General features: G+C 41.5%; 2 protein-coding genes across 2 annotated transcripts in view; both read left to right on the top strand.

Moving 5' to 3' along the window:
- The window catches only part of LOC307250297 (solute carrier family 66 member 2), a 77711-nt gene extending 73069 nt beyond the window's left edge, over positions 1 to 4642 (top strand). The window contains exon 5 of the mRNA XM_080027333.1: positions 1 to 4642. This exon is cut by the window's left edge and continues 285 nt beyond it. The gene's annotated coding sequence lies outside the window, so the exon portion shown is untranslated.
- Positions 4643 to 43517: 38875 nt separating this feature from the next.
- Positions 43518 to 71813, top strand: kcng4a (potassium voltage-gated channel, subfamily G, member 4a; the record flags this gene model as incomplete). Its single annotated transcript, XM_080028373.1, has 3 exons — positions 43518 to 43646; positions 44558 to 45199; positions 70941 to 71813. Exons 1-3 carry the CDS (start codon positions 43539 to 43541, stop codon positions 71811 to 71813), a joined length of 1623 nt encoding a protein of 540 aa, XP_079884499.1. The 5' UTR covers positions 43518 to 43538.
- Positions 71814 to 72089: the final 276 nt, after the last annotated feature.

The raw sequence follows: 72089 nt of genomic DNA, 5'->3' as shown, positions 1-72089 counted from the left end.
GATGGAATAATAATTGGATACTCTTAGTATTAATAAGATGGAAACAACCAAAGTGGTATGGGTATCATTCAGACCCAAACATTTAACCTTCAAGTGCAATGAAACGTGGCTATGAGGAACTTTCAGTTTGTGTTAATTATAGCGGCCCCTTTGGACAAAAGCGTCAGTGTTTTTTCAACACCAGCTGTTGGATGAGCGTACCCGGACAAAGGTATACAGAAAAGTACTTTACTTTATAAAAATAGCGTTCTTTGCACTGATGGTCTCGTTTGCTGTTATATGTAATGTTTGATCATTTGAGGAAAAAATTAGACTGTTCGAAAAATATTTAAAAGTTCCTCATAGCTAAGCAAACTATTTGAGCCTTGAACAAATAGTTAGTTTTTATAGTCAAGCAACAGTACCAAAAAAGTTTTGCCTTTGAATTGTGAGGAAGTATTTTTGTGCATTTTTAGCATTTTATACTATTTATGTTCTCTGTTGATTGAACATTGCTTGGATTTAAAGGCCTAGTGGACGTGGAGCCTGTTAGAGGGAAACATTACTCACGTTGGCAGCTCACTTACTGCAGGTCTGTGCTGCTGTCATGGCAGCTCTAACAACCAGTGCTGTACTGGAAGCCCTGCTCTGGGATGTATTGCCTGACTGATGATTATTTCACTTCACACTCCACACCTCAATACTTTGCTGGTGTGTCTGCGCAGCCAAATACATTTTTTTGCCTTTGGCATCCAGTGCCTGGCCAGGGCCACAGAATGTACAACAAGTAATGGTAACTAGATAGGACATGAATTTGTGTGTTATGGACTTGACAATTGACAAGCAATGCAGTTTTTCCTCAAACTTTATGAAAGGAAAAACTGTGAAAACATGTACCTCAGTCGCAAGATCTTTTGTAGTCTTCAAAGAGCATGTCAGACTTCAGGTCAAAATATGCACAGGGTCCCCATGGGGTCTAAAAAGCATTTAAATGGCATTTCATCGGATTAAGTATTGAACCTACTTTACAAAGTTCTCACATTTTTTGATTTACCTTTTAAATACTTGGAAAAGGTGTCGTTAAGTGACAATTAAGCACTTGTCAATCAATGTGAGTATGTGAGATTATAATAAATGTTCTTTATTTAAAAGTACCTTAGAACGCGTCAGAATTCCTATTATATCCTTCCTACTTTTGCCAGTATGGCTGTGACGTTGGCATTACATTTTATTTAAAGTGGCATTAAAGAGGAATGAGGAAGTCTTACATTTAATTTGAATATCCCTGGGGGTACCCTGTGCGTAACTTAGTGTCAAATAGTACTGGTTATTTGTGGCATTTTAATTTCTGCTTCATATGACATTGTTTAATTGCTTATTTTTTTGTAACTCATCATATGCTGGATCTGTGATGTATTTCTGCTCTTTCAAAGAGCACTGTTGGAATAAGGAATTGTCAAATCGACATGCTCGTCAGGAATATTACGATATAAATCAGGTAAAACTAGAGGTAGCAGCAACAACCCTTCCCCCCAATATACTTCAATGTAATATTGAACATTGTTGAATAGGTACGATCCCACCACCCCAATTCAAACCTTAAAACACAATGTATGAGGTGAGTTATATGTGTGATTGTCTGCCATATAACCAACACAATACCTTGGTTGCATAACCCATATGTAGTTTTTTTTTTTTTTTTTGTTAAGATATTGTTTTGGGCATTTTTATGCTTTTTATTGATAGTGTAGAGACAGAGTTGAAATGGGGCAGAGAGGGGAGTGACCCGCAGAGAACGACCTGCATGTCACTGGAATCAAACCCGGGTTCGCTGCTGGCCGAGGCCCATGGGGGGACTCCCTACCAACTGAGCTAAGGGCGCCCCCTATATATAGCTTTTAATGAAAGCCAAACTACCCTCCCTTTAGCTAAAAGAAAAACCCTTCCCCTTTTCTTACTCATACTTACCCCTAAACTTATAGTCCCTTAGGCATGAGTATTACGTGTCTTTTTAATATCATGTTTCATAATTCCTAGGCAGTGGATCTAAGTAATTTTAAAGCATCATAGAAATACATTATTAAACGTACCACTTGATGTAATGCATGCCATCGCAGAACCATCGGAACCTTATTAATCTGCTTCAGCCATCCAAAATGCAAAAATGTTCACAAATATTTTCATCATACCGCTAATTTGACAATATTGTCACGAGGAAAGTGGTGGTTCTTTCACCTGTATCTCATTCTTCTTACAAAAGAACTGCAGGATGGAACCAATTAGTACCAGTAGCTGATCAGTAGTCAGTGCATGGTTCCTTTGACTTGCCCCAAGGCCTGGTTATTAAGTCTGTCAGTCCCTTTTTATCCCAGCCGCCAGTTAGACTCTTCCTGTTAATCTATACCCGCCTGTTTTTAGTTTCCCCGCAGTAAACAACTTGATTAAATTAAACACTGCTGTGGTAAAGGTTTGCAACATGCAGACAATCAATTGCTATAGCTGCCAGTATGCCATAGGATACATAGGATAGCAGGATTGCATCCTAATGTATTTTCAGCATAAACCCTAGGTTCAGGGTCGCCATTAGGCCTATATATAGGCAATTAAATTTATTTCTATTTTCACCTGATATAATGAGAAACTTTGAGGATTAAGAAAGTTTTAAAAACACAGTATATTTTATGACATATACAATGGGAAATAATTTTTTTAAGTTGCTATGCTCTAACTAGATCTTGATTCAAATTGAAGCTAATTGGTCAACATACCCTACTGTTTACAAAAGCATTTCTCAGCAGGGGATACATGGCCAAACGCTTGGGGGGGGAGGGGGGCTGAGAAATGGCAGCTTTATACATTCGATGACTGGACAAAAACAATTTTTACTGATAAATCCCACTTGAGATTTATGATAGTAACCAAGTAACAGTAACCTGTATAATACAGCAGTGTATAAAACCAACAATATTTCTTAAATAAATTCTTAATTTGGTTTTCCCACTCTGACAATGGACGAGACCCTTCTCAATAGAGGTGGCTGAGTTAGGATCACAAGGTTTTAATATCAATCATTGTATTAAACCATTTGGAGGAAAAGATGCAGTATTGTATCTGTGCGGTAAGTGTGAAACTACAGCCAGCAGCTAGTTAGAATGTGTGAAAACAACTAGCTTGGCTGTCCAATGGTTACAGCATCCATACACCTACCAGCACCCATCCACTGCTAGATAGAAACTCCACAACGTTTTGAAGTCTACTAGGGGAAGTAATCCCCTGTAAAATGACCAGTGTTAATATTTCCATTTTTGTGAATAGATCAAACAAAGATATATCATGTTAATAAATGAGTTTTAGAGGTGCTGGTAGGGGCACTTTTTTATTGCTGTTTCCATACAGGCAGACATTTACCGTACAGATATGACAGTGGTATCAATCTTCTCCCCTAACTTTCAGCAAGAACCCGAATGAGGTCTTTTAAAAGGTCAATCATTTCATCAAAAAGTTTTTATGACAAATCGCTGTAAGGCAAAGTAAGGACACAGGCCAATGGAGAATCAAACTCTAAAAGGTCTAAAAGGAGCAGCACTCCATTCTGTTTTCTTTTTTGGTTCGCATTTGATGGATGCACCACACTGTGCTGTACATTATTTATGAGTCCATGCATCCATGAATGCTTGTCTACTGGTGCTGTAATACATACTGATATACACTGACGAATAAAAGTGTCTTGCTTGCTGATAGACTGTTACTGGTGTCGAGCTGACACTACAAGCTGTCAACCTCCATCTCCTGTGACCTTATATTGTGATTTTCACTTTACTTGTTGTTCCCACTTGCAACTTGTTTCTTCAATTTCAGTTATCGCACATTGCATCACTCAGTCATATTGTGAGCTGTTATGTGTCGTATCTCTTGCACCCTGAATACCACACCTACAGTATATTGCCATTGTATTATTTCTATTTTCTATATGCTCTTCATCACCAGATGTGTATCTTTATATTGTTTATCTCAGCAGAGGCTCAGAAAGGCACCCTCACAGGATGTAATTTAACATGTGGGCTCCCTGTAGTCTTTCATATGAAGGACATTAGGACAGATAACACACACACACACACACACACACACACACACACACACACTGCCTGGTCTGAGATAATCCCTCAACCAAATACACATTATGGTAAACATACTTGCCTCACCACTACATCACCGATGAGACATAGGTAGGTTTTAGTTTCTAAGGAAGAGGGTATGCAAGATATATGTGTCATGGATATAGTGAATGTTTTTTTGAGTTATCTGTTGCAACAACAACAACAAAATCGGCAGCCATGAAAGAACTTGTGTGTGTGAAGTTTGATGCTCTTTTAATGTTCACAGTTAGTTTTTTCAGGTGATGTCTTTTCAGGTTATGTAAAGCCAAAGTACAACAAAAAGCAATTTGTGCCTTAAAGTATTGTAACGTGTCCCACAACAATGACAAACGGCCCAATTGAATGTTATTGTGACATTACGCTGGCTAATAAGATTAGCCTCTGTGACAAAAAAAAATCCAAAATGTTACTGTCCGAATTCTCTTACCATATAAGGGATATTGTATGTATGTTTAAAAATAAATTGTATCATGTTATTTTCTAAAATATAAACTATTTTTATTTCAGTGTGTGGTCTTGTGTTGTGTGTTGTTACTGGCAGTGTGTCTTTTAAAGGAATGACATCTCGGAGCATGTTCAGAAGAAGAACATTTTTACACTGGGGAAATATAAACAAAGTTCTGATCTGATCCCTGCTGCTGCTGCTGCTGCTGTAACTAACTGTTGGAATTAAACAGGATGTCTGCATCCAATCTGATCTGAAGCCTCATGTGAACCCTTTTAATATAGGCAAGTACAACCAGGAGTATCAGATGTGATTCATACAAGGCCACAATTTAAAAAAAATAGGGGAGAACGGGGGAATCTGTGGCATCGGGTAATGTGAGCCACCCCCTGTATCTAGGCAACGGAAAACGTTTGTGGTCATGTGAGATATATGTTTTCAAGCCCCTCTCATTTCCCCATGGCCCTGAAAGAGAGGACCTCATGGTGCTGTGGTAAGCATGTTTCTTTCACCAAAATAGGTATTTTGCATGTAAAAGTAAATTTTCTTGCTGTCAACTTAATCAACTGTTGTGCCAAAGCAAATGTATTCACGTAGAAAAACTTCTATCATACGTGTTGATGAACTACCAACACTGAAGATTAGCCTGAAATGCTAAGAGAGGTAGTTTTTTCTCAAATTGTGGTGGTGGGGGAAAGTGAGCCAAATGCTGTGGGGGAAAGTGAGCCACTGTCTCACTTTCCCCCACCATGAGGCACAATATAAGTTTAGTCTTAAACATATTTTAATGTAATATTACATGACATATGTTTTATTTTAATGTCATACACATTGTAGAAAAGCCATCATGCCAAGGAAATACACCAGGAAGAAGACGACCTGGGGCAACCACACGGAAAGAGCACCTTCTCATCTTTACCTGTAACCTTCAGCGCTGGAATGTAGAGTAGGCCCAGTTGTAGAGTATGACAGGCTGATGTTATAATCCAGTTGGGTCTTCTCCTGTGTTCTGAGTCCCAGGCTGTTCTCGCTGGTTCTGATTTTCCTATGCTTTGACCCCCAGACACTAGCTGGCTATAAGGGTCCTGTGTTCTGACCCCCAGACTGTGTTCTAATCTAACTGGTTCTATCTTTAATTTTAATCTTATTTTGAATTATAATATGTTGTATTTGATTTTGTTCAGAGTTACTTTCAAGTGTTTAGAAAATTTGCTTTGCTTAATTGACCAAACCCCATCATTCTTTTACTAGTCCGACATTAGTTCTGGAATGTGTCTAGCTTTCAGGATTCTTACTGTTACAATATGTGTTGTTATGGTAGTTTCAGAGTGGAAAAAGTAAGTGGATCAGTTTACCCCACAGTTGGGGTAAAGTGAGCCACATGACAACTTTTTTTAAAACAATCATATTTTCACTGCCCTTTGTCTTGAAAAAATTCTGCTAATGCCCATTTCTAGGAAACATCCTGAATTAATTGGAAATGTGTAAATTTGAGTGATTAATCATTTTAGCTCGCTTAGAGGGGAGCAAATGTAAAAAGTGGCTCAGATTACCCCGTTCTCCCCTAAATTTTTAAAAATACATCCTGTAAAACATACACAGCTGATATAGAATATATATATATGTGTGTGTGTGTGTGTGTGTGTGTGTGTGTGTGTGTGTGTGTGTGTGTGTGTGTGTGTGTGTGGTCACCGTGCTGGCTACTGGACACACACATTGGAGATTGAAGAGTAGGGGTTAATTTAGATGTGCTTTGCTCCAAGGCTTTAAGCCCCTCTGGCTAATGCAACACAGCATACACAGATTCATACACTGCTGACAGTAAGAGTTCTGAGGTATGGATAGTAAAATATTAATATGGATATACGTTAGATAATGGGATGCTCTATGGTTTAAAGATGAGTTGGTCTAAGACAGACTGTGTGCTGCACTTGGTGGTGCCTATACTGTGCTCAGCTTACTTGAAAATCAATTAATAATAAGGCTGGAGCCTCACTGTATATCTGACAGTAATATATCATACATACACCTGTTCTATACATTGTACCTTTTTATGACGCTAGTGTTCAACCAACAAAGACACATGACTTTGCATTTGAAATATTCAACCTATGTCACGGTTAATGTGGTTTATAATGGAGCTGATTCGCCACGTGTCATTGTGTGTCTCTCTGTTAGCCATCCATCAGCTGATCTTCTGACATGTCTGTCTAGGTCTATATACAGTGGCTTCATTTTTAATGAATGATGAGGTGGGCTGGAATGGTCTACCACCTGCACTTCACGTCTGTGATGTGCTGCACTTACCTGTCCTGCTTCATTTATTAATAACAGAGTGTCACTGTGCTGTGAATGACAGTATATACTTAGTTTTCAGTTTCAAATATATATAAAAACTAGAAAATGTTTCACTTGGGCACAACTGGTCACCTTGGGAGAATTCAAAGGAATCCTGAAGGACAGAGAAGATAGTTCTCTTGGTCAATGCAATTGTTTGTAAAGCTATTTTCTGATAACGGCCAGGTTTATTCATTCATCTGTCACCAGTTTATTTTTTTAATTTTTAACTGTACTCATTTCAATCTTCATATAGTCTTGTCCCTGATCTTGTATTGTACTTTACCTGACGTTGAATGTGGTGTATGAGAATTGTGGTTGATTGTTCTTATTGTATCATGGTGCTGCCTTCTTGGCCAGGTCATTCTTGAAAAAGAGATTTTAATCTCAATGAATTTTACCTGGTTAAATAAAGGATATTGATTGATTGATTGATTGATTGAACCAAACTATTAAAAATATGGGCTGCAACTGTTATCTCTGGTGCAGCTCTGACAACCTTTCAAGGGCTTATTGTACAGTTGTAAACACTTGTACAAACAAGCTTGTAAAAACATATTCTGTGTCACATTGTCATTTAATGCAACCTAGACAGCTCACACGTTTAACACGCACCATGGTGTTTTTTTGCCCCCAAACAGAGCCTTCAAGGCAGCCCCTAACCGTAACCTTAACCAGAGCTGCTTTGAAGGCTCCATTGGGGGCACAAAACACCAAACACCGTTTTACACACTGTTGAAACTCATTTTGTATTTGGTAAACCAGGCACGACCTAGGCAGATGGCCTTATATTGATGGGCTTATGCAGCAGAGCCACTCTAAAAGCTTTTCAGCTGGAGATAGTGAGAAGAATTGGTCTTTTATTTTGTCATCACAACTTATAAAACAATTCACTGCTCATTTTTAGAGGGAGCTGCTTCCGAAATCCACCTTTGACCCGCCCTTGCTTTGGTCAATAAAGTCAATGATGGACACAGAGAGGAGATGCTATCTTTGTATACTGGGAATTTGAGGATCAGATGGTTTTCCAATCCAGTGATGTTCCTAGACATACATTCGAACACTAAAATAAAAGGAGGGGAGGGGACAGGACTATGCAGTTCATTTTCTTTCAGTAATAGCCAAAATGAGTGAACATCTCACGCCATACTGTGTGTGCGCGCTGAAATAAAATCCAGTGTTAATACACAGTCACGGTTCGGTACGTACCTCGGTTTTGAAGTCACGGTTCGGTTCTGTACGGTACGGTTCTCAGTTAAGAGGGAAAAAAAATGCATGCAGCATCAACTCCAATTGCAGCCTATGAGTATTTTTCAGTATAGAAAAGAACATATTGCTGCAAACAACCAAGGTCTCCAATAAATAAAATACTTCTCAATAAAAGTGAAAGTTTCGCACCGCAATCAAAACAAGTCTTTACATTTGGCACATTTACGTCATCTTGACGCCATTTATGCCAGAATAACGTATTGCGGTACAGTGCATTTCGGTACGGTACAGCCTGTACGGTTTGGTACGAATACATGTATTGTTACACCCCTACAGCCTAGGCTACGATGGTCCGCCTTTGTTTACATACCCTTTGTTTACATACCAGTTTAAAGAGCCCAGGCTGTGAATTAACACCAGCTTTTTTCCCCCAGCGCACACATAGTTCGGCAGGTTGCGGATCATGAGTAGATAATCCACTGATTTTTTAGAAGAAAAAAGGTATTTTGAGAATAAGCGTTCTCTACAATCACGGCTCTAGCTTTACTAGAGCCCCAAGTATCGATTGTATAAGGGGAAAGACAGAGAGCAACTGTCTCTGTATTGCTTTTTTGGGGGGAAATGTGGCATTGCCAGCTGGCTCTGGGCTTAGAGCAGTCTCCTGGCTCCACAGTCAGGACAGTCAGCCCTCTCCCCAGGCAGGGGATGTCAGGCCTGACACAGCGGGACAGAGTCAGGGGATGTCAGGCCTGACACAGCGGGACAGAGTCAATCTCTCAAGATGGATGAGGGTTTTCTTTCGAGGTCACAGACTTTGTAGGACAGACAGGTGCCGGGAGCAAGAGAAGGGACAAACTTAAAGAAGACTCTAGGGTCTTTATACATTCTGTAATGTTTGAGAATTCAGAGGCAAAAATAAGCACTTTGAAGTTTATTCATTGCTTTATTGGATGTAGTTGTTGAGATAATATAAGAATGAACAATTAATATAAAAAGAAACTAAATTATTTATTTGAAACCTTTACGAAACAGCAGGGGTACATAACATTACATCAGCCGACGTAGAGACATTGTGCAGGGAAAAAAGGGAACAGATTTCTCACTATATGGAACAAGGGCATTAGCTGTTGGAGTGCATGCAGCGAATCCATCAAAGAGAGAAGTGTTTTGCAGGGTAATCCTGCCCTGTAAACATACAGTACAAGTGTATACATTTCTCTCAACCTCACAAAGAAAAGGCAACTGTGTCAACTGCAGTGTTTGATTGATTTTTAAAACTTTTCTTTTCTATTAATTTGTAGTGTACTAATCAATATTTTAGTGTTGACTTTAATCAAATGAGATCATATGAAACATCTCGCTTATGGTGATGGTCCCATGGAGAATTATTACCAGACTCTGCAGTTGATTTGATTTGATTTTAGTGGAACTTATCAGCCTTGTTTCAAAAAAACTAATCCCTATAGTTGTAAAGCTATACATTCTGTGGTACCAAGCAAACAGCTACCTCTAGTTTATCAAATTAATTTGCAAACTCCAAAAACACAGAATACTTTTAACTCAGGCATTTATTTCCTCTTTAAATGAATAGTTTAGTTTCTTAGTGCTGTTGTAAAGTTTTTCTTATGGTAGGCTAATACTTCCCATTGACTACCAGTGTTTGAGCTAAGCTAATAAGCAGTGAGCAAACCTTTGCGCATGTCTCCTTGAAATATAGACGCACAGTCAGAGGAATGGTTTCTGTCGCCTTGCCTTGAACCCGAGAGTAAAGCAACAAGCTATAAATAAAAAAATCTTAAACTATTCCTTTAAGCCGTGCTTGGTGACTGTGGAAACCAGGCCCAAAGCAGGCAGATGGCGTAGACTCCGTAGAGGCAAATAAGTGCAGCTTCACGCAGCATTGAAGAGGAAGAGGAAAGACCCAGCAGGGACATGATCAAACCCTTATGATGGATGGTCTCAGCTGGCCTGGGATTCAGGGACTCCAAAGTAAACAACAGAGATCAGAGTGGAGCATCACAGGTCACACATTGTACACCACAGACCAAATGTATAGGACACTCATAACAGCTGAGACCACCTATAAATGAAGCTATAAAGTATGCCTTGACCTCTATACCAGTCATTCTACAGATGGGATGCTTTTCTAAGTCTCCTTGAGGTTGCCCTTACTTCACCAACTGTGTGGAACGCAGGTTTTCCTTTGCCGTCACCAACATTTCTCCATATGAAAATCGAGTCCCCAGATGGCCATAACATCATGTTCTGTTCTCAGGTTTATTTTGATATCATAAAGAGGACAGCTTTTTTCCTATCTATGAAGTTTGGCCCTGTTTTATGCGAGCCACACATTGCACGTGTGAGTTGCCGTGTCTTGTATACGCGTGGGCGTTCGCATGCTGTCTATCATGACAGAGAACACGGCACAGCAAGTGTCATGTTACGTCATGTTATGTCAACTTCAGCTAGTAGGCAGAATGAACCATGCTCACTTCAAAGTACTTTTCTCTGAGTGTTGTTTTTGGTTTTACTTTATATTTTACTGGAAACTTCCCACAAAACAACAGTGATTCAGGCACCTAAAAAGGGATGCAACAGACCAAACTGATATTAAACTCTGACTCGAATAAAGGCAAATATTCTGCATATAAATACCTTAGGATTTCTATGTATTAATTTCCTGTTATTTATTTTAACCCTTATTGAGTGCTATTTTGTATGATGCAGCGTAGATAGATAGTTTATTTGCCATAACGACAATCGTTAAGCAATACTTAACCGTATAAAAAAAATTCAAACGGCTTAGACACTGCAAAAATGTTGCTATTGAAGAATTGTCCTGTAATTGTCCTGTACTGAATCAGCATCGGTTGAGATGACTACTTAGAAAAGGAAAGAAATCTGGGGTTACATGTGGAGTTAGAAGGTAATTATTTCACTAGACCTCTGTAGCCGATGCTTCATCTCTGCTTGACGCTAACGACTTGTGACGACATTAACTGCTTAGTTTAACACACAAACTGATGGCGGTCGAGGTGCATTGTGGGCAATGTGGGCACCAGGCGTCCCAAACGAAGAGGAATGCATGGAATGTAAATATCGATGTTACTGTCCATCCTGAGACAGTATTCCCTTACCTTAAACATATTGGGTTTTTTGTAGAAAGTTTGACTTTCAATAACAAGAAACAAGGAATTTAAAGACTTGTCAAATTTGAATTATTACTACCTAATTAAAATTAAGTATTGATCAATAATGAAAATGATTAGTTGCAACTTAAGTTTTGAATGACTTGATTACTCAGGCGTCATAAAAGTTAGCGCCCGAGCAAAAGGGTCACACACTCCAAACACTCTTTGTGATTGTTTCTTTGTGTTTCACTTCTTTTCACGGAATCCTTTCTCTACCCTGTCCTCAGCCATGTGAAATGAGATACAAGTTAGAGGGGGAGTAATAATAGAGGGGAGTGCAGTCCTCTCTATTGAAAGAGAGAGAGAGAGAGAGACAGAGAGAGAGAGAGAGAGAGAGAGAGAGAGTGAAATATTCACCTTGACACTGTGCCCGATTTAAAAGAGAGTAGCCAGCACTTTGTATTGTTTGCCCATATGTTCGCTGTGTGTGTGTGTGTGTGTGTGTGTGTGTGCGTGTGTGTGTGTGTGTGTATGTGTGTGTATGTGTTTGCTAAGGTGTGTGTTTGCAGTCCACGTCCCCTATAGTCTCATGTTTGCCACAGCAGCACTGCTACTTTCTCACCTTTATTTGCTTGTTGGCAAGTAAGGTCATGCATGCAGCACACACTTCTACTCATCCACACACAGACACACACACACACACACACACACACACACACACACACACACACACACACACACACGCCAGCTGTTTTCTCAAAGACAAAGTGCCGCAGCAAAAGCAGCAGACAGGAAAGCTTCACTGAAAACCTCAGCGGCATATTTAACATAAATGGCTCTGCCTCAACACCGCTATTCACTGGTTTGGGTTAGAAAGAGTCAGCTAAAGGGCTTTGTTAAAATCCTTTTCACACTCGCGAACATTCAATTCCTTCATTCCCTCAGCAATTAGCTCGGGATTAGATTGAGGTCAATACCCTCAACTCCATCGGGTTCCCATTTTGTGTAACATTGTAATACATTTCAGTAACCACCTTTGTCTCTTTTTCACCTTCCTTCCCCCCTACCCCCCCTCCCTTTTTTAACGCTTCAATTTAGATTCAAATTAAACCACCCCTAATCTAGCCGTTAAACTGAAGACTGGGACTCCATTGTAACTTCCCGGACTATTAATCTTCTAGCGGAAGCTATTTTCCTCTCTCAGGTGAGGTAATTATAAGCGTCCTTTTTTTTTATATGGAAAGAAGGGTTATGACGCAAATAAAAGGCTGCACGTCCCACTGAACGGCATCCACAGTGCTCAGTGTCTGTTGTACAGGTGATGTCAGCAGGAGGGAGGGGCTTAAGAATGGCAACGATGCAGACAATGAAAAACACGGCCATGATGAAGATGATGATATGGGTCATAAGCCTTATTGCCATCAGCCGCAAAGCCATTTCCTCACACAATTACTTTTGGAGGAGTAGAAGGCAGAACATCCCTATACGATCTATGTCTCAGTCCATAGGGTTTATACATGCACCATTACTGGCTATCACTGGTTGGGATTGAAGCGGGGGTCATTTGCATGTTATGGTATACTGCATTAACCTTGATGATCTCATGCCATAGAGAGGATCTCAAGAGCATGCAACTGATTGGTATTGAACCAAAGGTTACGCGACGAGGGATGTGCATGTGCAAGATACAGCTCTGACTTCTGAAGAGACCCTAATCACGTTTCCAATCACAGGAGTCAGTTGCACGCAGGAAATGAAAGTGGATACCCATCAGAAATGGTGAGGAGAGATGCTGAAGATAGCAGTGGACATTTTTACTGCACAACAAAAAGCTCACAAAGTGCTAAATGCAAAACGTCAAATCCTCGGACAAGTTTTCCCAGAAGAGGTTACACAGAGACAAAGCCGTTAATCCTGTGAGGTCAATCTAGTTTGGATCTATAATGTTCTGCTTTCGGTTTTCTGACAACCGTGGCATTGACTGCCATTTGAAAGGGTCACTACATTTACAAACATAGAAAAAGCTGCACACATAGTTTCGTCCTATCGTTGCTAGCTGTTTTTGGTGGAGTATTTACTTCCTTTTCGATGGACTCGTTCTATGTTTCATGGCAGTTTTGCTCAAATAAACTAACCACTGTAAGGAATTAAGCTCCACATACTACACTACGACATAATCAGTTATCAACTTAGTTTACATACATAACGTGGTAAAGGTAAAATAGTAAAAAAGTTATTTCATTGTCATCATTTTTTTTTTCATACAACAACAGTAATGACATATACATTAAAGCTGTAGCCATGTTGGCTAGTCGGAATAGTGAGTCATCATCAACCCCCAATAATGGAAGAAATTTCTCGCCACACATTTATTTCACTATAGTTCAAATGTCAAAGAAAAAAAAATCATGTGATGAATGGTTGCTGTGTGAGAAGCCAAGATGATAGATGTTACCACAAGTCGATGTGTTGTTACCATGTGCTGTTGAAGCATGTACCCGGCCTGAGGGCAGGAGGACATCTGGGAAAAAATAACCTTTACAGTAAGTTACATATGGCAAAAGTGATAGCTGCATTGATATGGATTGATTTTAAATGTGCTAGTTAACCTCTTCCCTTACATGCGTACAGCTATCGGGATACCATGCACAATAGAAGCTGGGTTTGTTAATTACTTGGATATTTTTCATAACCATAACGTGTTAGAGGTTTAGCCAAGGTCAGCACAATTCAAAATTATAACGGGTATATGCTACACAAAAGCTAAATCTTTACATTATGTCAGATGAACATACCAATTGAACTCATCCTGAACAAAACCTGGCCCCAAGCTTTAATCCGAGGAATGCCTTACTCTAAATTAAACTGCATTAAGCTCTTACTCTGAACCATTAAGGTAATCAGTACTGAAGGGGTAAACATACTTTGACAGAAGACTGGTACTAGAGGTAGACTTCTGTTGTAAAAGAGGATTCATTTGATATGACAAGGGGAACATTAATCCTTAAAGATCTCCAATTATACTACTTATGGTCTTAATTTCTTGTTAAAAACTGCTATAGAGCAACCTGACACAAATCACATCACAAAAAACCATGTAGATTTTCGGGAAACTCTTCCTCTCATCTGAGCGAGCACAGCAGTCTCTCACCACACTCGGCTTTGTGCTTCTCCGCCCCCTCCCCCCTCCTGCAAACCCCACTCCGTTGTGATTGGTTACCTTCCTTCCGGAACACTTTCAGCAGCGCGCGGGGAGATTTGAGAACAGGAAGGTGGGGGCATGGCCGGAGCTTGCCTGAGCTTGCCTGAGCAGCATTACCATACATGGAAACATCGCTTTTCGTGACGACAAGAATCAGGAAATTCTGAACCGATTTGATTTCTCGACCAGCTGCCCTAGTGTTTAGTGCTCTGCACAGCCACCCCAGACGGTCAGCAGGGAATACGTCTAAATGCATGTATGCAGTGGTGGCTCCTGACAATAATCTCAGGGGGGGCAATTGTTGCCATGATGGGTAAAATGACCCAAAATGAACTTAAATCAGATAGCTAATATGACAATGTCATATTGCATTTAACAGTTTGTTTGTTTTTCCTGTTCATCTGGCATAACCACTCTGGCAACATTAGACATGCATTGTACTGTACAGTACTTTTGGACATTAAGTTAGTTAATTTTTTGAATAAAATTTATTCAGCTCTAAAATGATTTAATTATCGGGCTGTGGCCATCACAGATAACTTGTCATCTACCAGTGTGCTCCTCAGATAGGCTTCCTTTAAAAGTTAAGAGACCTGCTCTACAATTAATCACAATAATCTGATTGATTTGACAGTTGTGTTCTGAAAAACAAAATGGATGCTGGCATAGCATATGTGCAATCATCACATTGGTTTGCGTTACTACTGTCTACCTTTCTTTATATGTCCATGCTGTCTACAGCACCGTTACTTGGTTGGCAGGTTTATGCCGCGGACGGACAGCAGCTGTCAGAGTAAACAGTCTATGGATCAGCTGTTGAACGGCGCAGGCTCGTCCATATGCAGATTAATGTTTAATGTTTGTTTTACCTTTTCTGAGAGATGATGCATAGGGGTGACACCCGAAGTTATCCATGCGGTGTCTGTGCTGCCATCATGATGGATTAAAAGCCATTATACAGTCCATAATCAACATGCAGCGGCAGCAGGACAGAGCATTAGCTCCTTAGCATCCTGCTAGCCTCATTAGCCATTCAAACAAGCCCCGTGAAAATCCGCATTTATACGATCCCCCAATCCATGTTGGTAGATACTTGCTTGATGGTTACATTTTGTCTGGAAAGGACCTAGTCCTTTTAATGACATGATCAAGTAGCTTGCCAGCCTAGCCTGAGTTGATATCAGTTATGTTGGTCTTGAAAATGACCGCTTTGGGCAGCAGACCGAACATGTGACTGTATCAGTCACTGTAATTGGTTCATTGTTTACTGTACGTGTGACGACAACACGTTAGGGCGAGCACCCCCGGAACCCATAGAGATTGCATTGCGAAGCCTGCAGTTTGAAAAACAAAAAGTTTTACATTGAAGTCTATGAGAGCGCTCAGGGCGATTTTCAACCAGCCCGAAATTGCCCCAGAGTGACGGTACAGAGCACAGACGCTGATTGTACAATGATATTCAGACTTAGATGCAGGTAAAAACTGTATTGAAATAATAAATTATGATTATAAATACAACATCATTATTATTATCATTATTGTATTTTTGTTTTTTGCTGGTATGGCTCAAGGAGGGCGTAGCCCTATCGCCCTCTATGGGCGAGCCGCCGCTGCATGTACGTCATTATATGATACGCTAGTATGGTTAAACATGATAAATCATTATAACAACGTGTATAGGTCATAAAAGTCAAAAAGTATCATAGGTCCTCTTTAAGAATACTGTCTCCATGCATTTGGATTAGTCGTCCTAACTTAACTTTTTATTGAAGTATGGAGAACTGTTCATATTTTAATCACAAACCCTTCACTTTTGTATATAAAAATATAAAAAGTAACCAAAAATGCAGCATCCACAACACAACCTGTCACTGGAAAATCCCTGAAACTAGCTCACCTGCACACATGCAAAACCTAATGTGAAGGACAAACACTGTTGTTATTCCTCACAGAAATAATTGTGAGATAATGCAAAATAATTTTATGATAAAAAATCCCATTGTGACCTTTGGCTAGTTTCGTTATGTAATGTTTTGCAGAGCGATGTGTTGGCTGCGTGTGTCACCTTCCTTTGTGGGAAAGTTTTATTTTCAAATGCGGGTACAGATGTTTTTGTCCGTGCTCTTGAGATCCGAGGGCAGCTGTGTCCACCCCCTGTCTCACCCTGATGGAGATAATTGATGGTTGGAGGGTGAGAGGACAAAAACACTTTGCAAGAGAGCGCTACAGGACAGGGATGGGAGGATGTATGACATGTAAATGCTGAAAAGAAAGGCAGAAAAATGGCTCCTGGTCATTTCTTTATCATTTGCTGCGATGAATAAAAGAAGTTGGTGAAAGCAAAGTTTGTTGCTGATAATGGCCTCTCCATCATGGCAGATGTTTATTCTGGCAATATGAGGATGGAATAACAAACATCTTCTACTGTATATGGCAGCTGTGCAGTCACTGAAGCCTTTAAAGTTGCAGTGTGTAAATGGAACAGACTTGGTAGAAATGGAATAAAATAGTCATAAGTACGTTTTAATTTTTGTATGAAAATAAAATAGTAGCAGTAGCACAGAACGGACAAACCCCTTTTCTATGCAGCAGGTGTCTGCCGGAAATGTACACGAAGAATACTATAGTACTATATCATAAATAACTAAATAAATCTTCAACTCATCGCATGATATTGTGGAAAGATTTGAAGCAGTGCTGGAAGATGCCATCTTAAGCAGCATCTTGTCCTTGAGGGCCACCATAGCTTCTGTTAATTCACCAAATGTGAGGTGTAGACACAGAGCATTGCAATACTTTCACCACTAGATGATCTTCAAAATCCCCTTATTACACACTGCACCTTTAATACTGCGGCTTCATAGCTAATCACACCTTTTTTTCACAAAATAGCTGACATGGAATTATATACGGCTGTCACAGTTTATGTTTGAATCTATTAGTAAATCCCTTTTATTACAGCACGTTGCGCAATGTCTAATGATTAACAGAGTTGTGAATGTTATGCAAGAAGCTCAAAACACACCTGTTTCTTTTAACTTTCAATCCTACCTTGCCGGAATAAGTGTAAAAAATGAACTAGTTAGGCTCATTAACCATCACTTTTAATTTGGCTAACCTTAACACATATGAATAGATAAACAAACTATAAAATGCGAAAGAAAAACTGTTTGTTGCTATATTTTAGGAATTACAACTATGTCCTCATACATGCCATATACACACAAATCCTGCGACTTCAACTGACCAGGATGCCTCTTACCTCACTGTCACTTGATTAAAGGCAAGGTAGGACCAACACAGTCTCACACCGGAAACGTCACAGTGCGACTAATGGATCTAAAATAGTAAATAAATGGAGTACTTACAGTACATTACAGTGACTGTGAATTATAGTGAACAGGGATTTTCACTTTCTACTGACACTTTCAAGACAATTTAACTCTCTCAGAAAGCTAAAATATGACTATATTGAAAAGCTATCAGCAAGACCTTGCTCTCTATTGACTATACCATTACATTGATTGACGTGGCGAGCACAGCAAAGTGGCTTCCCGCCATTGCTAACCAAGATGCTCTCAATCACTTAGGACAGCAGGAAGGAAAGAGGTATATCTCTTGCCACGAGTGGCCTTGTAATACATGTTGTATAACGAGTATATGGTACACTATGAACAACAGTCTTGCTGGAGTGTTAGCCCTAACAATGTTTAGATCATGCATGAATTATTATTCCATGCTTTTCGTCGAAATAAACATGAACCTTTTGATGAACTGCACACATTGTAGTATTGTTTCCAGAGCCTATACACTAAGCATAGAAGAAAAAGTCACTCGGTATAATCTGAGGGTTTGCAGAACTGTAAAATATAAAATAGTGCCGTTTTAAACAGACTTTCACTTGATTTTTCATGTCTTCACCTGCCACCTCTCCAGCGTCATTTTACGACAAATATATTACATGTACGGGGAACGAGACAAACACTGAAGCACACTTTGTCACCAAGTACAACATGCAAAAACACACACACACAGGTGCACACACACACACACACACCATCACACACATACACACACACCATCACACAGGGGGTTGCCCACTGTACCTCATCTGGGCTGGTAAACAAGTCCTCAACCTTTTTCCATTCTCGTGTCCTCTGTGTGACTTATCTGCCCACACGGAGAGCTCGCACGGTTGCACACTTAGTCATCCCATGTGCACAGACACACAACACACACACACACACACACACACACACACTGGTGTGGCGCACTGTACTTCTCTCCAATCGCTCACTGTCTCTGTATAGCTTTCAGATACATGGCGCAGAGAGAGAGTGAGCTTAGGAGAGTAGACTTCTCTCTTCTCCTCCCACACACATACAGACGCTCTCTAAAACAGGATCCTCTTCTCTCCTCCGCTGTATCGTTGCAAGCCTTTATGGACCTCTTGTTCCCTAGTGTGAATTATTAACTAGCGCTCCACAAGCCCATGCTGGCTAGCAGGCAGTGAGAGGGTGAGCATCTCTCAAAACACTCAGTTTGAAAAAAAAGAGAACTTCACTTTTGTGTTTTAGCAGTGCGTCCCCCTCACTCCTCCTCAGCCAGCCGGGGGAACACTTGTGGAGTGTGTTTTGGTGAGGTGAGAAAGTCCTCCTCCAGTCCTGCTCCGTTATTGTCTGCTTGTAAACTATACAACTCATTTCTTGTGTTGAATTTCTCTAATTGAATGGTGAGTGAATGTTGTGTGAGAGGAAACATAATGCTGAGGTGATGCGTGTGTGTGTGTGTGTGTGTGTGTGTGTGTGTGTGTGTGTGTGTGTGTGTGTGTGTGTGTGTGTGTGTGTGTGAGTGTATTAGGGATTATCCTGTTACTGTTCCACTGCTTTAAAGCACAAGTCTCTGGTTTCATCACGGTAAGCTTCTGCAGGAACAGTCTGAGCATGCCGAGGAATAAACTGAATGCGTTTGTGATCTTCTTTACGGCTGTGTTGTGCAGCGTGCCTGACAGAGTAAAGCTTTGCTTATTTGCTCACTGTGTTCACGATAAATGTTTTTTTTTTGACAATCCAGTGTCAAAGGCAAAGGAATAAAAGGAACCTTACATAAACCATTACACATTTTTATGGATGCCTGAAAAGCATAGTCTGTCAGGGGAGTGTTCGATCCACAGCATGTAAAGAACGGTTTGTATTAAAGGTGGAGTCTGTGATTCTGGAGAACGCTTGTTTACAAAATCACCTTTGGTCAAAATCAGTCAATATCTCGTCTTGATCGGCTACCTGTCCGTACTGTGTGTGCGCGCTGAAAAGAATCCACTGTTAATACACAGCCTATGCTCTCTACATTTTGTTAGCTACGGTGGGGCAACTTTGTTTACATACCCCTTTTTTTATATACCAGTTTTACAGAGCCTAGGCTGTGTATTAATGCCAGATGTTTTGACATATAGTAAAACATGATAAGATTTTGTAAACAAGCAGTCTCGAGAATCACTGAATCCAGCTTTGAGAGATGAGCTCTAAGACGCCTAAGAGACAACACGCACAGCTGCATCCAGTCTGTATGTCCGGCAGTGTCCCTGGTCACCATCAAGGTCAAAAAGGGCAAACGCTGCATTTACTGCATGTCGCAGAGAGGCTGTGAGTCAGCCAGCGGAAATCATTTGATCATCCAATTATTATGGATCCCCAGTTCCTTTCAACATATCATTTCAAGCGTGTGATATATGACTCTTTGCCTATTCCCTGGAAGCATAGAATAATCAAATGGAAGGGGCTGGATGGATGTATAGACATGGCTGAAGGACAGGGATGGGTAAGTATGTGGTGATAATACATGGCTTTAACTGTCCCTAACAGTCCCCTCTGTACTGGGTACAGAATGTTCTGTGGGAAAAGGTGACAATGTTCCTGGAGAATGATGCTTCTGATTTATTTTTATGTTCATACATTTTATATTTTGAGCATCAGGAATAAAATAATAGTCAGTGTGTTGCCGAGATCTCAGGGGTATTGCAAAAGCTTGGCCTGTAAAATGAAACTCTCTGCATGCCTAAAACCTGGACTCCAAGAGTGGCCATTATTTCAGTAAAGTAATATAAATACAGCATATATACAGCTATGCTTGTACTTTGATGCCTTTTATACTTAAGCACACACACAGTGTGTGTGTGTGTGTGTGTGTGTGTGTGTGTGTGTGTGTGTGTGTGCATGCCTGTATGTGTGTGTGTGTGTGTGTATGTGTGTGCATGTGTGTGTGTGAATATGTGTCTCTGTCTGTCTGTCCGTCTGATTCAAGATTCAAGATTCAAGATATACTGTAGGTGTCCCAAGAGGGCAAATTGGTTCACAGCAAGGAGAGGTGACAACACATAACAGTACAATACAGTGACGGACACACAGGGCCGCTGCTAAGCTTTTGGGTGCCCTAAGATTAAATTGTCAGTGAGTGCCATTGCAGTCACAGGTCTTACCAAAATAAAATAAAATAAAATAAAATAAAATAAAATAAAATAAAATAAAATAAAATAAAATAAAATAAAATAAAATAAAATAAAATAAAATAAAATAAAATAAAATAAAATAAAATAAAATAAAATAAAATAAAATAAAATAAAATAAAATAAAATAAAATAAAATAAAATAAAATAAAATAAAATAAAATAAAATAAAATAAAATAAAATAAAATAAAATAAAATAAAATCGAAAACACAATCAACAATAGCAGCATTTACCTGCTGCTGGCAGCATTGGTTGCTCGAATCTTGTCTGTCTGTCTGTCTGTCTGTCTGTTTGTCTGTCTGTCTGTCTGTCTGTCTGTCTGTCTGTCTGTCTGTCTGTCTGTCTGTCTGTCTGTCTGTATCATTCAGCTCTGCCTCCCAATCACCTGCATCTTGTTCACCCACACACACCTCACCAATTGCAGTTTATCTAGCCCCATTCTTTGCCCATCATTGTAACTGCTACAGTGGTATAGTTCCACGCCTCAGCCTGTAACTAACTGCATTGTATCGTAGCTTCAGGATCATCACTCCCCTGTTTCCATGCCTGCTTGCTGATCCCAGAGCCATTTCGGCCGGCTCCCTGCAATCATGCTGCTGCTGCCCTTTGCCCTCACCAGCAATCTTGCCTCACTGTTTCCCCTCATCCCAGTAACTCAATGAACAATGAACATTCATAAACGTATCTCCCTCTCAATGTCTGTCTTCTGCTCTTGGCTCCAAGAATATTTTTCTCCGAATCGAATGCTGCAAACATGCTATTAATTTTAATCAGATGGTTTGGCAGAGTTTTTGGAGGACCCTGGAAATACCTTCATAACAGCTGTTTATCTAGTCAAACTCTTTAGGTTTATTTGTAGAAAAATATTCCAAAGCTAACCAGTATGAAGACCGGCTTTCTCTCCCAGGACACAGTTGTGGAATGAATATCAATGAATGAATGGTTGTTACTGACTCAAAAATGCTTGTAATTGGGGACATACTGTGTATATATAATTTGCTGTGTAGGCTACATGTACCTATTAATGTTAATGTTGATAGCTTCCACTCTGTGGGGAAAGGAGCCAGAGCTTGTGTGCGAGGTGGAGAGCTACAAAGTTGACCTAGTGGCTATCCTGCACGCACGGTCTCGGTTATGGAACTGTCCTCCTGGATTGGGGTTGGACTTGGGGTTCTCTGGAGTGGCTTAAAGTGTGAGGTGCAGAAATTATGAATTAGCAGAATATCTCTCTACTGTCAGAGATAGAAAGCAGAGACAGATCCTAACCAAGTACAGGCTCAGTGACCACAAACTGGCAATTGAAACAGGAAGACACAAAAAAATGTCAACCAAAAGAAAACAGAAAATGTGGTCACTGTTCGACAGGTGAGGTTGAGACAGAGATGCACTTTCTCCTACAATGTACAAAATTAAATGACACAAGACAATTGTATTTGAACAAGTTCAGCTCTTTAGCACCAGATTTCAAAGAGCTGAACGACCTCTCCAAATTAAAAATACTCCTCGGAGAAGGAGACCGGGCACATCTTGCTGCCCAGTATATATTAACATGCCACAACCTGAGGGACAGTGAATGATTGAGACACACACACACACACACACACACACACACACACACACACACACACACACACACACACACACACACACACACACACACACACACACTCACACACACAAGTAATATAATTTTCATAATGTATATAATTGTCATATGTGTTTTGTCTGATTTATTGGACTTATTGTATCTTACTGATACTTTGCTTTGGCAACATTGTTTTTCTATTTTAAACTTTCATGCCAATAAAGCCAATTTGAATTTGAATTTGAATTTGTGTGGGGATACTCACTACGTTGGAGTTTACCATGGTTTCGAACATAAGAATATGTTTGAACATAAGGATGCTCATAAGTGTCCGTGCTACCAGAGCTCGATGATCGATTTTGTGATCGTATTATCTGATCTGAGGCAGCATGTTTTGGACACTCAGGTGAAGAGAGGGGAGCAGCAGATAACTGATCATTGCTGAAGCTGCAGCGGGGAGCTCTGGCCTCAAGGTCTTAGGTGCCTCAAGGGACTGTAAATCTCGAACACTGTGGATATCCACACTGGCTTGGGAATGCCTCTGGATCCCCCAGTCAGGGCTGGATAATGTGGCTTGAGGATAGGGATGTTTGGGGTCCCTGGCTGGAGATGCTTCCCCTGTGACCCGACCCTGGAAAAGCGGTTGACGTTAACTGATGAGAGAGTTATTAGCCTTAGGTTAAAGTGTGTTCTGTGAAAAAAGGTTTGTTACATATTTTCCATTTGGCATTTTAGACTGTGATTGATTGACCATTTTCTGTGATATATCTTTGACGTTAGTGGTGATGCAAACCATTTGATGTAGACGTGGTGAAAGATGTTAGAGACAATACCTGCTCAAAACCAAAGGTTTTTCCTTTCTTTTTTTTAATACGATTAGTCATTCCCTCTGTGTTTGTGGTGTATTTTTTCTCACGTTCCCAAAGGGACACCCTCTACTTCCGCCGCAGGCTGGAATCTTATTCAAGGTAGACAGCTCATCATGGTGAGTGACAGACGCTGGAGGCAGAAACTTGACCATATGAGTGGGTGGAGGGCAGGATTAAATATACATTCCTCCTTCAAACTAAAAATGTGCGAATAACTCATAAATATGATAAATGGGGAAGTCAACTGGACAGCTTAAAATACAGCAACACTACACATGTATATGCATCTTTTGATTGGCTGTGTGGTGGTGGTGAGTCCTGAATTCCAGAAGGCTGCACACCACACAAACACTTAGCACATGAACACAGATATAAACAAGAAAGAAAATAAATGAGCCAATTACTGTGGTCGGCAGGTTTTTACACTGGGATATTGTTTCCCCATATGAGGGGAACGAGAGCTAATTTATTTGGTGAATAAGAATGAAGGGATTACAAATTATGGAAAGAGGACGAAAAAATAACCCAAAGTCGGGGAAAGTCGATGACTCATTAAAACTTTTTTTTTCTTCCCTCTTTGATCTTGCTTTCTGGAGTGATTGCGTCGTTCGCAGTCTGTCTTGAACCAGATAGTTTGCCTGGAGCACTGTGCTGCCTTGTCTCGAGTGTTGTGTGACAGCCACTGAGAGCAGCTGGCCTTTTCTGCTCCCCAGAACAGCTCTGCCCATCCATATGTTGATGCACTGCACACCATGTCTGTGCCATTCAACAGTGAACAGTGATTGTGGGTTAATTCTTGTAATTTAATATGACCCCTTCATCGTTGTGTGTGCAAACTATAATTAGAATACATGAGAATGAGTTGGGAGTGTGCGAAGGAGAGAAAGGAAAACCTAGAAAGCGAGAGAGACAAGAGACTTAAGATGAAGGTTAATGAGATGACAATGTAGTACTAGCTCACTGCTGTATGTATGTATACAGTATGTATTTTCTGTTAGCTTTAGTTTGAGCGTCTTAGTAATTCAAGTCATGTTTCATCCCTCTCTCCCTATCTCAGACAAGCACACACACACACACACACACACACACACACACACACACACACACACACACATGCACACACACACACACACACACACACACACACACACACACACACTTTTATTTCTGTCCCACCGCTCTCGCTAGCTTTTTACAGGTTCAAGTGCCTGAGGTAAAAAACAAAAGTACACTTCCAACAGAAAAAAAAACGATCGTCCATTTTGCTAATACAAGCCACTACGTGTCACACAAACACAAAGCTAAATGGATACAGGTTTAAAACATTTTTCTTTTACAAAAGGTAACAAACGGCACAGCAAACCACCACAGAGTTTGTATAGGTCTATTTTACCATAATTTGAGACTAAATCGACATAAAAGACATCAGGACACATATTATGTTAGCTTGGCTATTTGAAAATAGAACACATGTAACTGCAGATTTTATTGAAAAGGCTTGGGCTAAGAGGAAGATGTCCTTGTATCTTTAGTTTGTTTATCCTGTGTCGGGTGTATGCATTATATTACAAATAGTCTGATTGTGTATGTACTGCACTTTTGATATGGTATTATATCGGAGTCTTGTTATCCGGTGTGGGATGGGCCACTTGTGTGGCATGACATGAAAATAAACTCATCATTCATACAGTAATAGTTCATCGATTTTTTTTTTTTGGGGGGGGGGGGCAGTTAGCCTATATTAAACGGTATCTACACCTACCAGCACCTGTAAAGCCAAATTATTCATTATTTTTTTTCAAAACCAGAATCTGATACCCCGCCAAAATTTTAAAGCCACACATGAATAACGTATAGTGCAGTGAACCTACTTCCAATTCAGCAGGACAGGAACATATCAGAAGAATAACCATGCATGCTCAGGCAGATTCCATATCTCCTCTCTCCTATAGGAGACACTACGATCAATTGGTTCCACTTTCCCGTTTCCTCTCATCGTTGCTCCTTTGACATGAATCAATTGAGAAACCGGGCTATGAATGCAAGGTACTATTCATTATTAATGGCCAGTCCACCAGGGACCTCATAATGCACAGTTCACTTGCTGCATGAGCATGCCTCGTGTTGCTGCCATTTCTTCCTGAATGGTTGTGTACGTTCATAGAAAAGAGCATGAGAGATGGAGAGTGAATTCTTTTTCCCACTTTCTGACGCTTTTCCTTCTCTAGTTCCTTGGATTGCAACTTGCGTTTGACGCTGCTGCCCCCACTCCACTCCTCGCGTTCTGAAGTGGGAATTAGGTAGTGCTGCTGTTCTGAGCTGGGGATGTGAGCGGGGAGATGGGGAGAGGGATTTGATGAGAATGTAGATGTGAATGCATGTTTGTGTGTGTGTGTGTGTGTGTGTGTGTTTGTTTTCTTCACACACACACACACACACACACACACACACACACACACACACACACACACACACACACACACACACACACACACACACACACACACACACACACACATTTTAATTCTTTATTTGAGTCCACCAATCACATTACAACAGACAGGATTCAAATATTTCCAGAAATGAAATAGGACAGTGTTCAAGGGTATAAAAAACATCTCCTGCGCCACACTGCCAGGCTGCCTGTCACCGCTGATATGGAGCAGAACTTTGACAGCTGTTTGGATGTCCTGCTGGAGAGCCCTGCCAGCCTTAACCCAGTGAAAGCAAGATGGTGGACATGCCCCAAGCTGCCAAAGATCAACACCACCAGTTTGCTTTGATAGCCCAGTTCACATAGTTTGGACAGAATGGGCTGGTACTTCATGATTTTATCACTAAAGGCAATGTCCATGTACAGATCGTACACACAGCCTACTTCAAGCAGCAGCACCTGCCTACTGGCTCTGTCCAGAAACACAACATCCGGGGTGTTAGGGATGTTACAGAACACATCAGTAGAGCTGTTGAACCACTCCGGCATAATACGAGAATGTTTGTACATGGTCACATTTTCTGCCAATACTTTCTTTACAGCGCTAGCTATCAGATCGACAATTCGGTCGTGGCGTGCAATATAAAGTCCTTTGTACATAGTACAGCCATTTACAATATGAGCAACAGATTCAAGTTGATGGTCTGAGTGCATTATACAGTATGGATGGTTGTGTGCAGGGTACCATAGTGCCAGGTTGTATTTAGTAGGTAGCACCTGCAGTCTGGCTTTAGCTGTGAAACAGAGGATGTCCTCACCGACAGCAGCATTTGTGTACATGGAGTGTGAAGCAGAGTGGTTGGCAAAGTCCAGGCATGAGTCCAGTCCAGTGTTGTTTGGTTTCTGCTTGCTTTACGTGGAGGAGGAGTCTCCTAGCTGTTGTGTTCTGTAGTGTGTGTTTTTCCTCATTGTAATTGACAGCAGCCTTGGCTGTTACAGATGAGTCTGTGACAACTGCATCAGATGGCTGTGGTGCTGTGTGTGAGTTATGTTGTGTCCATTCCAGTTTAACTGTCATTCTGTTGCACAGATCATTTAGGTCCGGCCAGTCCGACCGGACTCCAAAGCCTGCAGCCTGTGTGTCCAGTTTCCCGTTCCTCTTCCTCCTGAAGCCCAGGAAGCTGTCCTGGCCTGCTGGGGCCAGAGGCACCTTCCTCTTCCTGAGGTCCAGCAGCAGGGAGGCTCTGGCTAGCTCTCTGACTGTGGCATCGTCATTGTTGAGCATTCGGATGAGGTGTGACAGCCTGGTGGCAGTGTATACCCATTCCACGTTTGGGACACCCAAACCCCCTCTTTATGTGAGAGGAAGATGATGTCTCTGGTAGAATGAGAATTCAGCCCTAGCCATTTTCTGACAGCCTGAACTGTTTTATTGTTCATGTCCCGTAGGACATTTTGTGGGATGTGGATGTTTTCAAAGAGGTGTTGAATCTTTGCCAGGGCCACCTGTCTGATAGCATCCAGTTTCATGACCACAGGAAGGGGGGAGGAGTCGATTAGATCGATTCTGTTCTTATAGTCACAGCATAACTCCTGTACCTGCTCTCCCCACTCACCTGCAATGTTGATGTTATGGCCAAGATAGGTGTATGACTCATGGCGTGCGTAGACTCTGATAGGCTGCCCCATGATTGTGAAGGAGGGGGGTTGGTCAGATTTGGCTTTGTACCAGCGGTTGCCACCGCTACGTCGTTCATATAGTGCTGCACACTTGGTGTGCTTTACCTCCAGCTTGGACCAGTGCAGAAACTCATCTGTTCTGGCAAGCATGGTGTGTATGACGCCCTCGTCTCTGGAGGACACCTCCACATCGTCAGCGTAACCCTGGACAACTGTGGAGGCCTGTGACTGTGTGAGACTGACAATCCGAGCAGTTTTCTTACCTAACCTTAAATGAATAGGATGATTAGTAATTATTAGTCTCCCTTTAATCTTATTTTTCTTCTTTGCCTTGATTGTAAATAAAGTGTTTGATGTTTTAAGAAAAACTTCACAGAACCCATGGGGAAATGTACCATACTATTATAGTTTGACATAATGCTATACTATTTATGTCATTTTGGGCTATTGTTGGGCTGATATCATATATGTGAAGCAGTCATTATACTTAATAGTCTAAGGTAACACGATCTTCTTAAGTTTTCTTCAGTAGTTTTCTTCAAAGTAGTTGATAGAGTGATAGTTGTCAGTACAACCATAGGCTAGTGAGCAACAGTAAACCCTTTCATGTTGCACTATCAATATCATCTGACATTTCTAAGGCTAAGAATTTCTCATGAACATTGTTCTTATATTTCATGGGGAACAGACTCTCTCGCACTAGATGTCCATGCGGACAAATAGACAGAAATAAGGCAGATTTCATTTCTTGTGTGTTTACGCTGTTATCTTTTTTTTTCCTGGGTGAGGGCTCACAGTGTCAGACTTTGACAGAGCAAATGCAGTTGTTGCATAAAATGTGACACTTTTGTGACATTTTCCAATTTTTTAAAATATTTTTTTTTGTTCCCTGCTTCACTGCTTCCTGCCACTTTATAGCCTACACTTTGACTCGCTAACCGAGACACATCCTTTGAGAGCAGCGTACACTCCAATAGTCATACCCGACACGGATCCATAGTGACGCTCCATAAAGTTCAATCTAAAAGCTTTATATTTTTTAAAGCGAGGCAAAGCAAAGTTTTAAGTGCCTTTGCCCCCCCCCCCGTCCCCCTTTTATTAATCCTGCTACAGCTCCAGTTGTTTCCCTTGTCACAGAGCACCTGTGCCCCAGACTTATGAGCAGCAAATTGCTAAAAATTAGCAATGAGCATACAAGCTACAACACTGCCAAGCCTACAGAATATGAGAGGAACAAGCTGCAGATCGTTTGGGTGGCAAAAATCTTCTATATTTATAAGATTTTTTTCAATCTTCCTTCTAGTAATTTTTTTCGTTACTTGCAAATTAGGAATTTTGTTAAGTAATTTTGTCCTCGTCTTGATACTATTCCAGCGCAGCACGTCTTCTATGACATCATGACCAAACCTCCCGCCTCCAAACATTTGATCTCTCGGTTTGTTTATCTATTTTCTATGGCAACCTCCTCTCTCCATATCAAAGAGGCATGGATCAAGGACACTAGTGAAGCAATATCTGATGAGCTATGGGAGAAAGGGCTTAGTAGGACAAAAGTATGCTCTATTAAGGCTTCAGCTCATTCAGTTTAAAGTAATTAATCGGTTGCACTTTTCCAAAACCAAGCTGAATAGAATGTTCCCTTCTGTTTCTGCTACCTGTGATAAATGTAAGTCTGCTGATGGAACTCTCGGGCATCTTTTCTGGTCCTGCTCAAAGCTCACAAGGTTCTGGACTGACATGTTTCATCTGTACAGTATCATATATAACAGACAACTGACTCCTGACTGTCTCCTGGTGATATTGGGCTGCTCCGTTTTACAACAAGCCCTGTTTGGTATGGTCATTGCAAAGCGGGTTATTTTAAGAGAATGGAAGTCAACTTCTCCTCCTTGCTTCAAAAAGTGGTTAAATGATATGGTTTCTTGTTTGCACCTTGAAGAAATTCGATTTAATTTGTCTTCCTCCCATTCCAAATTTGAAAATATTTGGGGCTCTTTCACTGAACATATTAAGAGGGAAATACCACAAACTGGGTCCTGAGGGTCTTTATTTAAAATGATTGAGTGCTGGCTGTCTGTTTTTTTTTTCTTTTTTTTTCGTATTCTGTCTTTTGTATATGCTTGTTTTTCTGTGTATTGTTTTGAAAAATGTGTATAAATAAAATATATATATAAAAAAAAGGTATATTTGAGATAATGGTCGAGTCATTGTTGTTACCTGGAGGCGGGCTGCATGCCAGCTAATCCATTTCAGTGACTGAAACATGGATTGAGTGACAACAAACAGGCCGACGGCATTTGTGATCAAGCTCAGAGTAACCAGCTGTTGGCACATGTGCTATACTGCAGGCCACTAGTGCGTCGTGATGAAGGGATTCAATAAGGCAAAACTGTCTCTTTCCTCACTTCCGCTTAGCACATTCTCATCACCCTCACTCATTCTCCTTCTTCTCTGTTTCCCTCTCTGTCATAGAGACTGATGGCCTGCGTACCACCTCCAGTGAAAGCATTTCTGCATTCCATCACCACCCACCAAGAGACCCAGGGGCATCTAAGGTAATACAAAAAAATTACTCACACCAGAGTGTAATCACTCTACATGCATTATAACATGCTGACATGTACAGAAAAGATGCTCTGATTAACAACGAGGGTAACGGACCCTCACACGCCGGGCTATTTTACACTGGCCTGAGTGCAAACAAACCACTGGCAAGACACAGCAACACACATCATCACCACTGGACAACATGCTCGCAAAATTAGCATAATGTTTATGCATGGACATTTTGCATTGAACGTCCATGGTGAAAAAATATACAACTTCACACAAATCAGTTCTGAATATCAGGCTTGGGGTGTGAAGATCCACTGATACGTAGCGAAAAAATGCTGCAAAGATGCGACGACGATTTTGCAACGATTCTCTCAAGTACTGCATGGAATTTAGAAAAAAAGACTGTAACGCTGCTACTCGTTATGAACCGTCCAGAGCCCTTAGGTCGTCTGGGACAGGTTTACTTACAGTCCCAAGAGTTAGGACTAAACGAGGAGAAGCAGCTTTTAGTTTTTATGCACCAAATATCTGGAACAAACTCCCAGAAAACTTGAGGTCTGCTGCAACCCTCAGTTCTTTTAAATCGAGTCTGAAGACTTTTCTGTTTCCATTTTAACCTGTACTTTTTATTTTATTTAAATGTTTTACTTCTTTTCATTCGCTTTTAAATGTCTTCTAATGTGTTTTATGTATTGTAATCTTGCCCCTGTAAAGCACTTTGAATGGCCTTGTGTTTGAATTGTGCTATATAAATAAACTTGCCTTGCCTTGCCTTACTCTGTACATTCCCCCACACACAAATACGTTTAGTGAATTAAATAATCCAAAAGTATATATAGCTATAATCCAACAGATGTCTACACAGAGCAAACATACTGTGTTTGACACTGCTTCATCCTGCGCTGCAAACTTACCTTACAATTCTAGGGACAAGGAAGACATTTAAATATAATATGAAATAAAGTATAATACATCAAACATTGTTATGGGTTTTCATGTTATGTTTGCATTTACATTGTCCTTAGGGTAGCTGACCGGACTGTTGATAAAATATTCATTATAGTTGAGTTTAAATTAGGAATTCTCAATTACTATGCAGGTAACAAGCATCCCTGCAGTTGGATAACCGACACAATTGTCTTTTTAAATAAAAGGCTGTCTTTCATGGCTGCCGGCTTACACCATTGATGATAAACCTCCATCTCAAATAGAAGGTCAGAATCTCGAATCTTCCACAGTGGTGCAGTCTGTAGGGGAGAACGGGGGAATCTGAGGCATCGGGTAATGTGAGCCACCCCCTGTATCTAGGCAACGGAAAACATTTGTGGTCATTTGAGATATATGTTTTCAAGCCCCTCTCATTTCCCCATGGCCCTGAAAGAGAGGACCTCATTGTGCTGTGGTAAGCATGTTTTTTTCACCAAAATAGGTATTCTGCATGTAAAGCCCAGTCCAGACCAAAGATTCGCCTTGCAACTGCTTGCGACGAGACGGTTTTAGAACGTCGCGGGGGATAAATCGCAGCAGTGTGAACTGCTCATTGCAGCGCATTGCAAGCCGTTGCAAGGCGTCGCAGAAGATTCAACATGTCAAATCGCAAGGTCCAGCTTTAGAACGTTTCGGCGGTCTCGTCGCAAGGAGTTGCAGTTGCAAGCAGTTGCAAGGCGAATCTTTGGTCTGAACTGGGCTTAAAAGTAAATTTTCTTGCTGTCAACTTAATCAACTGTTGTGCCGAAGCACGTAGAAAAACTTCTATCATACGTGTTGATGAACTACCAACATATAAAAATCATGTGATGATATTAGCTAAAGATTAGCCTGAAATTCTAAGAGAGGAAGTTTTTTCTCAAATTGTGGTGGTGGGGGAAAGCGAGCCAAATGCTGTGGGGGAAAGTGAGCCACTGTCTCACTTTCCCCCACCATGAGGCACAAGTTAAGTTTAGTCTTAAACATATTTTAATGTAATATTACATGACATATGTTTTATTTTAATGTCATACACATTGTAGAAAAGCCATCATGCCAAGGAAATACACCAGGAAGACGACCTGGGGCAACCACACGGAAAGAGCACCTTCTCATCTTTCCCTGTAACCTTCAGGGCTGGAATGTAGAGTAGGCCTAGTTGTAGAGTATGACTCTGAGGCTGATGTTATAATCCAGTTGAGTCTTCTCCTGTTCTCGCTGGTTCTGATTTTCCTATGCTTTGACCCCCAGACACAAGCTGGCTCTAAGGGTCCTGTGTTCTGACCCCCAGACTGTGTTCTAATCTAACTCGTTCTATCTTTCATTTGAAACTTATTAAAACCTTTTGAATTATAATATGTTGTATTTCATTTTGTTCAGAGTTACTTTCAAGGGTTTAGAAAATTTGCTTTGCTTAATTGACCAAACCCCATCATTATTTTACTAGTCCGACATTAGTTCTGGAATGTGTGGCTAGCTTTCAGGATTCTTACTGTTACAATATGTGTTGTTATGGTAGTTTCAGAGTGGAAAAAGTAAGTGGATCAGTTTACCCCCAGCTGGTTCACTTTACCCCCTTGACTTTTCTGGTCTGTCTCAGTTTACCCCACAGCTAGGGTAAAGTGAGCCACATGACAACTTTTTTTAAAACAATCATATTTTCACTGCCCTTTGTCTTGAAAAAATTCTGTTAATGCCCATTTCTATGAAACATCCTGAATTAACGGGAAATGTTTAAATTTGAGTGATAAATAATTTTAGCTCGCTTAGAGGGGAGCAAATGTAAAAAGTGGCTCAGATTACCCCGTTCTCCCCTATGTGGAAACAAATTAATTAAAATGTTGGTTTTACTAAAGCCATGTGCTTTATGCAGGGCTGTACGCTTATTTTTTTAGGTGGTAGCACTGGTGCTAGCAAGCAAAAAAATTCAGTAGCACAAAAATAAATTTGGTAGCACACAAAGTATGATCGAAAACTTGCATAACCTTAACCCTTGCATTTCGCTCTAATTACCTTTGATCATGTTATCTTGGTCTCATTTGAGATTCTCAATTAATATTATATCCTAGTGTGTGCAGTAATAATTATGGAAAAATGAATAGGGGTGCACTGATTGCAATTTAGACAAAAGAATCTAACCTGCCAATTGCAATCTTTTGCTGATTCAGAATTATTATTATTACAATGTCCTTCTGTTAATTAAAACCAAACTTTAAAACATTAAACATAGCCTATTAAATAAATAAGTATACATATTGGTACAATTTAGGATAAATTAAATAGGTTGTTGTGAATGTGTTGGGAGTAGCTTTTCAGTGGCTTATTTAAAACTTTGTTTAAATAGACTAGGCAACTGTTGACTGCTCGCTGCAGCTGAAGGAGTTGCCTTTCAAGCTAGAAAAAAACGCTAACTTCCTGTTCTTACCAGCTTCAAAATAAAAGTCAACTCACGTTTGGCTAGTAACAGGCTTTTAATGTGAAGGCGCACAGGAAATGTTCTGTTTGTACACGCGCTAACTTAACTGCGGTAATGTGCCCGCTCTCCTTCCGGTAATTACCGTTGGTGAAGTTTTTATACCTAGAATCGCTGCTCGAGCACAGGTCCCGAGCACACGTATCTTTCACCAGCCAAAGTGAAGGGTGGACTCAATAACTTACTTGCCTAAGTCTACATTTACCCCCATTTGGAGTGTTAATGTAGAGCCCTCTAAGCAGTGTTGTGCATCTCTCCTCTGTGTTTCAAAGACAGCCTCTCCTCATTAGCAGCCTGTCGCACGAGTGCGAATGGACTTGTATTCATCATCGCACGTGATCAATTTCAGTAGCAAATGCGATCAAAACTGTCGCACTGTACAGCCCTGGCTTTATGTATAGTGTCCATAAAGTTGTGTTGAAAATACCAAATTTTGACATAGAACCTGGTGTAGAAAATACCTACATACATACAGTACAAAAACACACAACAGCATACGCAATTACCAGAGCACACACTCTCTCACGTGAAAATCACATACATGGGAATGTCTCTTAAGACGTTGTAAGACCGACTAAATGCATAAAAGCAGCCGACTCGGCCCAAGACAATCTATACCCATCTAATTAACATAATGCAGATGAAACGGTTGCCACTGCTGATCACCTGGCTAGATTGGGTTCTTTTTCTTCCAGTCGCCAGCAATATAGGCACTCTATCTATCTATAGACACACTATCAAGTGCCCTATGATCTCACAAAGCCATACTGGGTATCCTGTGACCTGTGACGAGATGGAGACGCATACCTAAGTAAGAACCTGAGCGTGTAATTAGAGGCAGCTTGGTTCGTGTTTCTAGCTTCTTTGCAGATACTGTTTCGTTTGTGTCTTTATAGGAAGGAAAACATCCACGATCAAGTGGGGAGGAAAAACACTCCTGGTAAACTCAAATGTGCAATAAGGTGCACATCATCCAGGGGGGCTTCGATAAATGGTCCCATCAACCCAAAGGTGTCTGAATTTAAAGCACTGATGGAAAATCGTTTGTGATATTTCGGGTGTGGAGAAATGCTGCTGTATAGTAATCACATTTGCTCCGCTTTCCCCAAATGAACAAAAAGAAAATAAGTCCTCTCACGTTGTCATCCAAGCAGCCTGGATTTTCACAGCAACACTGTATGTCATACAGATGAAAGACTTGATGAACAGGTCAAGAGTATGTTATCAGCCTTACCATTCTTTAGATGAGATATCTCTGCGGAATGAGATCATTCGTCTCACTTGGGCGCAGTGCTGAAACTCTACACTTTCACCTTTGGGGTAACTGCGGCTGCCTTTTTTCCCCATGCCACAGTAAAGAGCTCCACACATCTTTGGGTTTGTATAAAATGCAGCAGCAAAGCTTTCAGCCAAAAGCCTGAGACACAAATTGAGTCTTGAGAGTGTTTCCAGTGGTTGCTAGATAGTTTTGAACCAGTCTCCCTTCAGATAGCTGGCCTCTGAGAGGGAAGAGGGGGGGGGGGGGGGGGGGAGGCTTGTGATGGGTCGGTTATGTTATTTCAATTCATGAAAAAGGTCAGTCAGCACCTTTCACACAGTTTTTTTTTTAACGAAGTTTAAGTATTTGTGCGTGATATACATTTAAAAATCTAGACGATGGGGAATATGAATATTGAGATAAGTAGGATCAAACAACGATGAAAAGAAGAAATTCAAATTTCAAAAATATGGACTGAGACAGCATTGAGTGCTGCCCACATAAGCTGCTAACCTGCTTTAAATTTGAATAACTTGACCCGGAGAGATAAAGTAAGCAATTGTTTTATGTTAATATAAGTGTTAAATCGCTCTTTATTCATACAGTGATCACTTAGTGTGCACGTTTCATAAAGCCGATCACTCAGTCATCCGCTCTGCATGTAATCGGCAAATAAACTTTTCGGGGATCCTGAAACTGATATCCAATCAGAAGAGAGAACGCTACAAACTGGCACCCGTCTCACTGCACGCGCAGAGCAACAGATGGGTGAATGTGTATGTGCTTACAATGGCGGAGCAGGTGAAAATCCTTCCCAATGTCTGTTTTGATGGTTTGTATCATGTTTTATCACACTTACTTATCTGAGATGATGCTAGATAACTCGCTGCTTGAAGACCGCAGTGCATTAATGTGGTGACGTGGGGACGAGGGAGGGGACTGCTAACTGCAGTCAGTGACAGGAAGTTAGCTAAACTGACCATTCCGCTTACTGAACCTTTAAGTAACCTTTTCTTTCAGGTTAGCCTGAACACTTTGCAAGTGTACCAAAGGTAGATTTTACACCTTTCCACCACTTTTATGAATAAAACTGGACAACCTCTCATGTGAAATGTTATGACCTAAGCAGTAACATTGTGTAGAATAGGCCTACTGTTCCATGGTTTGGTGAGAGGCAGAGTGGATCTCATAAAGGAAAACAAGATTGAGTTGAATTATGAGAAATGTGATTTTTTAGTGTGATTGGAACTTGAGCCATCATGGGAACAGAGATATTTTTCAATATTCTGCTTCGTTTGTGGCCATTCAAAAAAGAAATGTCTGTCTCTTAGTAGCTCCCAAACTTTATGGAAGTATTATTTTTTTCTTTGGGTTGCACAGACTTTTAAATACTTACATCAAAAAAGATAACTGAGCTAAGGATGCATAGATACACATTGATTACAAATGAATAAATCATAAAGCAAGGACTTAAAGTGCAGTGTGGGTATGTTTGATGAAACAAGAAATGCCTCATATTACAAGCTACTTTGTAATCCAGGATCGATAAAGAGAACTGCTTGGTTTGATGTCAGTGTGTCACGAAGAACATGGAACATACATTAGCATTTTTTTTAGCAAGACAGAGAAAAAAGCACACTCATTACACTGGGTTGTCTTGCATATTTACAGCTTGAGGAAAGAAGCTTCTCCTACATCTGAACTTTCTTCTCTTTGCCCTGAAAAGGGAATCAAAATCCAGCTGGGAAACAAGGTTTAAGTAGAGTTTCGATTTAACTGCCTTGAATGTGGTGTGCTTCTTTTTTTCTTTTTTTTGCCTCCAGGTCGCCAATCTAACTGGTGACGTTGCAATGTTTGCGAGTTATGTGCCTGAATTGGTTCAAATTAAAATCCTGTTACGTAGGTACATGAGTTGGTCTTGTTTCCTTGATAATTCAATGACCTCATCTTGTCCTGAGTCACTTGAAACAGAAAAGATTAGTCTCCCCCCTCTGTTGTGAACGGTCGTTTGAATAGTTGTGTGAACGGTTCTCCAAGTTGTCTGCTTTAGCTTTCAAAAAGCATTATTTTCTTCAGCTGGTGTACTTGGATAGTGTGTTGCTGTGAGATAACATTGGGTATCCTCAGTGATGTGTGTGTGTGTGTGTGTGTGTGTGTGTGTGTTTGTTTGCAGTTTCGCCTGACAGTGTAAAAGATGAGTCTCATGTAATCCAAGGGATTTGATAATGTCATCAAATGTCTGGTCCACAGTTGGAGTTACAGGCTAATCACAGCAGTGTTTGGATGTTTAATTCATACGGAAAGAAAACTACAATATTATAATAGAGGGTCATATGAATCCTTTTGTCTGAGACACTAATTGTCAACGACTCTGGAGAATGCTTTTTGTCGAATCACTTTTTGTCAAAATCATGTCGCTAGATGGTAGTCCCCCTTTGTTGACATACCATTTGTTTGCATAGCAGTTTACAGAACCTAGGCTATGAATTACTGTAACACCAGATTTGTTTTTCAGCTCAAACACAGTACGGAAAGCACATTGTGAGGAGAAATTCACTGATTTTGACAAAAAGTGATTTTGACAACAATCGTTCCCCAGAATAGCTGACTCCACCTTCAATTGCATTCCTCTGCTCCTGCTTCAACACTATACCCTCTATTCCCCTGCCCTTTAAAAATACATTTCCCCTCATATGCACCTTTTTTCCTCTCGTTCACCCTGTCAAATGCCTTCCCTTATCTACCACCTGCTTTATTCCATTATGCTGAATCTGTCCCTTTTCTGCTCTCTATTCTCTCTGCTCCTCCTGTCCTTTGCTCTTTATTGCCATCCCGGGCGCATGGTGTTAATCTGTCCATTCACACTGTCCGCTGAGAGAGCAATTAACCTGATCAAAACTGGCTTGTGCTGAGATCAAACACATTTCAGCTAGCTGTGGGGAGGGCGCTAAGAGAAACCCAGGGAGACTAGAGAGAACGCAAAATAATTCTTAAGAGAGGCAGTAAAAGAGAATTTGGAGGAGAAAGGGAACGGGGATGGGACCGGACCATCTGGTGGGGCCTTTCAGGTGTCCATCGGTGCGAAATTTTGACTCAAACTGTTTTTTTTTTTTTTTTTTTAAAGTTTTGTGGCACTCATTACTCTCCTGCTGCACGCACCTCACCGCCCAGCATGCCGGCTGATGCGTTCTCATCTCAGACCCTCTTGCCTGTGAGGGATTAAACTCCTAATCCGCCAGACTGAGGTTCTGCTATTAGTACTGACAGGGTGGCGCGGCTATTTTTGTGTTGTCTGCTGCATGTGTGTGTGTGTGACTGTGTGTACCGTCTTCTACAGCTGTAGGTATACTCTCTGTGTGTGTGTGTGTGTGTGTGTGTGTGTGTGTGTGCCGTCTTCTACAGCTGCAGCCTGCAGGTATTCTGTGTGTGTGTGTGTGTGTGTGTGTGTGTGTGTGTGTGTGTGTGTGTGTCTGTGTGTGTGCTTAATAAAAAACACAATAAGGAGTGTGTTGGGGGTGGGGGATTGGTGCACACATAAATACGTTAGCCGTATTATTATTGGAGGTCTTAAAATAAAACTCCCTGGGTGTTTGAGTGTTTTTTTCTACATGTCTGTATGCGTATGATAATATGATAAAGCATAGGGAAATGACAGACAGGGTTAAAGAGGCATATTGCATTACTGTCTCTATGAGGGAGATTGCAGGGCACCTAATCCATTCAGCCGCAAATGACACATTGTCTCCTTTGTGAGGGGGGGGGGGGGGAAAGAGAAGAAGAAAAAACTGACTGACATAGCCCAGCCTGTGTGATCAGTCTCACGTTGCACACACTAACAAGCTCTGGGCATACGCTGCACTGCAGGTTAATGAATAGTGATGGAGGGATTCAATAGGCTGAACATCTACATCTATGTTCTCAGCACGTACAAGCACACACACACAGACACACACCACACACACACACACACACGCACGCACGAACCCCCACCTCCTCAGTTTCCATCTCTTCTCTCGCTAATGTGTTGTGTGCTCCGTTAGCAGCAGTCATAAGGGCCTGGACAAAGTGTTTGTTTTAGAAGTTCCCTCAGGCGCATGCATCCTAATGAGTTGTCTCTCAAGGACAGAATGGGTGTGTGGGGCCAGCGACACAGGCAAATCTGCAAGCAGCCTAACAATATTGTTTCTTGCAACTTTTCACCTTGTGCATATTTGGTTCCAGTGTTGCAGAAGTAGGCATGTTACAGCATGCTTAAAACCGGAACAGTCAGTGCTTTTTTTTTTTTTTTTTTTTAAAGTCAGTACTGAACACTGAGAGCTATTTACTTATGACAAAGCCAAAGGTTTGGCCAGCTGTTCACTGTCACTATAAGACATATCACTGCCCTGCCCGCGTCGGTAGGGCAAGAGCGCTTTCTCCTGTATCTGTGGGATTCAATAGATGTTTATTTATGTCTCATGCCAAACACCTGGACCATGCTTTCAGTTAAACATAGTATAGGAAAACAAAAATATAATACAAAATTACAATTAACTACAAGCAAACAACGACTTGTTCAAAATACTACTTCCATGATATTAAAAAAAACATACATTTTTGACCGTAACACCCCAGACTGGCATCATTATTAATATCCATAGTAACTCCACCTATCAACCAGTCTGCACAATCCTATTATGCTGGTCTCCTTTCAACCCAAGAATGAATAAATCATAGGCGGCAGAGCCTTTTCCTCTAAAAAGCTAGCTCATCCGATAATTTTACAAGCACATCTAAACACAACTCTTTGAATCTAGTTTTCACATTTCTGTCCTCCTAAATACACTATGTTTACCTAAAATAAACTCAGTCACTGTGAATATTGTGTTCATATTTAATTTTACATGTCCACATGCATGTATTCTATGATATGGCGCTATTGAAGTCATATTGCTTGTTCATGGCGCTTAATATGAAGTCATTTATTTTGTGTGTATATGGTTTGTTGTATTGTTGTCATGATATTTGTATTGTGCTTGTGTTGTTGTTAAGCCCTTAGATGCAATTTATTGTGAATTTGGACTATAATACATTTTGTTTGATTGATTGAATACTTAAAAAACATACTTACATTACACATGCTACATGTAACGTGTATCCTGGTTTCTCCCTTTTTCAAATGTACTTGCAAATTTAAATGTTTCAAATGACATCATTGTCATCGTTCCATCGTGCATCATTGCAGTGTTATGACATCAGACTATAAGATGTGACACTACTTGTTTTGACTGTCCTGGTGCTTCACGGCAGAACCCATCATTCGTGAAAGCCGGTATTTTGGGAGGTAACCGCGCGCGCCCCCTGTTGCGCGTGAAGCGATTTGTGTGACGAAACATGGATGAGAGCGTCTCCTCCTCCTCCGCCTCAGTGTCCTTGAATTTCATATTATCTAATAAGGAACTAAAAGAAGGGAAAGATGTCAAGCGAGTACTGACAGCCACACTGCCCCTACAATTCTGGTAAAATGCAAAAAATGTCTAATGAGGATTTCGCATAATCTCGATCACTCTTGCGACTGTTATTACCTTTACACTCGAACTTGAACCTGGGTACCAGGACTAGTCTTCTGTTGCGCACCACGGCTCTGTCTCCCCCTCCCCGCCCCTCCTACTCCTCCTGCAGCAGCACCACTAACAGAGTTGTAACGGGACACTTTCAGCGCACCAAACCTACGCCCGCTTCTCTCTCTGTCTGTCTCTCCAGTGTGCACATTACCCTGCCACCGGCTTGATGGGTGATGCGGACGCCGCGGAGGCATTCCTGTTGATACCATACCATGAGGCGGTCAGGAGTGGTCGCTGACACCCTGATTTGGTGCTGAAGGATCGGACGGGGAAAGCGAGGCAGCAGAGGGGTATTTTAAACACAGCGAGTCGGATTTGGCCGTCCGGAGATGAGCGCGCGGGGCTCAGGATGGTAAGCTGCCTGCACTTCTTAAGTTATGCAGATGTTTGGGTTTGCGGCTGAATATTTGCCTGAAGTTGTGCAATGCTTTCAAAATAGTTACACAATGGAAAATGCTGAGCTGTCTTCTTTTCATCTCGTCAGTACTGCATGATCTAGACACAAGACCACTTGTCACTCGTCACAGATTATGTTATTTAGGTGTATCTCAAATTTGAAAGCAAAGTGATTGGCAATTTAGAATCAATCAACTATATGAAAGGGGTGTAACATTGTCCCCCCCAAAAATCGAAACAACAAATCACTTTGACATAAGGGGTACGAGTGTTGTTTGCTTTTTTCTCTACGCAAAATAATCTTAACACAATTTGGTATTTGGGTCTTAATTAACCGCTCAATTCAACCAAGCGTAATCAAAGGACTGCGCTTGATAAGGGCGCGAAACGGTTCGGACACACGCGCTTTTGCAAGTTGGAGAGAGAGAGAGAGAGAGAGAGAGCGAGACCAACTCGATCCATATCAGACACTGGTCCCTCCACTAGCTCCTGGCAAACGCAGTGTTGACTTGCTCATTAATATAATACTGTATAAGCTCTCTAACTCGATGCTGAATACTGAGCATAACCCCACCATACTGAAAGTCACAAGGGGTTAAAAAAAAACCTGCCAAAATAAGTCGAAAATAAATAAACAAAAGTGTTTTTTTGTTTATTTTTTGTATGTATCCCATATGCTCTACTTTCATATACCATTTAGTTCAATAGCACTTTGCATATTCTTTACAGTAAATCAACCCTTCAACATTTCATGTGCGATTAAATAAGAATGAACAAGTTGCATGTGTTACCTCATAATTCTTCCTCTGCTAAAAAAAAAACACCATCGTTCAATTAACTTCCCACTAAGACAGAACCCATCCGCCGGGAATACAGATCGATGATTAAATAGTTTATCATCATGGCCCTGCTTGCCCTGTGAGGTGGAAATGAAACACCATCAATCGTGACAGAAGTGATGTATTGGTTCCCCCCTCCAGTAAAGGATCCCTATCCTCCTAGATCTGAATTAGTGACGCGTGTTGGCGCGGTCCAATGCTGCAAAACTGTCGACTCCGTCCGAATTTACACGTTCAATAAGCCTGTGGTTACATGCAGAAAGACACCGGGCACACGAAACTCATCTCATTAGTGATGGTGATACAATTCTTTTTTCGTACAGACTTTAGTGAGCAACATTTCAGCTGTTTCAACCTCTATGACTTACTCTCTCATCTTTGGCCACCATACCATCGAACCCCCTCTGCCTTTACAGCGGGGCTTTTTCTATCTGAAAGTTGTGGGACAGGTTTTGTGACTGATAAAATCAAAACATATAATATGTTAGTGAATACATGTAGGCTAACTGAATGCTGTCTTTATTAAGGTCATTATGACACCTGTACATCTCCTGCCACGACATCCCAAAAAAAATGGCGACTATGAAAAAGGTCTGTAGACACATTCTTACTCATCGGACTTCAGCAACTCTGCAGTATATGAGCTGTGAGTAATTCCTAGTGAATTAATGACAAGTAGTTATTAATGGACCTGGTTTGAAATGAACCATAACTATTTAGGGCTTTGATATACAGCGGACCATTCTGGGCAACTGTAACAACTAACCATGCCAATACATTTCGGGACAAGACAAGCAATTTGGAGCCTGCATGCATTTCACTGCCTGTCTGTTGCTGGGATTGCTGCATGTCTACAACAGAAAATAACTTTATCTGTAATGTGAATAACACCCCATTTCTGATTTTCTAACATCCATACTAAATGAACCAGGCTGTCTCCTTATTAGATATTGGTGTGGTTGTTAAGTCCTTTTGATGCGCTGACCACAGTGCCTTGCCATATATAGCAGCGGACCCAATGTGTGTCTTTTTTTACTGTGAAAGTGAAAGAGGGGTGGGTGGGTGGGTGGAGCCTATTGTACAGCACTGCAGTCTCATTTAGGTGTGCTCTCTCGGCCGGTTCCTCTTTGCCCATTCTTGCTCTATATTGTGACACAATGTATTATTAATCTCACATCTATTCTTGCTCCATTCTGACATTTCTCTCCGTCTATTTTGCCAGTGCCTGTTTGATGCATTAACGCGTCTAGGCCCTCCCTAATCCTGCTGCGGCCCCACGTCGGTCCCCGGAAACCTCATTGCAACACATTTGGCTCCTTGACTCTAGCTAGCTCATTCTCTGCAGCTATCAGCCGACTGATCAAGCCTAACCCTGCTCTCTCTCTCTCTCTCTCTCTCTCTCTCTCTCTCTCTCTCTCCCAGACAGGGGGATTACCCACTGATCTCACCCTGAAGCCCGACAAGCCAACTACTGAGTCTATTGTGGCCCTGACGGCAATGTCAAAACTCCACAGAATTCGGATGTGACAACAGGTTCCCAGGAGACTCTGCACACTCCTTTAGTTTCTGTGCTTTTTTTTTTTGCACCTTGCCGGTTGGAAGCCGAAGCCATAGCATCGACTGACACTGAGGAAAACAACTCCTTGTTATGAGGGGTCCTGAGACCAAAGACACTGAAAGCTACAGACGTTTTTGTGCTCAGCTAGTCTGCAACAGACCGGGGCTGTGGCAGGACAGCTTGGCTCATTTGCAAGTTTTAACGTAAACCGTTCGATGCAGCCATAAAAAAAAAGGACAGCCGAAAAGGAGGCCGAAAAAGTTGAGCCCGGTGCAACCCCAAATACTTTTTACCGTGTTTATTATTACCTGCTGTTAAGCTGCCCAGTGTGGAGCAGCGTGCTTTCCAGATGCTGCCATGCCCATCATCAGCAACGCCAACCATGACTTCAGCAACCTGTCCGTCAGCGATGACAGCAGTCTCGACCACTGCTTCACAGAGATCCCCGAGACTGAGACCATCAAGGTATGAATCCTTTCTCCACTAAAGGAAATGAAAGTACTGGGGTAAAGAGTGCCTGAAAACTATACTTGAGTAAGAGTACCTTACTAGAAAAATGACACCGTTACAAGTTACAAGTCACCTGTTACAATATCACTTGAATAAAACTACAACATTATCTGATTTCAAGTGTATTAAAGTGTCCAGAGTGTTTAGCCCGTATGCGATGTATGCTAAAAGATGCACCAGGTAGCGCTTAAGAAGTGGTTGAGGACTTATGCTCATCCTTTAAAACATAATAAATAAAAGTACAAACACTAAACTATAAAAATACTAACCCTAACCCTGGTAAGAAAAAAGGTCCCGCATTGAAAACATTGAAAAGGTAAATGTAAGTATAATCAGGAAAATGTACTTAGAGTATCAAAAGCCATCCCATTTTTGGCATATTTGCAATACATTTAGTCAGTGTTGGGTATAGCCTGCAATATTTTATAAACTCTTTATATATTTTGTGTGCAAAACTATTAATTGGTAAAGTACCGGAAACCAGTAATGTAAGTTATCAGATAAATGTAATGGAGTAAAAAGTAGAATATTTCACACTGAAAGTAGCATGAAAAGAAAAGATTCAAGGAAGGTTGGTTCCTCAAAGTGCCTCAAACTTTTACTTGAGTACAGTACTCATGAAAAATGTACTCCACCATATTTACATTCCACCTCTGAGTTGTAAATAAGTGATCATTAACTATGTGTTCTCACAAATGTCACGGTAACAGTTTATGAAAAGGGCACATTGATTAACTGTATGATTGATAACTTAGACTAAACATTAACAAACTGTTCATTAATGTACCCTCATTAGTAAAGTCTTACCCAGGTTTCTGATGCAGCTGCTCATGCATTGAAGCTTTCCACTGCTCCCTCTCTCACAGGGCGTTTACTTCAAGAGGGCCCAGTTCATCCGTCGGCCGGAGGAGCTGGTGTCGGTGGACCACGCCCTGCTGGCCGTGATCAACGTTGGGGGGAACCGCTACACCTTCCCCTGGAGCACGCTGGAGCAGTTCCCCCTGACGCGCCTGGGCCGGCTGTGTGGCTGCCGCTCGCCGGAGGACATCGCCCGGGTCTGCGACGACTACGACGAGGCTCTGCGGGAGTTCTTCTTCGACCGCTCGCCCTCCGCCTTCAGGGTCATCCTCAACTTCCTGGCGGCGGGGAAGCTGCGGCTGCTGCGCGAGATGTGCGTCCTGTCCCTGCACGACGAGCTGACGTACTGGGGCGTGGAGATGACCTACATGGAGCGCTGCTGCAAGCGGAAGATGTACACGCGCATCGAGGAGAACAACGAGCACGAGAGGCAAGAGGAGGAGCGCAGGCAGAGGAACGCAATGCCGCGTGTCCTCGTGGTGGAGACCAGGTACAAGAAGGTGATGAACTGGCTCAGAGACATGGTGGAGAACCCACAGTCAGGCCTACCGGGGAAGATCTTCGCCTGCATGTCCGTCATCATGGTGGTGGTGACCGTGGTCAGCCTGTGCATCAGCACCATGCCCGACCTGAGGGAGGAGGAGAGCAGGGTGAGTCAAACATTGTTGTTTGGAGGTTTGTTTTGCAGCACAGGGTACCTAAATCTAAATTAGTTTGATCTGAACCAAAAAAATAGGTGGTCTCCGTCCAGACCAAAACAAACCAATCAATATCTAGTATCGAGAGACGCAGTCCCATGTGGGTGATGACCACAGGACGTGGGTATGTCATGGAAAGTTCTTTAGCGCGCTGGCAAAACTACAATTTCAAACCAAAACCTAGCAGATCAAATCTATACAGTAGATACAGACCTTTAGGTGTAAAAAACACCCCAGTTCTATTTAAACAATTAAAACACTTAAGCTTGAATAGGGCCCATAAATTCAAGCGACCCTGACTGTCAGTGAGATTTATCACATATGGTGTGAGCGATTACAGCTGTCTGCTTTCTGCACAAAGACACTGTGAACGTGAAATAACAGAGCTGCTCCTATGACCAACGGGGAGGCTCATTCAATCACTGTCTCCAACACTACCTCTTCAAATGAAAACTTCAAATTTGATCACCAGTGTGTGTCCACCGTATGGCAGTCTTTATGAGCGACTCAGGTGTGTGAAAGTCTTGTTTCATTTAATTCACTGTGATGCTGCAAAAAGTCAGGCTTCAAAATTCTCATATATAAATACTCTTGTGTCGTCATGTACGGCCTCTTAATATCTCTGCTTGGATGCTGCTGCAGTTGTGTGTGTGTGTGTGTGTGTGTGTCTGTGTGTGTGTGTGTGTGTGTGTGTGTGTGTGTGTGTGTGTCTGTGTGTGTGTGTGTGTGTGTCTGTGTGTGTGTGTGTGAGTGCAAATGGTGTATGTCCTCTGATCTCTGTCTACCAATAGCAGTGTGGGATAATGAATCCAGAGCAGCTCACTGAGGCATGTCCAGTATCTGTCAGTAAACACTGGGGAATAATAAATGGGCTTACTGTACTCTCACACGCACTAGACAGACACACTTGGAGAAGCCCAAATTTGCACAAGAAAGAACATATACACAGATACTGGCACTGGCAGGCACATGCCTACACACACGCACACACACACACACACACACACACACACACACACACACACACACACACACACACTTTCACATGCACATAAAATAGTACTGAACTCATCCACTGTAACCACTGTGTACTTGCACCGGCAGCCACATGCCTACACTCACACACACACACACACGCACACACACACACACACACACACACACACGCACACACACACACACACACACACACACACACACACACACACACACACACATACACACACACACACACACACGGTCACATGCAAATAAAATAGCACTGAAGCTATCAACTGTAACCGATACGGCTGCGTGTGAGTTTTGCACAGATTTCACTCTTCGGTCTCATGCTTCCTCCTAACTAAGTTTTTTTTCTCACGTTGTCTTCTCTGTTCAGATATGATAAGTTGCCCTTAATAAGAAATAGTATGCATGTATGCATCCCATCTGTGTTTGGGGCTCTGTTGCTGCAGGGAAAAGTTTGCGCACCTGTTAAACAGCTGTTGAGATCGTCAACAGCAGCACCCCTTCGTATTGATTTTGATGTGAGCATTCACCAGACAGCCAGCCAGCGGATCAAGTGCGTGAGCGTGTGCTACTGGAGAATATAGGAGGAGGGTGAGGAGTGCAGAATGCCTGATGACTTGTAAAGGCCGGACAGACAATGTTTAAGAGCCCTGCCAGGAGCTCGTGACACACTCAAACATGTCACAGGTCAAGAGCATTTCTGTGCTTATGGGTAGACATTTTAAGTCTATTCCCTGATGAGTCCAATGTTGTTGGTTTTCGGAGGGCAGTAGCTTGCCTATTGACTTACTTTAGGGTTCAACAGGAAAGGGAGAACACATTTGTACCATTTCATTGCCAAGGGTAAGTGCAACTTTGACAAATGCTCATTCGATCGATAATAACTATTATAATTTGTAGTATTTTTAGTTACATTAAGCTACTTAAAGCAATAACTAAAATATTAATATTAAAAATAACAACAATAAATCATTATTGTTTAGTCTTTTATTAATAGAATCTATATTCTTTTATAATATCATCATTTCAAAGCCTACATTTAGGTTAAAGGAATACTTCACCCATACGGAACCAGCGTTCTATCATTATAAAATAACTATTATAATATAATGAATGAGGTTTTTCTTCCCTCAGTCTTCCCTTGGCCCAGCTGTCCTGTTAATCCTAACCCTTACTGTGATGTCGCAAGAAGGAAACTGTAGGGTTAGACAGTGAGACCATAAACACTCCTTCTGCCTTTTCTCAGGCTAGGATGATCCGATTTAAAAAAAATTTGCACATTTATACTAAATAGGATCTCCGAGTTCAATACACCTTCATATTCCAACCGGTGAAGTAGGCCTTTAATTAGTTTCAGCACAATGTGAAACATGAGACCAAACATGTACCTGAACTGAAGGGTACACAAAAAGGGATACCTCTCCTGTGACAAGCATTTGTACCCTTTTAGTTACACACTGGTACTTCTATTTTTGATCGTGTAGGAACACAGATGTAAAAGATTGGACAGATTTCCTGAGTCCGATTCAACTGAGCGCTGTTGACTGACTGGGCTGAATCCATCAATATGAACCTTTAACAGCATTATGATCTGTAAGAAGTAGTCTATAGGAGGAATAAAAGGGCTGCGCAGTCACAGATGCCACTGTATATTTATCATTGATCTGTACACTGACAGCAGTTACAAGGTTGGCAACTGAAGAAACAGATAAACAGCAGGCATGCAGGTATCCAGGCAGCGGAAGCAGAGGCACGGTACAAGTGTTGCTCAATGCAAAAGAGATTGTGTTTCCCGATGTTTCGTATCACGACCGGCCGCATTTCGGAAGTAAACAGGAAATTTGGCTGTCCCGCTAAAGTAAATCTCTCAGGTAAACAAAGTAGCAGAGGCAGTGGAGCTCCACAGGAGGTATCAAGCTGTGTGCCAGTACACTCCTCATGGGCCAGCTCACTTCCCCGCACAGACACACACACACACACACACACACACACACACACACACACACACACACACACACACACACACGCACACACACACACACACACACACACACACACACACACACACACACACAAGCACACACTTACTATTGTCATCCTGTATTGATTTTGAATACGCCCCAAAAAGGAAACATATTCATCTTCTCCCTTCACGTTTTTCTCTGTTCATACTAACTTGAGTTTAAGGCTAGTTTTGTGTGTTAGGCTTTTGTGTGTTTTTTTTCCAAAGTTCCATTCAGATTAAGAAGCTCTTTTTCAAGGGAGACCTGACCTGACCAAGACAGTCAGCAGCAACTGTTAACCATTTCCAGACAACAAAGGACACAATACATTACAGAGTGATCGCACAAACACATACACAATATGTTGTCTGAATGAAATGACATAGCTAAAAGCAGTGGCGAGTCCATGTTTGTGATTCCAATGAATAAAGGGACATCGGTCTTGTGGTGAATGTATTGTATACATACATTAGAAAGGATGGGAGCAGCCCGAGGATTGCCTTACATATTAACATGTATCGTGTGCACTAGGTAGGTCTGCTTGGTATAGAAGGGGGGCAACATTCACACGTCCATGTTTTCGCCTGAGGGAGCGTGAAAGGAGAGATGGTAGTAGGTGGGAGATTGAGAAAGAGGACACATTGAGGATTGAGGATATCTCTGAGAGAGGGAGACATGGAGTGAAAGGAGTGTGCTTTTGGAGAGAGAATTCAGAAAGAACAATGGATGAAATGAGATTCTGGTGTGGAGGTAAACACTGCATCATCTCAGCCACCCCCCCCTTCTTCTCCTCCTCCTCCCGCTCCCCACTCTATATGAGTATAATGTGCCCCTGCCTGTCCTCAGTTGATCTGCTCTATCAAACAGTATATCTCATAGAAACTAAATGCTTTGGGAGGGGCCTTTATCTCCCAGCTCAGTTTGAATCCCACTCTGTCATTCATTCTTCCATTATCCTGCTGAGTGTGTGTGTGTGTGTGTGTGTGTGTGTGTGTGTGTGTGTGTGTGTGTGTGTGTGTGTGTGTGTGTGTGTGTGTGTGTGTGTGTGTGTGTGTGTGTGTGTGTGTGTGTGTGTGTGTGTTTGTGTGTGTGTTTGTCTGTCCACTGTATGAGCTGCTCTGCCCTTTATGTAAAAAGTCTCCGTCATACATCTGCAGCCACTCTTATTCCTCTAGGGCTGTGTACAGTTTGCACAACATCTCCTGGTGTGTTTTCAGAAATGCAAATACATGCATGAAATATTAATCTAAACTCGGGGATTCAAACACAGTAATAGATGTTCTAGACCCAGCTGATGAAAAGGCTAACCTCCCCAGCGGAGTCGGTCGGGCTGTGTCGGTTTTAGAATTTAGTCTTTTGATCGGTGTGGACAGCGAGAACATTTTGGAAAACATGATTATCTCATGAGTAAGAAGTACTGTAGGACTTGAATATCTGGAAATGTACAAACTATACTTATTTGTAAGCACAGTTAAAGTGTCCAGGGGGGATTATGTGCACATTAAATTCTTCTTGCCATGGATTTGAATGCGCAAGCAAGCAGCATGATTCGGATATTTTGGGTTTGACTTTGTGTCATGCAATAGGTTTGGTTGCTTTATAGTAGCTACAAGGAACTTTCAGTTGTTGTTGATTCTAGCGGCACCTTTGGACAACATCTTCTGTGTTTTCACCAAGAGTGTGCTGGCGTTGCATGCAGCTGTTAAGAAAGCGAGTTAATAGATGAAGTAATGTATTTACTGTATATGTGACTATGTACGATTAAAAATAGTACTATGATGATGCTGAAGCAGATTTGATTTAGTACTGTTTGAGTTACACAGGATATTCCGTTATGCTTGCCCATAAAAGTTCCTGAGAAAAATTGGACCCGTGCAAAGGCGTTAATAAAAACTCAATTGCGTTCTTTTCATCGATGATCTCATTTGTGTTTTCAGGTCATTTATGATTTTTCGAAATGGAAAAACAAGACTGTTTCATAAACATTTAAAAGTTCCTCGTATGGAGGTTTGTGTTTACAGTAGTGCAAAGATGTATCTTTATTCCTTACTTGAGAATTTCTGCCTGGATTTGTTCACCAAATCAATTAGAGGGAGCTGATGCTGAGTTCATGGGCAGCTGTTTTCCCCTGAATAGAGAAGAGTAAGAGGTCTCGCTATGTAGCTAGTTAGCTATCTGGCAATATTTGCAGAAAAGTATCTTTCATTTTTGCCTGAAAATATTACAAACTCACATATTGTGGAAAATATCTTTGACTTGTAATATATGGAACTTTCAACTGCCGTGGTAACAATTATCTCATTTCACTATTTTCACTGTCAACCTGGACTTTATGTGCTCTTTTTTTGTACTGTATGTTTTGTTTTTATTATTGCTATTTCCATTAACATTAGACATTGCCATGGGCATCTTGAGTATTCCATGAGTTACATTTCTAATATGACTACTACTGACCTAACCAGACACTGTCCTCTGTAAACACTGGCAGGATAGCGACAGTGTTTGTATCGGAAAAGAACAGGGTCTATGCAGTTTCAAGCCCTCTCTGGAATGCGGCAAGCCTCAGCACACATTGATAACCTTTTTATATCTTGTTGCTGTTCAAATGTCAGACATCCACCAAAGACACTGACTCTCATTGCACACCTTTCTGAGTGTAGCTCCTCAGCAAAGCAGCAGCAACAGCTGGGTCTGCTCTCATTCATTTGTATTCATGTTCCACATGTGTATCATGTGTCTTATACCCCCAGCGAGGGGGTTTTCAGAGTGCTTCGTCTGATTTGCTCCACTTTTCCTTAATCAATCGTATTCTGGCCTGAAGTAAAGCTTTAAACCGAATGCTAGTTGTCAAAAACACTTTTTCTCAAAATCAGTAAATATCTCCATAAGATCCGCTATCTGTCCATACTGTGTGCACGCTGAAATTGTTGGTATTAATACACAGCCTAGGTTCAAATGGATATGTAAACAAAGGGTGGGGCGCCCTTAGCTAAGTTGGTAGCGGCAGCGCGTCCCCCCCCCGGGCCGTGCCCAGCAGCAGAACCGGGTTCGATTCCCGCCCGCGATCGTTCTCTGCATGTCACTCCCCTCTCTGCCCCATTTCACCTCTGTCTCTTCAAAACTATCAATAAAGCATGAAAAATGCCAAAAAATGTCTTAGAAAAAAAAACAAAAAAAAACAAAACAAAGGGTATGTAAGCAAAGGGGGCCCACCATAGCTGGTAATATACCCGTTTAATGACATGTATTGACACCAGATTCTTTTTCAGCAAATACTGTACAGACAGGTAGCCGATCATGATGCGATATTCACTGATTTTGACACAAATTTTAACTTTTGACAAGAAGCATTCTCCAGGATCGCTTTAATGTCCTTAATGCAACAATTTGGGGTGGGTTTTGCTGTCCAAAAATGTCTTTCCAGGAGAAACTTGATATACTGACATACTGTAAGTATCTGAAGAGAGACGGACAGAGAAAGCACAAAGAGAGGTGGAGAGACAGCCGAGTAGCACACACTGTAAATAATTTCTCTGTAAAATAACAGTAAAATGCTGGCAGCAGAGACGCCAGCAAGTTACTGTTATTTTACAGTACCCTTACTGTTAAATTAATTTACAGTATTTTACTGTAATCAAAAAAACAGTATATTTCTGTATTTTTTTTTATTTACAGTAAGATACTGGCAGCAGAGACGCCAGCAAGTTGCTGTTAATTCTACAGTATTCTTACTGTTGAATATTTTACAGTTTTTCAAAGTAAAAGTGAAATGCAGTATTTCTCTGTTTGAAAATAAATTAAAATTCTGATTAGATGGTTGCAAGTAGATAACTGATAAATGTTTACTTTAGACAGATGTAATGTAATACAATAACTCAATGTAGCAAATTAAAATATCAAACTTCTAACATTACACATGTTTTGTTCTGTGGCCTAAAGACATATGCATATCATACATTAATATTGAAGTGATGAAAAATAAGCAGTAAACAACTTAAAATATTGTGAATCAAACAGACTTTTATTAAGGGCAGTATTAACAAATACAGCTATACAATTTTGATTTATTTAATACAATGCATTCTCTGTTAAACATCTATATGATCATTTGGGAAACTCATGGAAGCCATGTGGTTTACCATCTTAAAATAGTCTTTTGAGGTAGGCTTGTCTTTTACCTCTTAAAGAGTCTTGTGAGATAGGAGCATTCTTAGCTCCAGAAAGAGTCTGGGTGTTTGTAGACTGCTGGTATCTGAGAGGAGTCTTCTGGGTCGGGTAGAGATGACCATCACCTTGCTGTCATTGCTCCTCCATCTTGATTTGATCCAGTGTTGAGACTGTAAAACAGCAACAAAAAAAATTGTCAAAATATATCTAGAATTGGGAATGTACAGAAACAACTGCTGAAAAAGCTGATGAAGTCTGTTGTGACTAAATGTTGCTTCATCACTCAATCAAAAGTGTAGTAGTGAGAGAGAGAGAGATGAGAGAGAATGCACTGACCTGATACATGTGTATTGACTGTAGCTGACTTCTTCTGGACCCCCACATCATGTCTTCTTGGAGGGAACTGTTCCCCGGATGGCCTTTGTGCCTCGCTCCAGATTAAGGCTATACCATTGAAGCATCTGAAATCAGAATAGTCAAAGATTAGACACTGACTGTAAAAAAATAATTATTTTATGGGTTCAAAATTGACAATGTATTACACTTGAAACAGTTGATATATTAGGCTTCAATTCAAATGTATAGGTGGCATGATATGATAATCAGCTCCACTGCGTCAGCTCTTAACAAGGAGCTAAAGGCTATCCACTAGCTAAAAACAACCAGTAGGCTACTACTCTAAAGACTAAGACTCTAAGACTCACTAATGCTCAACACTGTTAGGTTTGAACATACATGGACTCTAACATGCGCTTAAGTATAAATGTTTGAGCTAGTTAACTCATCTTCACTGGTAAACAATATTCTAAAATCACATACTCACTTGATAGACAGGCTGCTGAGCATTAGTTTAATTTCAAACATTATCTAAAGCCACATTTTAAGAGTAAATAATTGATCAGAAACATATTACCTTAAAATGTGTAGATGCTCCACCCGATCAATGCAGAGTCGACCTAATGCTGGACTTTTTGTTGATGCGTAGCACATGTCCTTCGAAGTTTGTCCTATCTGGAATGGCTCATTTCAAACTAATGTTCCTGAAAAAGGCCGTTGCCCGCCCACTTTCCCAAAAATACTGTAGTATACTGTAATTTAAAACATTATCATACTGTTAAGGGCTTCTGAGCTGTCTTTTCAAATGTACCTTCCCACAATGCATTGCTAAGTACAGTAAAGAACCGTAATACATGAATACAGTAAATTACTGTTAAAATTTGGCCGTAAATTAACAGCAATTGCTTACAGTAGACTGTATGACTCGAGCTTCACACTGTGTGTTTTGACACGTTTCCTGATTGACTATCCACTTTGTTCTCAAAGCAAGGACCTGTCAATAATCCCCAGTGGGACATCGGACCAGTCTGGGCAAGTGAGTATAGATGATAGAGAGAGGGGGACTTATTCTTCTATTAAGAGACGAAAAAGGAATGGAAAAGGAGGGAGGGTGAGATGGAGAGAATGTGTGTTGTGAAGAGGGCGAGATTAGGTAACTCTTTTTGCATGAGAGGGGAACGATTTAATAGAGCAGTCTGGGCCAGCGAGAGGGAGTGGGAGATAAGAAGGGAACGGATGAGCGAGGTATAGGATGTAAACAGCAAAGCAGCCGTGAAGCCTCCTTTCCCTCCCTCATAACCTCTTCCCAGGGGAGCTGAGAAAGGTTTTAAAGGCTGTCTGAGATGGGCATACACACAAACACACACACACACACACACACACACACACACACACACACCACACACACACACACACACTCACCCAAGACTTGCATGCACATTCATGGGTTATCTTATTGATTTTTTTCAAGAGTGCCCTCAAGAAACGGAACGACTGCTTAATGATTACATAGGACTCGTTTTAAACAATATTGTGTTTTTAGACATTACTTTAACACAAGATGTAGCAAGATGTGTGCTCTATACTTGATGTATTTTCTTTTTGCATCTGTAAAGCACCTTGAATGGCCTTGTGTCCGAAATGTGCTTTAGAAATAAACTTGCCTTGCCTTGCCTTGCCTAGCCTGTAAACAAACATAGATTCATATGTATCTCTTGGAAATGGCAGTCAAAACCGGGAGCAATGTAACAGAATCATGTTTTCACGATCAAGGATCAAACACAGCAAGCAAAACTACAGGCCTGGCCATCTGCGGCTGTTTGCACGACACCAACATTTAGGCAAGTTAAAAGTGATTTGTGGTAGTGCATTTGCTATGGGGGCTGAAGAGGTCAGGTTTTTTTTCAAAAAGATGGATTGCCTGTAGTGTGGCATACTGAACTTTACATTAGATACTTTAATGTCAATAAGATAAAATCACTTTTAGTAAGTGTGTTTAATCAAGTTGAGTCTTGTTAATAGCCCATCCAATTATGGGCAAGTTCAGCAGAGTTCGGAATCCAGTTCTGAGTGTAAATTTCATGCAACACTAAAGGTTAATTATTAATCATTTGATTACAGAGCTTCTCTTTCGAATTGGAACTGCACTTATTTTCAGCTGGTAGCGTGAACTTTGTTTGGTCACTTCCAGTACATACTTATCTCTTGTGCAAAGGTTGTTCAGTGGTTTAAGGATTATCGTAACTTGCAGATTTGTAATGGCTTTATACAATATTTAAAAAAAAAAAGAAAATTGAATGACCAGGGATGACTTAATCTTTCCCAATGATAAATCTGCTCGTCATAGCGCCTACCGCCTGAAACTAAAAAAACAAGAGTCTGCTCTCTTATCTGTCATTAAACGTTAGTGTCCAGCTCCCATGTGAATCATTTGGAAAAGATCAAAGTGTTGGCTGTGATAAAATCCCAATAGGAATTCTGGTTATGCGTGTATGTCTCCTCCTGCTTCTGAAGTGTGCAGAATTGCATTATGTGAATCAATAGAGCCAATTTCCACATTTATTATCTCGAGTTCCTTTTAGAGTGGATTTTTTTTATCCAATTCTTTTTTTGGCTGTCCGTAGTTGGAAGCAAGAATTAAATTCCCCCTGCAGCTCTAAGCAACACAGCCTGCAACGAGAAGAAAAATGATTGTGAATTATTTTTTGAATTGCTCCCGATAGTTAGCTTGCACCCTGCGTGGTATCTGCTAATGCATGTGTGTGTGATTGGGTGAATGTATACAAAACAATATAAAGAGCTTTGAGTCTGTGAAAAACCAGGGACAAGGACCATATAAGTAGAGTCCATTTACCATTTGGTGTAATACAATTGTCGTTCTTCCCAACCTATCAATTCTATACCTAAGATTGTGAACCACACATTGTAACCAGGGCCGTTAGCCCATCATTGAGGTCAGAGATGCCAGAATCGTGGTATTTTTCCTGAGGTGTATTTAATAAAAGCCCTTCGATAATTGCCCTTTGAGCAAAAGAAAATAATCTTACAATGCCAAGATAAAAAGTATTTCTCCTAACTGTCCTTGTGTGGGTGTTTGCTTTGGACAATCTGGCTGTTACTAAAAGAACATAAAGTTAGTCAACAAGTTGGTTCTTTTATTATATCAACACTTGTCAAGGACTTCTCAAGTGGGCTGTCGTTCAATAACCTTCAGCCTCATTCATCATCTAACTAACGTCTCAGTCTCGCTGCGAAGAGACACAGGGCCGAATGGGGAGAGAAAATAAGAAAGAGAAGGGGATGGAGAAAGAGAGGAGGATATAGGTTCTGCTCACTGTGCCCATGGGATTAGCATTATGTCAAATGAATCATAATCAGAAATAAGTGTTGTTCCTCTCGATTTAACAACACAAACGCCTAACCTAATGATTGTGAATCAACAAAGTATTAATATACATAACACACATTTTGCTTTCGTCCATGTACTGTTTGAGACACAATTCTACAATTTATAATATCCCAAATGATGCAAAAACACAAAGGCAAAGATAAACCAAAGAAGGTAGGCTATATTATTTTTCTAGCACACTTTTAATGCTCTTTGTCAGGAGAGACTAGTAACAAGTCACAGAGAAAGGGACAGCCATTAAATTAAAAGGGTTTACAGAGAACAAAGAGTAGATGACAGAGGGAGGAATGAAAAGGAAAAATGTGGTGTTCCAGGCAGACTGATGAGAGGAGAGAGAAAGAAGGGGGGGGGCGCAGATTATGGAAAGGAGAGAGACACAGAAAAGAATCTGACTGGCATCATTTGAAAGCTATTGATATTCAAGTGTTGCTCTCTAAATGTCCGAAAAAAAAGCAAATATTGAGTGCATACGAGGGGGAACAAATGACCAGGGGGGGGGCATTGACCCCATACCCCCCTAACAAGCTCCGTTTTTGTATCTTGTTTTTATCTCTAAAAACCATGCTGTAAGGAGAATGGAGAGAGCCAACAGCGAGGCTTCGTAAGAGTCAGCCTGCTACTGTGCATCCAGTGGGCCAAGAAGACAAAGCACCATCATCAATCACGGTCCTTGTTTCAGTGTGCAACAACAAGGCCCGGCAAATTAAGAATGCTTTCTTCATGTGTCCACATTTTTAGCCTCCCCTCCTCATAATTTCAACCTCTGTTAAATAAACACGAAGGGAACACTAAAGCGTGTCCGAGTAAGTAAACTTTGTTACTGTAAGCTTAGTGGGGTGAGACCGAGTCTGGCGGTCAGTCAGAGCCACTATATATGTCAAGGAGAGTAAATAGGACTTTAGACACGCTGGTGGAGGGTAGAAAGGGAGAGGAAACATGAATAAAGCAGATGCAGAAATGGGGAAAGTGGTGGAAAAACCATTGGATGCCACTGGGGTATTCATAATGCATCACACACACACACACACACACACACACACACACACACACACACACACACACACACACACACACACACATAGACACACACACACACACACACACACACACACACAGAGACACACATACACACACACATAGAGACACACATACACACACACAGACACACTCGGTTAGAAAGTCAGAGAGAGATGACCTTACATCAGCAGCAGATGACCTTAACATCACAACTGGGATAATGTGAAATAGATGATTTAGATTGATAAGGAGCAATAAAAAAGCAGCGTGTGTGTGTGTGTGTGTGTGTGTGTGTGTGTGTGTGTGCGCGCTCATCCAACAACTTAATAACATTCTGCTCACTTCTTGTTATGACAGATTGCCAGTTCAGACTGCAAAGCTTAGAGATACCATGTTCTCAATCTTATACGCCCTCCACATCTGTAACTGTTTTTTTTATGCTAACTACCAGACTCCATTAAAGCTCCGACAATGCATGTGTGTGAATGTACATGCACCAATAATTGGCGCAAACATGTTGTTTCCTGTGCGTTGAAGTCCGGGGGCTAGTTACGTATTCTGTTTGACCGTATCAGTTCAGAGCAGATTCCATGCCTATTGTGGCCCATCTTCTCATGAGCTGTATTCTGTGTGTGTGTGTGTGTGTGTGTGTGTGTGTGTGTGTGTGTGTGTGTGTGTGTGTGTGTGTGTGTGTGTGTGTGTGTGTGTGTGTGTGTGTGTGTGTGTGATGTGCTACATGGCTGCCAAGGGGGATTATGGGTGAGAGCAGCAAACTATGGGGTGTTTATTCTCTCAGTGCCAGGCTGGAATAGTACAGCACAGCCCAATGAATTGAGTGGGCCCTCTTAGAAAAAAACGTAATGTTACAGTAAAGTAGCAGTTTTACAGTGGGGGATCTTTGATTTTATTCGCTTGTCAAATTGAAGATTTTTGTATCACATCAAAATCAAATTGTTTTCTGTATGACATCCACATACATATTCACAATTTTTGCAAAGTGGATTTTTATATTTTGTTCATGATTCTTACCTATTTACAGTCTTTAAAGGTGATAGATATCGAACAAGGACACAAAGTACCATGAATGTCAAGCAGTCCTGCCAAAAAAGAGAGTAATATGTTCATCGACGTGTTGTGTGCCCTTGGAAGGCGTGAAGGCCAGCACGATGAGCGTGTGCCTCTTGCCAAATAAACGGAAATAAATGTCAAAGATGTCTCCCCTTTAGAAAGCTTAACAGCCCCTGTGCTCACAACTTTTTGACAGTTTTAAATGTATTAATGATCCAAAATCTCCAATAAGACATTGAACTTCATAAACGTGTGCAATTAAGTTGTTCAAGATGTAGACACAAATGCCTCGTTTCCACCGAGTAGAGCGGGTCGGGTAGGAGCGGCTCAGAGCGGGACAGCTCACTTTTAAGAATCTCGGTGGTGTTTCCACCGCAGACCCTACCCTTACTGGTAGGGCGGGGTTTAGGCTGGACTGCGATAGCTGCCGCCAGAATGTGGGTCAAACTATCGGGCTGTGGAACAACTGTGGTCAAGCCAGCGGTCTCTCGTTTTTGCTTGGTCAAACCAGCCGTTTCTTTATTTATTCCCCCCGTGTTGTTGTGAGCACAGAGACGGCTCAGTGCAACTGATAGAGACAGTGAGCAAACAGCGCTGGCTGCGGCAGCTACGTGACATCGTAGCAGTGGGACACAGTGTAGCCAACTGATTCATTTAATGACGAGGCAAATCACCTCACAATAAACAGTGCCGCGCTCACGTTTTCGCCAAAACACAAGACTCTCTTCACTCTTGCCGAGGTGACTACACACGGCGGAAATGATTCTTTCGACCAACTGTGGTCGGGTCAAGCCAGCGGTCTCGCTTGGTCAAACCAGCCGCATAATTATTTATTCCCCCCGTGTTGTTGTGAGCGTGTATTTACTAGCCTACTATCTATGGCGTAAACACACAGAGACGGCTCGGTGCAACTCATAGAGACAGTGAGCGAACAGTGCTGGCTGCGGCAGCTACGTGACTAGCAGTGGGACACAGTGTAACCAACTGATTAATTTATTGACGAGGAAAAACACCACACAATAAACAGTGCTGTGCTCACATTTTCGCCAAAACACAAGACTCTCTTCACTCTTGCCGAGATGACTACACATGGCGGAAATGATTCTTTCGACCAATCAAATGATGGCAGTGTGTAGCTCCGCCTTTTAGGCACCCTTTCAGGCGGCTAGTACCCCTACGGAGGAGTACTGAGATTAGGAGCGGCTCAGAGCGGTTAGGTGCGCTTAAACCGTACCCTACCCAACTTTTGGCAAATGAAAAGCCAAACTACCCGGACCGAACCGCTCCGATCCGACCCGCTCTACTCGGTGGAAACGAGGCAAAATACAGCAGCCAAAGGATAGCTTGGACAGGAGTTTGAGGCAGGTTAGCAGAATGAATTATACTATCAGGTACCACGTTTATCAGTGTATTATCAGTGCATCATCACAAAATATCTAATGCTAGAAGCTAGTAGGCCTATAGATGATGAAAGGACTACGGACACGGCTAGTTTGGGAACTACTGTAGCCTGGGAGCTGGCCACTAGCACACTAATCAGTGTCAGTATCTGACAGGTCGCAAGCCAGGTTGCTCAGCCGCTATGGGGAAAATAAGTTGATACAGTTATTCAAGTATTTTTTTATCTGTTCCATGGATTCTTCTCTCATTACTGTCTGCAAACACACTCTATTGGTCCACAGCACCAATTTGTGTGTCAAGGTAGACCAATGTTTGTGCGGGTTTAGTTCGCCCCCATGTATTCGCAGATACACTGATTGCTGCAGTTCCTTTGAAATTAATTTTCAACGCGAAACTTCACAGCTTTAAAATTCTGACAAGAGCTTTTGAAGATCAGAAAGAAAAGCTGCAGCACGGCAACAGACAATCTGGCAACCAACACACAAAACAGCTCTCTCTGTATATTCACTGAAAGGCATCAAGGAGCAACTGGAGGTAACCTGAGTACCAAGAAGCCCCTTGCTTTGCAGCAATATATCCGGTGTTAAATCCGGCATCCAAAACTGAATACTCTTAGGCTTGTTTGACATCATCCGCAGACTGCATTACTGATTTCTACCATTTCCTTTGGTAGGGATTCAATTTGCAGGCTAGATGGGTTTTTGTAACACTTTACAATAAGGGTACATTAATGCTTAGTTTATGCTATGAACGGTTTGTTAATACTTAGTTAATTCTTATTAACTAACAGTTATTGCTTAGTTAGTAACAGTACGTTTATGCTTGTTCAAGCATTAACTATGCTTTGTTAACTAAACCTTTATTTTTTTCCAGGAATATACTCATTGAGATTCAAAATCTAAAGCTTAGTTAAACATTAACTAAGCATACCAGTTAGTTAATGCTGAGTGTATGCTTACTAAACATTAAATAAGCAGTTATCAATGACTAGTTAATGCCTAATAAAGCAAGATAAATGCTTATCAAGTATTAACCAAGCATTAACTAACTGTTAGCTAAAGTTTTACCAGGGTTTTTAATTTAGTTCAGACATTTGTTTCTACGATACTATTTACAGGTAGCATCGGAATACATTCCCCTTTTCATGATGGACTGTTCATATTCACTGGCTCTGTCCAGCTGCCCAGGTTTTGTGGGGCTTCCCTCTAGACTACTGTGGAGGAATTCTGATTTCCCAGAAGCCCTCGCTTTGCAGCAATATGGCTGCTGCAATATGGCCGCTGCCCGGACTTGTGGGCTAGAGCCCTGAAAACCGAGTTGCACCAATCAAAATGACTCTTGACCGAAGACGGCGATTGGTCCGTGCATAATGTGAGAGTATGATTGGCCGTGCGCAATTGGTGAGCACACTGAGGGCGCCTATTGGACAGGTGAGGAATGACACAGGCAGAGAAGTACTGAACAAGCAGAGTGAAAATCCAACTCAACCTTCACACAGCAGCCCCCCTCCCCTCCCCTCATAACTGAAGCCAAACACACCCTGTCCATCTTGCCTCTGCGTTTCTACTGCAGTTTGCAGACCCAGAAGCGGATGGGTGTGTCTTTTAATCTAATTTTATGAGACGCTTATTGATGCAACAAATTGATGGGGCTCTTCCAACTTGTTGTAATAGATTGGGGGAAAAATTGCTCTGTGTTTATTGCTTGCATAGAGTAGTGGCTGTAAAAGCACAAGGCCATGTGTGTGTTTGTGAGTGCACATTTTGAATTTGATGACACTTTAGAATATTGGATGAGAAACTTTAACAGCACCCTGCATTGCTGTTATAGCAGTTTGTAGAGGAAGGTGGAGGTTTCATTTGAGTCGTACAGTAAGCGTGTGTATTTTGTTTGTGTGACTAGGATGTGGTTTAATGTTATCCCATTTGTGATGTTCTTAACAATGCACACCCTATATTCAGTGAAAGGAAAAGAGAAGACCATAAATAACTGGAAAACCTCAATTGCTGTCTATGGGACTGATCCACTAAAGGATCGTGCTGCTTTTGCTAAAAGAAAATTAGCATCCAATCCACAGAGCACATGCAAAGGGTGAAATGCACACAAACTGCACTGCCAAACAGAAAGTGGGCTGGGTGCGCCTGTGCCATAACACGCATGTATTTAAATTAGGGAATTTTCTAAATCCAGCGCAAAATTTCCCCCTTCTTATGCAATTAAACCTTGTTGCAAATTCCATCTTATCCTCAAAGGCCTGCGCTAATTGCCACAGGCAATTATAGAGGTGCGCCGCGCCGCGTCTGGGAGGCTTGTAGTAGAGCAACGCTTTTTATCCCTCTCTTTCTCTCCGTGTCTCTGTCCTGCTCTCTCTATCTCTTCAAAGCTTGTGAGCATTAAATACTATTGAGAGTGGATATTGGAAAGTGGGTTGTGCACTTATATATGATTTCAAAAAGGAAAAAGAAAAGAACTGGAGCTCAGTATTCTTCCATAATGGCTGCTTTATTACAAACAATGTCACCGTATAAACCTATGATCCGTGTGTAACAGCCGACCTGTGTGGATGTGACGCAGATTATAGAACATTCATCACCATCACACACGTGAAAGCACACAGTGCAGACTGAAACAGTCCCGCAAAGGGAAAAGGTCTGTTTACTCACGTCAACGCAAAACGGGGGCAAACTGCGCCCAGCTGCCCAACTTTGTGGGCGTGTTAGCGCCAGCAGATAATTATTAGTATTTACTTTGTGTATACAGTGCTAAAACGGGGCAGACTGCGGGCACTATTTGGCCGCAAATCATGGAGCTATTAGCATGCGCAATGTATGCGTGTGCAGTATCCTGACACGTGGAGAGTAGAGACTTATGGCGTTAGGGAACCCCATGCTTCTGATGTCCCCTCAACTCTTGTTATCCCTTTCTCCTCCGTTTCTCTCCATCTATTCTCATCTTTCGATCTATCTATCCTCCCCATCTTCACTCTTTCATATTTGTCCATTAGGCTGTTTTGTGCGTTAACAAGCTGTTGCTCTTTGTCAGTGTCAGGACACTTGGCAGCCTGTGCAGCAGCTTCGTGCGGAGACCAAGCTTTCCCTCTCGGCTTTCACACTCACGTCCAATATAGTTCTGCTCTGTGGACACTGTGTCTTGGGAGACTGGGTGGCTGTTTGTTGCTCTTTTATCATAATACATATCAAGGATTTTTGTAAATGAAGTCAAGGCATTGCAGGTGAATAGGGTAAAACCTATAGTTGATTACATTAAAACCATATTTTTTTATTATGATATTTTCAGAATTGTTGGAATAAATATGAGAATGTGGCAGTCGTACTTATTATGCGTAAATTCATTTTTGCCATGTATTTAAGAAGAAAATGTTGCATAAATCAGACAACTGACTACATATGAACAGCTTAAATATCCTGCCTGAACTAACGCTATGCTCCATTTGTATAGGAGAAATATACAGACACAAACAAGGTTCAGTCAAATAAACACCTACATGTACATTTTTGAACTTTAATTTATGTTAGTATCAAATAAGACATGTTATGGTAGCAAAATAGACAACAATCTTAAAACTGACCAGTGCTTGAAAAAACAATGTTTTTGGCTGCCCTGTATAGCCTTAAAGAGTGTGACCATAACTCATTTTTACATACGCAATAGTGCCAATGCCCAAGTATCAGGTAACAGGGGAACAGCCTGTTGGTGGATGGTGGTGTCGCATAACAATCCATTTATTACGCCCCCCCTATTCTTTGTCTATTTGTCTAGTATTTCATTGTCGTGCATCCGCCCGCTCTCCTCCTTTAGTCTTCATTTGTGACACTTTTAAAGTCATCGTAAGGGCGTTTCAGCACTTTATGAAAACAGTGTTTAGTGGTGCGAAGTACGTTCAAGGTCTGCTGCAAGGTAAAGCGCAGTGATGGGTAGAAGATTTTCATTTGTTCCCCCTTTCTGCCCCAAACCCCCTTGCATTGTGGGTCTTTCTTTTTTCCTGATTGGGAGACTGACAGTCCCCAAAGAGAGAAAATGTGAAATGATAGATGAAGAGACTTGCTGTAAGGTCAGGAACATAGTGTGACAGAGACGATTGATAAAAATTGAAAGTCAGAGCAAAACACCCGGGGGAGCATTCGGAGTTGTGGTCGCGCCCTGGTTAGCAAAGCACACACTAGCACTGTGTCTCTGTGTCATACATGGAAGAGGATTAAGTATGCATAGAAGAGGAGTCGTCCTAATTACCTTCATCTGATCCACAGAAGGAAAAACACATTCATAATTCAGAGCCATAGAAGCTTTCTCTTGTCCCAACAATAGAGAGATACATTTACACTTCAAACTCTCGGTACACAGAAAGGCCAATGCTGTTGAGCCGTCCAGCAGCTGTCTCACTGCACAGCCACTTTTTGGCAGAGGGTGGTAGGAGGCTGTCGCTGAGATTGTTAAAAAAAAACTGAAGTTGGTGCAGGCGAAACAGCAAGATGCAGCCAGTAGTACAGCCACGGTGAGCTTGAATGCTAATGTTCTTTTCAACACACTCTACTCACCTTCAAACCAAATTAATTGTGATTAAATATACTGCAAATGTCCACCTTCATGAAAAGTGAGGGGTTAGAGTGGTGTGTGTGTGTGTGTGTGTGTGCATGTGTGTGTGTGTGTGTGTGTGCGTGCGTGTGTGTGTGTGTGTGTGTGTGTGTGTGTGTGTGTGTGTGTGTGCATGTGTGTGTGTGTGTGTGTGTGTGTATATGTGCGTGTGTGTATTTGTGTGTTTTATGTGCCAGGGCTTATTCAGATTTAACTGCAGTGAAAGTCAGTTGTGTGAGTCAGAAAGAGAAGTTTACTATATTGCACCAATCTCAATTCTCTGACCATCTGCCCAACACTGGCATCAATGTAAACCCCCGGAAATGATCATGATTATGCAATAAGTGCCAGATGTTTAATTACACAGATGTCTGAAAAACCAACCAATTACACTGCAGCGTCAGAGCCAGACATTAACTTGCAAATATGAGGGTAATTCAGTGTAGTCTGCAATATGGCAAACTGTCTTCATGTTATTTATTCATTAGCCATTGAGGCCTTTTCTGCCAACACCAATATCAATATTCATAGTGCACTTTACATTTCAAATGTCAAGGACATCTGATCTGGAATCAGTTCAAACATAGTTTTGTGATGTTTGCCAGCCTCGGTTTCCTTCATCCCTAAATGATAGGGCATTTATGAGAGAATCAGAGCAGTTACATGCAGGTTTCAAACACATTCATAATGACAAGATGTTTTACCTTGAGAAGTTCCACCACCTAAGACAAAAACCTAGATGAAGTTTCAGGGGCTTTATTGTCAATGACGAGACACACAGTATCACAATTGAGACAATAGGCAGTTGCACTCAAAAACTACACATGTGCGTACACAAACACACAGCCAGTATTATTTGATATTATTAGATGTCACATTGGAAGAATGATTGGGCAAACACTTTGAATGAAGCGAGCAAAACATATTAGCTACAGGCAACTATTGGTTAGCTACGCTTTGTGCGTGACATTTCCCAACCATGATAAATCTCTTTAAATTGCCTCATACACTAACGGGGATAACTTTAATCAAATATTATCAGCTTTTTCCTTTAGAATGACATGTGTAATATGTCTATCTGCACCAGGCAAGGTTTTGTGCAAAAGAGTTAAGGAGGCCTTCTTAAAGGCTATCAAGATGTTGATGACAACTTTAACAGAGAGTCTCAATAAAGTTCTTCTCTTCTGGCAGAAAGTTTTAAAAGTTCACTGAGATCTATTTTTGTGTGTGTGTGTGTGTGTGTGTGTGTGTGTGTGTGTGTGTGTGTGTCTGTTCTTTCTGGTCTCCCTTGGTTACCTTTTCTAATAGTTTTGAGAGTTTTTTAAATTATTCGGGGGCTCTGTTAATTATTTTCAACATTAAGGCTTATCATTCAGTTTTTTTGTAGACAGGCTACTTACTGAGGGATTATGTGGCAACTAGATAATGTTTTTCCTAGGATTTTCAATTTTAACAGAACAATATTTGGACAAAATAAAAATCTGCAGTATGATTATAATGTATTGGTTTCACGTGGGGTCACTTCAAATGTCCCTGTCTGTAGAATGCCTTGTACTGTGTTGACGATCCCCCCTAGCTGCCGCCTTTGACTTGATTTGACACTGCGACGCGTTAATGCGTACGATAATGTGAAATACAGTGCGAGACAGCTGCTGTGTTGAAACAGTGTTGAAATGAGCTGTCACTGTTTCCAGAGAGAGTCGTACCGAGGAGATAAGGTCAGGGAGATAGCGGAAACTGTGTTAGGTATTTGTTTGTGTGTGTGTGTGTGTGTGTGTGTGTGTGTGTGTGTGTGTGTGTGTGTGTGTGTGTGTGTGTGTGTGTGTGTGTGTGTGTGTGTGTGTGTGTGTGTGTGTGTGTTTGTTTCTGTACTTTGTGTGCGTTTTGAAGTGAGGAAAGGTGGAAAGCTGCTAGCTGAAACAAATGGCCTATCATTCAACAGCATTGCAAAGCCCTGATGGGCCCAATGTCAGCAAGGGTGGTGAGTGGGGGGGGGGGGGGGTACAAAGTGATGAAGGGAATAAATGAGAGGTAGAGAGTGCACCTGAGAGAAATATAATGAGAGACATAAGGAGATAGATTGTCTGAAAAATGTATTCAGGACAAACAGCCAACCAGAACTCTCATCATGACTTTGGATCAGGCCGAGAAACCACAAGGTATGCTGGGAACATTAAAGAGGAGAAGTTTAAAACTTATATTTTCCTTTGGCGATGTAATGAAGGGCCATCTCTCTCTCTCGGTCTAAACTGCAGAAATGAGCCTTTGCCTTTTTGTAAATGTCCTCTGCTTGATGAACAGATATCCCCCAGTCGTTCCTTCAGACCTCTGGAGAAATCATTGACTGTTGAAGCAGAACCCACTTCTTACTGTGTGGGCTGATGCATTGACAACTGCTGCCCGGCTGCTCACATTCAATATTTCATTTAATAGGCTGTCACAAACAAGGAGTGGATGATGAATTCAGCAAACCGGATATCCAATATTTAATTCAATTGTGGGACTGAATGTGGTATAGTTTTAGGAGTGGATTCATTTTTTGGGAATTCGCAAATCAATGTTTATTTAAATAACCAATGGAAATGAGGATGTACTAAGGTCAAAGCTGTTACTAGCAGCCCACAGAGGCCTTTTTTCAGCCAATCGTTTGGGTTTTCTGGCCCACATTCTCTCCGTGAATGCTAATGTCGCTTCGTGTCTGCTGAATTTTAACATTTAGATACGGAAAGTACAGCCTTTATCAAATGTGTATTTTCAAATGAATATGCAGTAAATATGTTGTTGCTCATTCTTGAAGGATTTATGTATGTCCCGTAAGTAAAGCAGCACAAAAATGACTTAAATGTAGAACGTCCTTTTGGTAATTAGAATGATGGAACAGCTGACTGAAATCTGCTTTATATTCCAGTCTTTAAATATTGATCTACAGCCTATACTTGAAATGCTCGCCGGTATTACCCTAAGCTTTTATTTTTTACTGCTTGAAGTCACGAAGGGGCACTTATTTTTGAACAAGCATTTAGCCACTTTAGAGACAGGACACTTTGTACTTTATGATAACAGTATTGAAATGGCATCCCACTGGTGCGCCAGTTAATACAAAGTCAAACATTGTTCCGACTTGCAGAACTGCAAATACTAGTGGAGAAACATCATGTATTTTCACCTGAATGCAGTTACCTTCAGCTCTCCATGCATTTTGGCATCTTTGAGCTTGATTTTTTTCAGCCTGTCACTTTTCCAGATGCAGCACTGTTGCTGTTTTTAGCAAAATATCCCGATAAAGCAGCTGTAAAGCACAAGGATCAGTCTGAAAACTAGCAACTAGCCACGGTTTGCTATAGCAAGTTCGTCATATCAGCTTTATATGGTATGCTGCTCAATACACTATGAAAAGGGAACAGGGGGGATGTTTGTTAATGTGCTAAAAGGGCACAAGCTGCCATTGCCACTGCAGTTAGAATTACAAATGGAAGCAGAATATATAATACATACAAACCAGGATTTCTGCTAAACTCACTTTCTCTAGTATCCTGGTAACTTGGCACAGTGTGACATAAGGCAAGTTGTTTCAGAATGAATACATTAAAGGTGGAGTCTGCGTTTCTGGAGAATGCTCCTCACAATCTGTTACCTGTCCAAACAAAAAATCTGGTATGAATACACAGCCTAGGCTCTACTGGTATGTAAACAAAGGGTATGTTAATAAAAGGGGCCCTCCGTAGCTAGCAACATGCCCGTTTACCCAGCCGAGGCTTTCTATTAACACTGGATTATTTTTCTCAGTGCATGGACACACGCAAGGGAAGGTAGTGGATCGTTAGGAGATATTCATCGATTTTGACAAAAAGTGATGTTACCAACAAGCATTCTCCAGAATCGCTGAATCCACCTTTTAAGGGTTAATGTTTAAAAGTTTAAAAAAAGTACTGCTGTAGACTACACTACAGTACAAATAATGCAGGTTAATGTGACCCTGTAGGAACAAAGTGAAAGGCTAATAAGACTCACGCAAGACGAAGAATACGTGTGATGAATGAGGGCGGGAGGAATGGGGAACGTGCCAAGGATGCTCCATGCATAGAGAAACAGTGGAGGGAGGCTGTGTTTCACTTAAAGGACCACTGAATGAACGAGGGCTCCGAAGCAGAGAGACAGAGACAGTGTGAGGGGGCAAACAGAGAATAAAAGATTAGAGGGAGGGGGGTGTCCGTGGAGAGAGTGATGGAGGAGGAAACAGAATGAGTGATGAGAAGGTGGAGACAGAGGCAGGGAGAGGAAAGAGAGCGTTGCAGGGAGAGAGGAGAAGGATGAAGGGGGAGAAAAATAGATGAGACACAGTAGCAGGGGGATAAATGAAGGCACTGAGCGATGATGTAACGGGTGAGAGAGCACACAAATAATGTCCGGTGTAATGATATACTGTATATCAAGGCAGGTGGTCTCACCCCTCTCACAGTGTTCTAATGTTATTTATTTTTGTGATAGCAGGTAAAGAATCCTGTTGCAGTTTTACTTGTACAAAGCAGAACAATTCATCACACACAAAAAATAGGTAGGAATATTCTTGACCATCAATTTGAGAATCATGCATATTGTTCAAAAATATGTACTAGGCCTATATGTAATTTACTGCTGGCAGATTATACAAAGATGGACAACAGGGTGTTGCCTGCTGAGATTGTCCTCCAGAAAATAATGGCGGATAGATAGATGGGTCAACAAAATGTTGGACTTTGATTTGAAAAAGCGATTGCTCATTGTCATTTCATTGAGAGGACTTGTTGAGGGTCCTTCAGACAGGACAAGAAGTGGCCACCACTATGGCTAAGTGTGTGAGGTTTAATTATGTTTCAGTATGCTTCAAAGTGCCTGTTGGATATAAGGGTTTGAAAATAACCAAAAAATGAAAAGATAACAATGAAGGTGTTACAATTGCATTTTAATTGACAGATTAAAGGTGGATGTGAATTGAAAAATCGATTAATAAAAGATCTGGTAACGGTGGATGTGATGAAGCCATATGTGAAGTGAATAATTGAGTGTTAAATGATAATGGGAAGCGATAAACACCATTTTTAATTATTTAATCAATTCAACTGACATTAAGCATTTACATCACGGAATTTGTATGACTTCCACCCATTTATCCTAGAGCAGGAATCCTCTCTGCTTGTAAGCTGTGTTTTAATGAATGCATGATGGCAATCTTTACCATTAAAAAAAATGAATCAAAGAATAACAAAAGGAAAAACAATGTGAATAAAACAATCAAACGCTTATTTCAACATAATACATACTATCATACCCCAATTATTCACCATAAACATGTGCACATTCCAATAAAGTAAACTATATAGACAATTTTAATGAATACAAAAAAATACTGTAATCAAGCTATTAAGAAAAAAAGAAAAGAGACAAAAAATTGATATGGGGTTTTCCAGCAGATTTTGTGATCAATAATCACAACCAGAAATGTATTTTCATACACTATTTCTACAGTATATCTATTTTACTTGTGTATTGATTTTGTGTTTTCCAAACAGCATACGTTTGGTTTTGTTCAAATGTAATGATAATTACTCAAATCAAACCATGGTTTTAGTTTACTCATTTCTGCTGTGATCACCTCAGAAAGCTGCTGCCTATTTTCCCCAGCACAGGAAATATGAGTGTCATCCGCAAATAACACACATTTTAAGAGACACTATACATATAATTTGGGACCCAAAACTGACCCCTGTGGGACTCCATAAGTGTTATCTAAGCATGTTGATTTGTAATCCCTTAGTTGCCCAAATTGATGTTACTTATGTAGCTTTTAAAACCTTGCAACTGCAATACAACACAAGGAGGCTTCCAAACTGAATTTAGCACTGCTTTTATCAATCCACATACAAAATAATCACCTCCATTTGTAGCATTATTTTAATCCAGTCCATCATTCAAGTTGTGTGGAGACAACACAGTAAGCAGAATTGGAACTTTTTCTCTAAAGCTTTTGTTTATTCTTTACAGCTACAGCTATGTGCACAAACTGTAAATGCCTTTGAGAAATAACTGTCTGAAAATGTGCACCATGTTCCCCATTTGTAGGATTAATTTCGTCTCACCCCTCTCTATGATGGCACTTTTTGCTCAGCGAGGCCATTGGGAACAGCAATAATGAGTTTTGCCTTTAGATGCGTCTAAATTCAGCAACAACATTGTTAAAATAAACGTTCAGTTTTTGAAAGCTCTTTTTTCTTAAGTACGGAAAGAGGCTCAACATTAAGTGATTGGGACGGCAGGGTCCTGTACTCCAAAGTGTCCTCTGTATGTCACACATTGGTTTTTTGTTATCGCATTGGTACTCCTTTGTTACTTTAGTTAGAGGGCATGCAAACATGATTGCTCTCCATCACCACTGTGTCAAATCGGTCTCTCGTACTATAATTGATCGATTGCGTTGCTGTACTATCTATCAGAGTTGCTGAAGTGTAGCTTTGGCAAATCTGGTTGAATGTAGCTAATGATGTATTAATGACTACAGAGGGTGATTATCTGACCTCAGGATTTTTGTCTTTTCCCCCATCTCACCCTGCCTTCCGCCCCCCATCCGTCTTGCTTACCTGTCAAACTCCTGCTCATCTCATCCTCAATCACTCTCCCCTTCCAACCTTCCCCTTTCTCTTTTTTTCCACATCAGGGGGAGTGCTCCACTAAGTGCCAGAACATGTTCATCATAGAGACGGTGTGTGTGGCCTGGTTCTCCCTGGAGTTCGTCCTGCGCTTCCTCCAGGCGCCCAGCAAGCTCACCTTCCTCCGCGGGCCGCTCAACATCATCGACGCTATGGCCATCCTCCCCTACTACGTGTCCCTGGTGGTGGCTGAGGAGGACCCCAACACGGACCACGAGAGGCCCGGGGGCAGGGGCTACCTGGACAAGCTGGGCCTGGTGCTGAGGATCCTGCGGGCGCTGCGGATCCTCTACGTCATGCGCCTGGCCCGTCACTCCCTGGGCTTGCAGACGCTGGGGCTGACGGTGCGGCGCAGCACCCGGGAGTTTGGCCTCCTGCTGCTGTTCCTGTGCGTGGCCGTCACCCTCTTCTCCCCGCTGGTCCACCTGGCCGAGAGCGAGCTGACGGGCACCGCAGACTTCAGCAGCATCCCGGCCTCCTACTGGTGGGCCATCATCTCAATGACCACAGTGGGCTACGGCGACATGGTGCCCAGGTCCATCCCCGGACAGGTGGTGGCCCTGAGCAGCATCCTCAGCGGGATCCTCATCATGGCCTTCCCCGCCACCTCCATCTTCCACATGTTCTCGCGCTCCTACCAAGAGCTTAAGCAGGAGCACGACCGACTGTTCAAGGAGGAGGTGGCGGCGGCCGCGGCTCTTGCTGCCGTCAGCGGGGAGCTACCGGAGGCAGGTGGGGAAGGAGAGGTTGGAGGAAGCTTAGGTCCGCCACTGGGATTACGTCTGGACAAGGACAGTGTGCACTCGCAGGAGTCTCTGTTAGGGAAAGGTGGTGAAGTGGCAGGAAATAATAACCACAGCCTGCCACCAGCTGCTTTCTGAACAGCTCACGCACTGATTCTATGACTCAATCCTAAAACTTCCAAGAAGATATGAGGACACCAGTCTCTATGTTGCATACAATAAAAAGTACTGCAAAGGACTATTGCTCAGAAGAGGCTTCACTTCCTTTTAGTTTGTGAAGTTGTATGTATGTGTCGGATGAAAGGAGAGCATGTATTTTGCTCTTTGCTCTGTTGATAAAGACTACAAGTGTGCACACTGTAGAACGCACAGTGAACTTAAAAAGACTTCAAACCCTTTAAAATTGGTCGGCCC

The sequence above is a fragment of the Ammodytes marinus genome (genome assembly GCF_949987685.1).
Source record: "Ammodytes marinus genome assembly, chromosome: 5".
NCBI classification, from domain to species: Eukaryota; Metazoa; Chordata; class Actinopteri; order Uranoscopiformes; family Ammodytidae; genus Ammodytes; species Ammodytes marinus.
Note: the sequence above shows the minus strand (reverse complement) of the source record. Positions and strands in the feature narration are given on the sequence as shown.